Raw genomic sequence first — 72089 nt, forward strand, 5'->3', positions numbered from 1 at the left:
CTAATATGTAAATTAAAGTCTCCTGTATGATTTTAATTATGTATTAATTATAAAATGATTTTAATATAAGTAATTTTTTGAGCCTGGGAAGCAATCCCGGGTGATAACCTAGTCTATATATAAAAGAAATCATTTGGGGGACACTTGTCATTGTATTAAGCCATGTATCTTTTGATTTTCGTCCTACCAAACTCTTGAAGATAATTATTATTTAGTTTAGTCTCTTAAAATTAATTATAGATAACTCTCCTACTAAATGTTATTTAGTTTAATCTCTACTTTAATTATAGAATGCCTAAACAAATCAAATAAGTTTTAACAAATTAATATTTGATGTGCGTTGTTTTATGTTGGTTGGTGTTAATGGTAAGGCACACTACAATAACATTCTTGAAGAAATGAATCTTGGCACTATTACCTAGCTTTATTGCTTTAATCTTCAATTCCATTAATCTTATTAAGATTAAACTGCTATAAATTACTTATCTTTGTGTCACTGGTGATTAACAGTTCCACTGATTAAGAGTACCCAGAATTGGGAGGAAAAAAATACCTAGAATTGGTTTTACATTGATTTGGGAGGGAAAGAAAATACAAAAAACTGTTACAGAGTCGAATCCATAATCCTTTGGATGGAAACCAAAGTATCATCCGCTAGAACTAAGCTTTCTATTGTCTACGGGTTCATCTCTAAATTTTTTTTGGGTTCACTTCAGAATTTTATATATAACATCTACTGAAATTTTGAAAGTCAGTGGGTTCACGTGAACCCGTAACAAGCTATATAGATCTGTCCCTGCTTGTTCTTGACCCACTCCATCATCCAATTGAAAATTCAACATCGAAAATCAAGGTAGTGTTTGGTATGCATGAATAAGAGGGAGAATGGAATGGTCCATTACGAGGGAATGAGGAAAAGGGTGTTTGGTTGGGCAATGGAATGGAATCACCCATAACATAATGCATTCCATTCTCTCAGAATCATTCCATCCTCCCCCATGTTTTTTTTTCATTCCATCCCCTCTTGCACTCTTCATTAACAACACCATAACCCACCAATGTCGCCACCACTGGAACAACTGTAACATTCCCATTTTTATCATATAAGAATTATAGGTTTATTTAAATTTATTAACCACTAGTAACTAGTTTTATTTTTAATATAACTAGGATTTGAATCCCCGCGCGCTTCGCGGCGCATGCAAGCGGTCAAAATAATTACCGTGTTCCACATGTTTTGATTTGAAAAGCAAATTTTGTTTTCTAAAGGTCAACAAATTTATTATGACACAAAGGTCCAACAGGTTGCTAGCTTACATCAATATAGTACACGATATTCAATAAACATTACATCCATTCACTATCACCCCATCCTATTTACATTCAAACTATTCCAAATCTTCCAATCCAAATTCATTTGTTTGGAGGGTGCCTTGACCCAAAAAAAAGGACAACCTCTTTACATCTCCCATGATTAAATACTACTTTGTTTCGACACCTCCATAAACACCAAAATACCGTGTGGTAAATTGCTTGTATCACTTTCTTGAACTTTGCCGAGCCGCTAACATACAAGTGTAAATCAAGATCTCTTGCCCAGAATGCGTATATCAGAAGTAGCTTGCACCATTGCAAAACGAACTGCGAAACCTTTCAAGCAAAACTACACGTCACAAACAAATGTTCCGTCAACTCTTGCTCCTAGCCACATTAAACAAATGCATGTAGGCACAATTATATTTCTCCTGGCCAATGTGCATCCTGTCGATAGTTCGAACTCTATGTGAGAATCACGACTATTTGTTTCTTTGTTTATGCAACATAACCTTCTTCTATATCACCATGGTTTTTTTTTGGAAAAAAGAAGCAGCATTTAGCTTTTTTAAGTAGACAATTTGCCAATATAAAGCTTTGTGCTTGATGACTATCACTTGTGGTACTTGCACCTTCACAAGCTAGGACGCAAACCGCAGTTCGGACCTAAAATATATAAAAAATATTTTAGTCAATCAAGAACCATAAAGGGCAACGTGACCGAGTAAAAAAATGTGATTTTAAGTGCGGGTAAACTCACTAACAGTTTTTAATCTCCGTTTCCATATTTTCATTTATCATCACAAAAATAATGTTAGTAAAGAGATTTAGGAGGCCTTTGTGTATTTGAATACACCTGGAAGATGTGCGGAACAACTCTTGATTACTGCTGGTCGATTAATCATCATGGGGTTTTGTGGACCCCGCAACGCGTACATTTTCCACTTCCCATCTGCAAAACATTAACAACCAATAAAGACATTGCCACCAAATACTTTCAATAGAATTCTTTATTGAAGAAGTACTTGTATTTATCAAACCAAACAATTACTTTAAGTCATGTGTGACTAAAACCAAAGATAACTCACCTTCTCTTCTTTAAAGAAGAAAACCAAAAAAACTCATCCATATACAAGTTCATGTTTTCTAATAAGGATCGATTTCTGAAGCACAATATCCCCAGTATCAATTATGCCCTAATTGAAAATGCATATGTAAAATAATCCAACAATATTGTTACAAACAGTTCCCCATTTGTGAATTGTAAGTATAGGGGATCTAAACACTACCTTCATAAAACTGGTTCTTAAAGTACAGAACACAAAAAAACCCACATAAAACAAAATCCAGAGTTGTAAAAACCGGGCTCAGAATTTCAAAATCAAGAGTACACCATGGCTGCAAGGGGGTTGCAGGTGAACACCAACCAGCCACCTACCCTGCCACGCCAAGGTAACATCAACATCCAATTTACAATAACATATAAATTCATCACGGCCACACGAAAAATATAAGGTGATACAAATGATAAACCCAAGCCAACCATCCACCAAAACTTTGAAGAATTAGATGAAGATTTAATCGAAACCATGCACCAACACTAACATTCTCTACGCAACCATGACATGGATCCTCGACCACCACATCGACAAAAAGAGGCGGCCGCGTCGACGACCTCGACACAAAGGTCGGACACCATCAAACACCGAGAATGAAAGCATGAATTTTTCACGCCCGCTGTTTGTGGCAGGGTTAATCGAAAGTTAATATGAAGGCATGTACTGCCGCAAATATCATCAAATACTTCTACTGTCACCATCAATACAACCCATACATTAAACAATTCTAACTCCCACATGATCATTCAATCAATCTCAGAAAATAAAGCAAACAAAAAACGAAATCACCAACACCAATCGACTCAGATCTGAAAAGGTCATCATCGTCATTGAACCCGCTCTGTGGCGCTACGGTTGCAACCGGAGTTGCCATACCAAGTAGCAAGCCACCATCATCATCGGGTAGTTAACAGCCCTCTCTTTTCTTAAAAGGGGTAAGATGTAATGCTGAAAGACGAGCGTCTCAATGGGAGATAACCGCCCAAATAGGCCAATCGGAACAAACCAAAACCAAAACCATTGCTCATATCCATTGCTCTATTAATATAGAGTATACAGTCTCTATGTCACAAACCCTAAAATTTTCATTAAAGGCAGTAAAAAATTACCCCCAAATTGAATATTGAAGGTCAATCCAAAACAAACCTAAAGATTTCACTTACACGGAAGAAAATCTAAGCAAACCCAACTTCTGGTTTGCTAGATTAAGAAACCCCAAATAGCAAATTTTGTAATTTTCTCACATGAACACAAAAAGAATTAATGGAATTATATGGATTATATGAACGTTAACAAACCAGACGGTTGAGCGGCAACCGTTTTCTGGTGGTGGGTGGGTAGTTGGTCGCCGGCAGAGAGACATAATAGAGCCATGTCGTCGTGGTGCGACGGTGGTGACCCAGTCATCGCCCCTTCTCTCTCCTTTTCCTCCCGCGGTTCTCTCTCTCTCTTTTGAGGCTTTTAAAGAGGTGCAAAAGTGGAAGACACATGTCTCAAATATGGATGACCACCCAAATAAGTCAATTGGGATAAACCACGTTCAAAAACCACTGTTCATTTCCATGCTCAATTAATAGATTTAGATTAGATTATTCGATCCAAATAGTTTTAACAACTATTTTATATATAGTTGGTTGTAATAGCATATTAATTAATTGGCCTGTATATGGGTTACCTTTCTATTAAAATAAAAGTCTATAAAAACTAATATTATAAACGGGTAGATTACGAGTAAGTTGAATATTAGAAATATGAAGTAATTAGACGAGCTTAAGAACCGTTTAATAATTAAATTATAAAAATACAATATATTTGAACCTACTCTGTTTTTAATGAAACTTGGTTCAAAATGTAGATACAAATATTCTCGTTCTAATGACATATTCATTGTTTTATAAAACGTCTTATTTTAGAAGTTATAAGCGCCAATAAGTGAAGCAACTGAATTAATTATAATAAATAAATTAAAATAATAAAAAAACAAAAAATAAATAAACTCACATTGCATTAATGTGAAATGGCTACGTGGATGAATGTTGGTTACGTGTAAGCTCCAAAAACTTTGGAGTTTCTTATAAATAGGATCGCCTCCTGTAGTCAATAATTGCTCAAATTCTTTCAATTGTTCCCATATGTTAGAGTAAACTTTCATTTTGGTTCATGTGGTTTGGTCAATTTTGTCACTTTAGTTTAAAACTCAAGCTTTTTGCATCTGGGTCTTTGTGGTATCAGTTTTATTGCATTTTGGTCTAAAAATGAAATCAGGTCATATTTATCTTATAAAATTCTGTTATTTTGTCATTTTTCGCAGGGGCAAAATGATCATTTATTTTTTATAAATAAATACCATATTTTATAAGACAATTATGACCTGATTTGCTCATGAGGAAAATGACAAAATTGCAGGATTTTATAAGATAAGTATGACCTGATTTCATTTTTGGACCAAAATGGCAATAAAACTGAAACCACAGGACCCAGATGCAAAAGGTTTGAATTTTGGACTAAAGTGGCAAAAGTAACCAAACCTCAGGGACCAAAATGGCAGTTTACTCCATATCTTATGTCACCAACTTTCCATCACTATTCTTCTATTTTATTTATTTTTTTTATTATCATCAATAATAATAATAAAGGTCTGCCACGTTTTAAGTGTTTTAATTCCCGATCACCGCTACCCTTTCCGATTGATCTGGAGCCCCATAACGCATGTCAAGGCTCTGCCCGACTAAGTTCGTTGGGGTTCTGTCTCGTGACATAGGGATAAGTTTGAATTAGGGTTACTATACTTAACACGAGTGCATATATATATATATATATATATATATATATATATATAGGGGACCGCTAGAATGAGAACCACCCCGAGTTGTAAGAACCGCGAGAACCACACCATCCGGGTCGCCGTTTACCACGATTTTTTTTTTACAACTAGATGTGTGTATTATAAACACATCCGTAAAAAAAAATTTAAACGTCGCGCCCGAGGGGGTTGTTTTTTACACCACAAGTTTGGTGTTTTTATTTTTTTTTCTTTTTTCTTTTTTTTTACACCAAACTTGTGGTGTAAAAAACTACCCCCTCGGGCGCGGCGTTTAAAATTTTTTTTTACGGATGTGTTTATTATACACACATCTAGTTGTAAAAAAAATCGTGGTAAACGGCGACCCGGATGGTGTGGTTCTCGCGGTTCTTACAACTCGGGGTGGTTCTCATTTTAGCGCAATTCTATATATATATATATATATATATAAAATAGCTCAGAAGTTATACCCAAGATTCTACCAGGAGGCTTTCTAGTTAAACCCTAAAGTTACAAAGTGAGTTCATTCTCTTTTCTCACAGTTTTATCACCTTTTTGTGATACAACTATATTTAAAAATGCTTCCAAAATCCTATATGTCTATCAGTTATACTTACAGTGATTAAGTTTTTATATTTTGCAATAGCTGCCAATGTGTGATGTTTTATACATTACTTGACCCTCGTTACTATTGGCCAAAAAGTTAGTCAATAGTAGCATGACCACAAGCACAGGGGAATTGTGCCCCAGTAGCCATAGTCTATAACTAATATTATTTTTACATAACTAATAAATTTAATGTATGATTAAAATAAATCTAAATGGTTTGTATATAAAATAGAGCTTTATTAATCATTATTAAAATATATTAGTTATATTAAAGAAAATATAACTAATAAACATATTAAAATAATTTTGGCTCCTGTTAAGACATATTACAATAAAACTATATATATTTTACTAGTCATATTCTTTGAATATGCTATTGAAATATATATAAAATCCTTTCCAACGTATGTGTTATTCCATTTAGATGTTCTTTAATATAACTTTTAATATGTGTTCTTTTATATCAGGGTTTAATGTTACAATTTAATATGTGTTAAATAATTAGAGAACAACTATTAAAAGATTATATAATTAGAGAACCACTATTAAAAGATTATATAATTAGAGAACCACTATATTAAGATTATGTATATAAGGTACCACTTGACACCATTAATATATTAGGTACCATTTTTATAATATATTAATTATATTATATGTGTTATTTTTGTATATATACTTTTGTAGCCAGTCTTGATACAGGGAATATTACATATATTTTCTTTATATAGGTGCATATAAAGTGAATATATATATATAAAATATATATAAAGTAAATATTACATACAATAAGCATGGGGACTAAAACTTCAATAGCCATAACCCCTATTTAATCTATTACTATACATGTATAGTTGGGTTATGTATTCAGCAGTTACTACCGATATGTGAAGTTTGGTATACATTATTTGATAAGAGTCACTAGTTGAGAGAATGATCAACAGTGACATGACCAAAGGCACTAGTTGAGAGAATGATCAACAGTGTTATGACTAGAGTCACTAGTTGAAAGAATGATCAACAGTGATATGACCAGAAATATGACCAGAGTCACTAGTTGAGAGAATGATCAACAGTGACATGACCAAAGGCACTAGTTGAGAGAATGATCAACAGTGTTATGACCAGAGTCACTAGTTGAAAGAATGATCAACAGTGATATGAGCACAATTACTAGTTGAGAGAATGATCAACAGTAATATGACCCGAGTCACCAGTTGAAAGAACGATCAACAGTGATATGACCACAATTACTAGTTGAGAGAATGATCAACAGTAATATGACCCGAGTCACTAGTTTAGAGAATGATCAACAGTGATATGACACCAGTCACTAGTTGAAAGAATGATCAACAGTGATTTGACCACCGTCACAGGAATCGCCTAGTGACCGTTATAATAGTAAATATACTATATATCTATTACTTGATAAATTCACTATTGGACGAAAGTGAGCCAACGAGTGATATGACCACTGTCACATCGGAACTGCCACCATGTGACAAATACTGATTGAGTTTTTGGGTAAATATAAACAAATGTATAAATACTTAATGTTGTAAAGTACAACAATTTTTATAAAATGGAATGAACTCGCCAGTATTTATTACTGATAAAATGTTTTCAAAACACGTTTCAGGTAACTTGATGTAAGGATAGTAGAAGCCAGCTATGGAGCACTGAAGGCTTAAATAAAGTGGCTATAATAAAGAAGAAAATTATGTTTTATTTATTTGGATTTATCCCTATAAAAACAATTGAATGAAATATTGGTTTTAGCCCATTTGTTTAATATTAAAAGTTCGGTGTTTTACAAACTCTGAAATCATTTCCTAACTACGATTCTGATGAAAATTTTTCTGCTGCGTAATTAATAAACACCGATACCATCTAGCTGGTTCACGGCTCTCGCTCCCAGGGTGGGGTCGGGGGCCGTGACAACAACCCACAAAAATGTCCTAAAAACACTCTGTAATCGAAAAACCGAACTCGCGCAACGTTATTTGGTTTGAAAAATGAATAAAACAATAATTTTATGTCTGTCGTGGGCTACGATAGACGAAGAACAAACCTTTCGCGGGGAGCGAGAGGCTTGTACCTTTCTGGACATGCCTTGGGACATGTGTCGTCCACATGTCACACCTACACTGCTAACTAGTCACACCTAAGCCGTAGCTAGGGTGTCTCGCGGGCCGCGAGAGGATTAGCCTGAGGCTGTCACGGGGCACGAGAGGATCAGATTTCAGCTATAAATAGAGCTTTCAGTCTGCAGTTCAACTCGTTTAAATTCTTTTCTTTCTCTCTATATTAAGCACGAAATTATACCCCTAAACTCGCAAAGCTCTGCCCCGTTGTAAGTGTTTAACCCATGATCACTGATTCGATACCCTGTCCGATCGATCCTGAACCTAACAACGGATGCCAAAGCGCTGCCTGATAAAGGCTATGCTTTGTAAACTACGTTGGGGTTCTGATCTCGTGATGTATTGATAAAGTTGAATTGGGTTATTATACTAACACGCGTGCATTGTATATTTTTAATAGGAACTCAGGAAAATCACCAGAAAATATTGTCAGGAAGCTTATAGTAAAACCTAAATTTACAATGTGAGTCATTCTCCTTTTTTTCACATTATTGTGAGCTATTTTATTTAAAATACTTTACAAAACCTTAAATGTTTTTAGTTATATTTACAGTGATCGAGTTTTTGTATTCTACAAATTATTGCAAGTATTATGGGGTTTTGTATACATTACTTGATATAACTTCACCATTGGACAAAGGGTTAGCCAATGGGTGAGCAGAAAACCAAAATAACCAAACCGTAACCGAAATAACCAACAAAACGGAACTGAAACAAAAACCGATGGTTCGGTTTTCGGATTTTTAATAACCGAAAATTTCGGTTCGGTTTTTGGATAACCATTTTCAATAACCGAAAAAACCGAACCGAACCGATAAGTTACAATACATATATTTTTATGTTTAAGTTTAAGTTGTTTAAGTATTTAACCCAATGCTAGTAGATATTATTAATTTTATTCTTGAATGTTAAGTCTTTATAATAAAAACATTATATGTTTATTTATAATTGAAATGATTTATTTATTACCTACAAGAAATAACAAATATTAATATAAAAATTAAATGTTCTTAAAATTATTATAAAAGATGTCTTAATAAAAACTTTGGAGAAACATAAAAATAGATTAGAAGGTTAGATTTACGTAAGCAATATTAATTAAAGAGGTTAACTATTATATCTTAAATGTAAACATATAAGAACGATTCTTATATTTTAAATTATACTTTTTATTTTTTGAATCTTACATAATTTTGTTCAAAAAAACCAAAATAAACGAAAAACTGAACCGAGCCGACATAAAAACCGAAAAAACCGAAACCGAACGGTTTTAAAAAACCGAAAACCAACATTTCTGTTTCGGTTTTGGTTTTGCCCAAAAACCGAACCGAACCGTGCACACCCCTAATGGGTGTATGACCATAGTCACAGATCCATCGAGTGACAAGTACTTTGGAGTTTTTGTTAGATAAAAACATTGTAATCTCCATCTTGATACTGTAAAATATAACAATGTGCCTTTTTACAAAATGGAATGTACTCACTTGTATTTCTTGTTGATAAAATATTTTTAAAACACGTTTCAGGTCACTTGATGTGAAGCTATTAGAAGCCAGCCATGGAGCACTGAAGGCTTAAATAAAGTGGCTATAAGTTACCTAAATAAAAGAAGAAGTTTATGTTTTCAGCAATTCAGATTTATCCCTATAAATACATTATAAATGAAATATGGGTTTTAGCCCATTTGTTTAATATAAAAAGTTTGGTGTTTTACAAACTCTAAAATTATTTCCTAACTATGATCTTGATGCTTTAATTCCGCTGCAAATTTAATAAACACCGATACCACCAGTCAGGCTCGCGGCACCCGCTTCTAGGGTGGGGTTGGGGGTTGCGACAGAAGGTGGTATCAGAGCCACTGGATTAAGCCATTTAGGTGTTCTTTTAATACCTAAATTTTAAACAATTGTCTTAGGAAATTTATATAACTTATGTGTTATTCTATGTAAATAAATCTTAATAATTATATTATGATTTTTATGTTATTTTGATGATTTTGAGTTCATAGTATGAGTGATCAGAATACATCTGACGCCTATCGTCACATGCTAAATTCTCCAATGGATGAAGGACCATCCGAGATTGCACCCGAATATGAGGCTGATACCGAGGAACCTTTTGTTTTTAGAGCAAAATCTGAGGAAGCCTTTCCACCTAAGAAAAGGGGATGGTTTAATAAAGAGAAAAGGGAGAAAAGGAGAAAAAGGAAAAACCAACAAGCCATAATAACCATAGCTGAAGGAACTGCCCAAATTCCAGTAACTAGACCTCTGTGGGAAAAACTGGATAGGAGATTATCCAATTTTGATATGTTCCGAACCATAGAAAATATACTCGACCTTAATCGTATAGCAGAACCAGAACCACAACTATTACCTCAATACCCAGAACAACCCATAGCACCAAATCCAATGTACCCAGAACCAAATCAAGAGAACCCACTGCCAATACCAGCTTTCAACCCTAATGAAATACCCAGGTTACCAGCGCCAAACCCACTAGAACAATGGTGGCTAATGACTGTGCATTTCCAGACCTGATGAACGACCCATATCCCTACATGCCATACGGAGAACCCATACCAGCTTACAACGAACCCGTACCAGCCGTAATGCCACCCATGAGTCAGGAAAATGTAGCTGAACTTCGCCACTATGGTGAAGATCTGATTGAGGAAGGAAATAGGATACGTCGCATAGGGGAAAATCTCGTCTGGAAATACGACAAGAGAGAAATGCAGTACTGAAAAGCCACAACCTAGTATACTATACTCTATATATACACACACACTTACTTTTATTTTAATTTGATATATATATATATATATATATATATATGTATTGACGCATAGAATTTCTAACGTTTAGAATTTCAGTTTTAGTTTGTATCGACGCATAATATACATATATATATATATATATATATATATATATATATATATATATATATATATGAAAAAGAGTAGAACGTCGCAATGTTCGACGATTTTGGTTCAATATGCTTGAATATCTGTTGTTTAAATTATTCTGTGATATTAATAACTGATAATGTTTGCAATCCAAATGTCAAACGAAGTAAATCAGGAAGCCCAGAATAATAATGATAACGGAAACCAAGTGGATAAGAGTGCTATAGAACACATAGTAGCTCAATGAATCATAGATGCCATGCCATTTATTAGTGATACTCTTAATAAAAAAGCAGAAAATAATAATACCATAACAGGAAGTAAACATACTAACAACGAGCCAAGTCACAGTGTGAATGTTGATAATGGACTTCTCATCAAAGCTCCAATTCCAAAAAGAAAGAGAACCATCTCATATGGTTGTTGTTACAAAGAATTCTTATCATGCAAACCAATAGAATTCTCAAGGAACGAAGGAGCTATTTCAGTTTTACGCTGGATAGAAAAGACTGAAGTGGTCTTAAAGATAAGTAAATGTAATGATGAGAATAAGATCATGTATGTTTCTAATCTATTCAAGGATGAAGCATTAGAGTGGTGGAATACCATTCTTCAGTCAAGAGGAAGCAACATGGTTTACAACATGGAATGGAACAACTTTAAGGAAATAGTTGAAAGGAAATTATGTCCTTCTCATGAAAAGGAGCAGATTGCCAATAAATTTCTGAATCATAGAATGATTGGGGTAAATTGTAGGGAATTTATTACCAAATTCTTTGAATATGCTAGAATAGTACCAACACTAGCCTTGCAAGAAATGGTATTAATCTCCCGTTATATCTGGAGATTAATCAGTGAGATCTGAGATATGGTCAAAGCAGCTAGGCCACAAATAATTGAAGAAACAGTGGAACTTGCTAATACTCTGACTGATGGACTGATACCTATGCAAGAAGAAAACCTAAAGAAGAATCTAGCTCAAAGGATTACCCAGGAACTTTATTCTGGTAACTCCTATCGTGGGAAAGGAACAAGTTCATCTTCTTCACCTTTCTGTAAGCTATGTAGAAAGAAACACGCAGGGAAGTGTGCGGTATCCTGCAACTTCTGCAAGAAGCCAGGACATAAGGAAGAAGAATGTAGAACTAAAGCCAGTACGAGAATATGCTATAACTACGGAGAGACAGGTCATATACGACCAAACTACCCAAAACTAGATCCAGCAGCAAACAACAAAGCAAAGGCAATGCCAGAGCATTCGTACTGACAACCAAAGAAGCTAAGATGATTCCTGATGTAATTGCCGGTACGTTTTTAGTAAATGATATTTATGCTAAAGTATTATTTGACTCTGGTGCAAACCAAAGTTTTATAAATACTTGTTTTTGCAAATTTCTCAATCAACCATTAACAAAACTTCACCAAGACTATACGGTGGAGACGGCAAATGAAAATTCTATCTGCAAATTTCTCAATCAACCATTAAGTCATAAGTTTACCGCTAACCTGTTACCAATGAATCTAGCCGGATTCGATGTCGTATTAGGAATAGATTGGTTGGTAGCCAATCATGCACGAATTTTGTGTGATCAAAATTTTGTAGAAGTTTATACGCCAACTGATGAAAGATCACAATTAAGGGAGACAAGTCGACAAGGTCAACAAAATTCATCTATGTGATGAAAGCTGCAAGTTATGCACGAAAAGAATGAATGGTGTATATAATTTTGGTAATCATTAACCCTAAAGGAAAATAATTAAAAGATAGTCCCGTAGTATCTAAATTCTCAGATGTCTTCTGATGTGTGTGTGTGGTGTTATATATTTTTATTTATATTTTTAGCCCTTTTTACACTTTAGTCAAGTTTTAAATTTATAAAACACGATATTTTACTAACACTAAATACACATATGGGCAAGTGCACCCATCGTGAGCGTAGTATAGCGTTAGTAAGATACCGAGGTCATCCAAGGACACAAGAGCTTTTAATATCGGTTTATCCTCAACGTCTAATCAAATCAAAATTTAGAAAAAGGTTTTAAACTAGAAAATAAAAACTAAAAATGCTGAAAATAAAAAATTAAAAATAAAACAGATAGACAAGATGAATCACTTGGATCCGACTCGCTTTTAGTGTAACCTTTGATTATTTCTGCACTTTTGCACTTTTTAAGAGATTATCTTAGTTATAGTAGTAGGCCCCTCTTTTGAAGGTGACGTTACACTCAACCCAGTAGTTTGAGTCAGTAAGGATACAATCCTAAAGGGTTGGATTATTGAAAGATAATTAATTAAGTTATTAATGCGTAATGTGGTAGGCCCCTCTTTTGAAGGTGACGTTACCCTCGGCTAAGTAGTTTGAGTCAGCAGGGATACAATCCTAAATAGCCGGGTTAATGTTTTAATAGTAGTTTACATATGAGCGGATCAAGAAATTCGAACCCCACCATCCAATACCAGTGGGTATTGAAGGAGGTCCTACTAATCTTGACCTAGGTCCTTACAGGATCTATATACTGAACAAGGCAAGACTCTTACCAAATCATTCCCTTAACCCCCGACCAGGTAGCCAACATATCTCCATATAGACCATGGAGATATGAATGGTGTAAATCTTTTATTTTATATAGACAGTAAAATAACGCCAAGACACCACGGACAAATGATAAGGAAGATTCACCTTCAACACAAGAAACTAGTTATTAAAGTCATTAATATATAACCAAATAAAAAGTGCAAAAATATTAAAAACAAAAAGTATTACACTAAATGCTTGTCTTCACCAAGTGATGTAAGAGACTTAGGCAAACATGGCCTTTGATTGTTAAGAAGTCTTACGATCAATCTTGGATCCCGAGACTACTCACACACTCTATGATGGATGATGGTGGTGGATGTGGGTTGTGATGGTGGTGGTGGGTGGGTGAAGTGTGAGAGAGGTGGTGTGCCAAGGGATGCCTTTGAAGTGAACCAAGCACCCCTATTTATAGCCTGTATAGAAGCCTGGACACGGCCCCGTGTCCACCCTTTTTCTCTTTCTTCATTAATTACAATTTGTCTATATTATCTCCACACGCCCCCGTGTTCGCTGGGACAGCCCCATGTGCAGAAGCGTATCTGTACTATCAAGATTTGCAAGATTTTGCAAATCTTAGCATTGACCACGGCCCCGTGTCGAGCTGGGCACGCCCCCGTGTTGGGAATAGAAGCTTCTATAGCTTTGTCTTTTCTGCAGACATCTGGCCACGCCCCTGTGTTCGCTGGGCACGCCCCATGTTGAGCTGGGCACGCCCCGTGTTGAGCTGGGCACAACCCCATGCTCAGCTTTCTTCTTGTTTTTTGCTTTGGGAGATGTTGTCGAGGGGTCGAGCATGTCACGTTTCTTCCTTTTCTTTGTATTTATGTTGGTTTTGGCTGTATATTTGTTCCTTTTGTTCGTTTAAGCTCATTTGATCCTGTAAATTCAAAAGGAAGACAAAAACACACTTTTTCCAACATTAGTACTAAAAAGGGTTAGTTTTATGCCTCCTTTGATGTAATTTATATGTTGCATTTTACACACATCAAATACCCCCACACTTGAATCTTTGCTTGTCCTCAAGCAAAACTCTTTAATTTGTGGCTTACACACCCAAATGGAATGGGTAGAAGAGAAGTTTTGGGCTTGTCTTGAGTGTCGGGAATCCAAGATCTTTACTGGTTTTTATTTTTTATGCTATTTACAATCCTATTCGTTATGATTTATTTAGAACGTTTCATAAGAGAAATTACTTACTTGGGCATAACATGCCTCTTTAAAATTCCATTTATATACAAGTTCACATACCTCACGGGAGATCACTCAACACCCGGCCGAAGATGTATTTTTGTGAAACACTCGAGACCAGCATGGAACTTACTTCTACCATATGCTTGCCAAGCAATCAATCCTCCTCCTTTTTAAGTATAAACCTTTGTAAATATCAAGAGGACTTGGGGAAGGGTTAGGCTTGGGTTAAAGGTAGGTGGTTTTGGGTTATTGGTTAGTAAAAAGGGCTAAAAGCGTAAAAAGCGTCAGTTGTCGTGAATCCTTTTTTTTCTTTTTCTTTTTTTTTTTTTGACATTTATTCAAACTAAGCATATTCAAACAAGATTTTTGAGGAACTTGTTTGGTTATTGCAAAATTCTCTCTTTTTTTTGGCACAAGATAACCGAGCTTTTTACTAAAACAAAAGGGGTTTGAAAAGAAAAAGGTTTTGGTGGGTAAAGGGTGTTTGTTTTGTGGGTTTTGAAACGAAAAGGTTTAGGCTCAAAGGGGTTAACTAGGGGGATTTTGGGTAGGTGATAAAGAAAATGAAAAATAATGGTGTTGAAAGGAAAATGAGGTAGTCCTAATGCCTCCATCATTTACTTACTTAGGTTTAAGTTGGTAAGGACCGGGAATGTATCGTTATGGCAAGTTCTAGAGTCGTAAGAACCAAGCGGCTATTCACACAAGAAACGAAAAATGAGCATTTAGTTTAAAGATATATGCTTGTATGCTCAATAAAGCTCAAAACTCACTTGTTGTGGGAATGGGTTTATAATGTGATCAAGTATATATAATCAGATTTTAATTAGATTTGTCATGCCTTTTCATAATCTTCTTATTTGGTTCTTTTTATCACGACGCTATCGGTTGTAAATTTGTAAAAATATAATCTTTTTAGAACTTGTTATTCCTGAATTAAACCAAGACAAGTAAAAAAAATGAAAATTTTTGAAAAAAATTGTGGTGATTAGCAGTTCCAATAGAGTTTTGTGTAAGGCTTGTTATTAGGACTTGCAAAATTCAAGGTTTTAGCATCCCCCCACACTTAAATTACACATTGTCCTCAATGTGTCTCAAAAATAAGTTTTTCGGTTGATTAAAATGTGTAAAAGTGGGTTAAAAACAAGATTTTATGTTACTGGGTAGCTGAACACGGGGTGTGGTGGGCTGAGCATGGCCCCGTGGTCAGACTGCTAGTACCAAAAGTAAACAGAAGGCTGGGCACGGGCGCGTGTTCAGCGAACACGGCCCCGTGTCCAGTTAACTGAACTGGGCATTTTCTGCAGAACCTCGGGCACGGGGGCGTGTTGGGGTGAGCACGGCCCCGTGCTGAACTTGCTGTAATGAAGAAAATTTGTCGAGAGGCTCTGTTTTTGTGCATGGGGTGTGGGTTCAAGTTTCCCTTAGTAACCTCCACCTTTTCGAGTGTGTTTTATTCCTGAAAAGTAAAGCTAAACTAGAAAACGTAAAAGTTCATCTAAACTAAAACTACGGATAGTTCCGCGTAATGCCTCCATGGTGCGCCACGTTTATAAGGGTCCTTGGCTAGACCACCTTATCGGGTGGTTCTGGCTCATCTTCAATTAGGGGGTCGTCAATTCCGATTGGATATTTCATTGATTGTTCATCGACACATCTTTTGAAGGTCCCTAATTGAATGGGTAAGTTGTTTTTCTTCCAATTAATCAAAGCTTTGTGGATTTTCACAAAAGGTTGCCCCAACACAAGTGGAGCGTCATCAAGGATGACAAAGTCGGTTGGAACCACCATGCGATTTGTTTGGACTAACACATCTTCAATTACTCCCATTGATTTTATTGTTTTCTGATTAGATAGAAAAATGGGAATTTGAAGTGGAGAAAAATCACCAATACTTAATTTTTCGAAAATGTAATTTGGCATTATATTAACACAAAGATCTGTATCAATTGTAATATTACTAATAAAGGAATTTTGAAAGAAACATGGAACCGGTGTAATGTTAATTTCAAATGGATCTTCTTTTATTAGCGTAGTTTGATCATTTGTTAACTTAATGCTTACCGTTTCGTCAACTGAAGGTACAGGAAGAGGACATTCCTAAAAATGCTTTCAGAACAAGGTACAGTCATTATGAATTTACAGTCATGCCATTTGGTTTAACCAATGCCCCAATCGTATTTATGGGCATGATGAACAGGATATGTAAACCATACCTGGACAAATTCATAATTGTCTTTATAGATGATATACTATTTTACGCCAGAAGTAAAGAAGATCATGCAGAGCATTTACACATACTTCTGACATTATTGAGAAAAGAGAAGCTTTATGCTAAATTCTCAAAATGTGAATTCTGGTTGCAAGAAGTGCAATTTCTTGACACTTAGTTAATCATGAAGGAATTCACGTGGATCCTACGAAGATCGAAGCTATTACCAAATGGAAAGTCCCTGAATCGCCAACAGAAGTAAGAAGTTTTCTTGGATTGGTAGGATATTATAGACGTTTTATTCAAGATTTTTCTAGAATATCCACTCCATTAACCAAACTAACTTGCAAGTCAGGTAAGTTTGAATGGGGACCGGAACAGGAGGAAGCATTCAAGATTTTGAAGCAAAGATTAACTAACGCGCCAATACTTGCTTTGCCAGAAGGAACTGAAGACTTTGTAGTCTATTGTGATGCATCTAAATTAGGATTTGGATGTGTGTTGATGCAACGTCAAAAGGTAATTGCTTATGCCTCTAGACAACTAAAGATGTCACGCCCCAACTGATGGCGGAAACATCGGGGCGCTGCACTGAGCGAAACAGATTGTCCAAGAGAATCCATAACAACTATTGATTAAAATATATTGAAGGTTCATGTCCCATACCACAAACATATAAAATAAAAACAGTTATTACAGACGGTTAGCATCTAAATACGTGTTATTTGTTAAACATATAAAAGGAAAGTGGAAAGGGTCGAGTGGGTCACCGATCGGATGACAGTCCTATCGGATGGCAATCCAATCGGTTGGTCATCCGATCGAGTGGTCACCCGATCGAGTGGCTCCGACGATTGAGTTTCGGCGCTTCATTTCATGCGTTGGGTTTTGCTATGCGTTTAAGCGAGCTTGCGATAGAATCACCCATTAGTTACACAATTAATCCAAACTACTATATCTAACATACAATCACTATAATTCACTTGCGTTGAGCGTCTGCAATTCGATTGCGATAGAGTTGCGATTGCGTTTCGATTAATCACCACAACATAAATATAAATAAACATACACAAGTAACACATAAGTAACACACACATGTAAAACAATATCCAGAACACATAATTCGGGTTGTGAATGCTATTGCGATGCGATAAGCGATAAAACATGTGATAAAACATGCGATAAAACATGCGATAAATATCGATTAAACCTCGATTAGTAACAAGTACTCCACATAATACAACTAATGCAATAAAATAAATAGATAGATTACTAGTCAAAGAAGTCAAAAACAGTAGTTGAGCAAGGAGTGACAGATCGCAATTAGCAATCTTTTCTTCCTTTAACCTCAATCTTGACTTTGACTTTGACTTTTGTAACATGGGGTGTTACAAAAGAAGCATGAAGAAAATTATACAACACATGAACTAGAGTTAGGAGCAATAATTTTTGCCCTCAAGATTTGGAGACATTATCTCTACGGTAGTAAGTTTATTGTCTTCACATATTATAAAAGTTTAAGGTATGTTTTCGGGCAAAAGGAATTAAACATGAGGCAAAGTCGTTGGATGGAAATTCTTAGTGATGATGATTGTGATATCCAATATCATGCAGGAAAAGCTAACGTAGTAGCTGATGCTTTAAGTCGAAAATATCATGAGAAGCGAAGAAGGGTACGTGCTCTCATATTAAACCTACAAGTAGATTTAAATGAACAGATGAAAAAGATGCAGGAAACACAAGGATGATGCTGAAGGATTAAAGGGAATGATTAAAGAATTAGAAAAAGGAGCAGATGGAATTTAGAAATTTTATAAGAAAAGAATTTGGGTACTTATCCAAGGAAACCTACTAAATCGAATTCTAGAAGAAGCTCGTAAATCCAAGTATATGATGCATCCTGGAAGTGACAAGATGTATCAATATTTAAGGAAAAACTTTTGGTGGATAAGATTGAAAAAGGATATAGCAAATTATGTTGCTAAATGTTTAACATGTTCACAGGTTAAAGCTGAACATCAGAAACCTTCAGGATTACTTCAGCAATTGGAAATGCCAATTTGGAAATGGGAGTTGATAACAATGGACTTTGTTACCAAACTACCCAAGACACAAAAAGGTAATGACACAATTTGGGTAATTGTGGACAGATTGACTAAATCAGCGCATTTCTTACCAATGAAAGAAACTTTCTGTATGGAACAATTAGCTAAGCTATATGTGAATGAAATAGTTTCATTACATGGAATGTTTTAATCTATTGTGTCCGACAAAGATAGTCGTTTTACTTCTCATTTCTGGACAAGTTTCCAAAAGGCAATCGGAACAAGATTAAATTTAAGTACAGCTTATCATCCTCAAACAGATGGACAAAGTGAAAGGACAATCCAGACTATGGAGGATATGCTTAGAGCATGTGTGATAGATTTTGGAGGAAGTTAGGACGAATACCTACCTTTAATAGAATTTTCTTACAACTATAGTTACCATACAAGCATCAATGTTGCACCATTTGAAGCACTCTATGGACAAAGATGCCGAACACCAGTATGTTGGGCAGAAATTGGAGAAAAGCAATTGTCAGGTTCTGAAATTGTACAAGAAACGACTGACAAAATAATTCAAGTCAAGGAAAGACTGAAAACAGCAAGAGACCGTCAAAAGAGTTATGCAGATAACAAGCGTAAATTGTTGGAATTTCAAGTTGGAGACAATGTAATATTGAAAGTCTCGCCATGGAAAGGAGTCGTAAGGTTTGGTAAGAAAGGAAAACTAAACCCAACGTATGTTGGACCTTTTGAAATTATCAAAAGAATAGGGCCAGTAGCTTATCAACTACAGTTACCAGAAGAAATGGCAGGAATACATGATGTATTTCATGTATATAATCTAAAGAAATGCTTGGCCGATGAATCATTTGTGATACCTCTTCAAGATATAGAGGAAAATGAAAAGTTTTAGTTTGTAGAAAAGCCAATACAAATTGAAGATAGAAAGATCAAGAATCTCAAGAACAAGAGATTAGTTCTGGTCAAAGTAAAGTGGGATTCGAAGAGAGGACTAGAATACACAGGGAAACTAGAATCTGAAATGAAAAGGAAGTATCCTTACCTATTCCAGTGAATCTTGAGGACGAGATTTAAAACAAGGTAGGGAGGATATAACAACCCTCAAAAATGTCCTAAAAACACTACGTAATCGAAAAATCGAACTCGCGTAACGTTATTTGGTTTGAAAAAAAGAATAAAATAATAATTTTATGCCTGTCGCGGGCCACGGCAGACCAAGAACAAACCTTTCGCGGGGCGCGAGAGGCTTGTACCTTTCCGGACACGCCTTGGGACACGTGTCGTCCACGTGTCACACTATAACAACCCTCCTAAAAATATTTATGACACTTCTAAATGTCCCTAAATATACCCGTACGTGAAAACCGGACCCGTTATACCCCTATACATGTAAAAATCAACAAAAACAAGATTTGGCAGTCTCTCGCGGGTCGCGACGGAGACCTCTTGGTCTGTCGCAAGGCGCGATTGCCTGGTTCTTATCCGGACATGTGGCGTGCCACGTGGCACCTGACTCAGCAAGCCTACCTACTGACTCGACAAGCCTATAACCGCCTTTCAGGCGCTCGCGGGCTGCGAAGGCCTAAGCATTAGTTGTCACGGGGCGCGACAGACCCCTCGTCGGGCCTATATAAGGGGGCTTCAAGCTCATTTGTTTTTCGTTCATTTCCCGATTCTCTCTCTAAATTCTCTAGTAGTAGAACTTCTGCCCAAGCATAATACCCACTATTTAGCGAAACTTTGCCTCGTTGTAAGTACTATAACCCTGCTATTACCCTACACGATCGATTTAGAATTTCGTAATGCATGTCGGCTCCGCCCGACTCAGTCATTGGAATTTTGTCTCGTGTGTACACCCGATTGATTTAGAATTTTCGTAATGCATGTCGGCTCTGCCCGACTCAGTCATTTGAATTCTGTCTCGAGTTGTACGGTTAAATTGAATTGGGTTATTTTACTAACACGTGTGCATTATTTGATTTAATAGATAATAACCAGGAGATTCTTAGGAAACCTTAGTATTATCTAAACTTGCAATGTGAGTTCATCTGCTTTTTTTGTAAATTGTTTATATAAAAACCTCAATTGTTTAGATTATACTTAACAGTAATTGAGTATTTGTAAGTCTACAATTACTGCCGTTATGTTGGGGTTTTGTATACAAAATTTGTGAGATGTTACCATTGGACAAAGAGTTTAGCCAATGAGTAATATGACCCACAAATCGGGTTAACAGTACCAATTGGGTAATTGATTAGATCAAGCAAATGTAATTGCGGGTTGCCCTCAATTCTATTAAAGTGTTAAAATCGTTTTGATTAAATTGGGATGCACTCGCCAGTATTTCTTGCTGACAAAATATTTTTAAAACGTGTTTTAGGTAACATAATATGAAAGCCTAATAGAAGCTAGCTGGAGAGCACTTAAAGCTTGGAATAGTTGCTATAAAAATTACCTAAAATAAACAAGACATTTTGTTTTCAATAATTAGGGTTTATCCCTATCAATGTATTGTCAAATGAACTTGGGTTTTATTCCCATGAATTATAATTATAAAAGTTTGTTGTTTTACTCTGATAAAAATATCTCCTAACTACGGTCCTGATGTATTCTGCTGCCAAGTTAATAAACACCGATACCACCTGCTCTAAGGCTCGCGGCCGCCCGCTCCCGGGCAGGGGTCGGGGGTTGCCACAGAAGGTGGTATCAGAGCTACAACCACTAATTTAAGCCAAAGAAATGTTCTGCTGACACTGAAATTCCAAATTATGTGTTTGGATATAAATTATGTGATTATGTGTTATGTGTTAGTTGACTATTTGTTAATTTACAGTATGAGTGATCAAGGAACAGCGGACGCTTATCGTCATTTAGATAGTTCACAGAAAAATGAGGGAACGTCATCCCAGCCTGATCCCTCAGGATATTCAGCCGATACCGAAGAGGGAATATTTATTTTTAAGGCACAATCGGAGGAACCTTTTACTACTAAGAAAAGAGGTTGGTTTAATAGAGGAGCCCATGAAAGGAGAAAAAAAATGAAAAAGTTACAACAACAGAGGGCAATAGCCAGAGCCAATAGGGAGGCAGATGCACAGATCCAGGAAGTAACCAGTAAACCACCTTGGGAAGAAGAATTAGATAGACAGTTGGCTAATTTTCACATGTTAGCCACTACAGCCGTAGATAATAACCAAAACCAAATAGCCGAACCGCCACAGTTACCTTTATTCCCAGACCAACAGATTCAAGAACCTGACCAAGAAGATCCATTTCCTGATGTAGACCCTTATGAGATTCCCAGGATTCCCCACCAAACCCCATAGCTAAGTACACTGACCTTAACCCTTTAGACCCCTTTTGGAGTAGCGAATGGTGGACACAGAGTGTGATAAGAAACCCATACCCTTACGGTCAACCTATCCCTCGATACCCTGATCCTGTACCAGCACCCATGCCACCTATGAGCTAGGAAAATTTGGAAGAACTTCGCTCATTAGGTGATGAATTAGTAGAAGAAGGAGATAGAATACGAATAATAGGAGAGAAACTTATGTGGAAACAGGTCGTGCGTGACATACATGACTGGATACATAACTAGATATACGTGTAATTTTATACTATAAAAAACTAAAATAAATATATACATATATATAAGTACGAATGCATAGTATTTTTCATTTCCAGTTATAATTTGTAATAGATGTGTGTATATATATATGAAAAAGAATAAAAGTCGCAATGATCGACGTTTTTGACCAACTTGTTCTTGTGATTGCGTATAAATAATTTTATTCAATTCTATTCTGTGATAATTAATATCTGGTAAATATTTACAATTCAGATGGACAACGAAGTAATCAAGAAAACCAGAATAATGAGAATAACGGAAACCAAATAGATAACAGTGCCATTCAACATATAGTGGCACAAGGAATTATAGATGTCATGCCTTATATTATCAACACTGTTAAAGAAGCAGATAAATCTGCAAATGGCAGTAAACGTCAACACACTGAACCCAGTCACAGTGTGAATAATGACAATGGACCTATTATCCAAGTTCCAATCCCTAAAAGAAGAAGAACCGCTCCATACGGTTGTTCTTTTAAAGAATTATTGGCCTGCAAACCAATAGAATTCTCAGGCAATGAAGGACCCATTGCAACCTTACGTTGGATAGAAAAGACGAAAGCAGTCATAAAAATAAGTAAATGCGCAGACGAATATAAGATTATGTTTGCTTCTAATCTTTTCAAAAATGCAGCCTTAGAATGGTGAAATACTAATCTCCAGTCTAGGGGAAGTGACAGAGTTTATAATATTGTAACGCCCCAAAATTCGAATGCATATATTTACCCTATGTTTTCACATGATATAACACGAAATAAAATAACTAGGCTATTTAACCTAGTTAAAATACTTGGTAAAACAAGTAATGAATGAGTTTGATAGCAATTGTGATTGTGTGACAAACTATAGGGGCTAAACTTGAATAAGTGGAAAGATTTGTTATTAAAACAAATAAAACACAAACATACACACAGGTGTGTGTGTGTGTGTGTCGACCTAGCAGGAAGAAAATGGGGGAAGCCCTTAACATCGAAAAATCTGCAAATTAAGAGGGGAATTCGAGTTTAAGTTCATGCATGAACCAAAATTCTTGATCACCCAAGTGTTCTTTACACCAAGTAAGTCGAATTTTATGTTTTGATGATGTTTGACGAAGTGGGTTATGATGAACCCGTGAATTTTGGTTGAAATCAGGATGATTATTTGTTAATCCTATCATGTTGAAGTTGAATCATGGTTAAATTTTAGTTAATTGGATGATTTAGAATGAAACCCATTTCATGTGTGTGAACATGATGATCATGATGAACTTGTAGATGATAAATTGTGATTTTGTGTTATAGGAGGTGTTGTACAATAGATTGTGATAGGTAAACTTGATGTGGAATTGATGATTGTGAGATTTTGCTTGAATAAGATGGTTCATGAGATGAATTTGGGAAGAATATGCTTAGGGCACTTGTACATTATGCTTAGAAAGTGGTACGCACACCAAGTGTTTGATGAAATGCTTAGGTGAAAATGGTAAATGGAATTGTATTCTAACAATGGATAAATATATGTAGAAAAGTGATAATGATATAATAGATAATAGATTTGCATAAGAATGTGTGTTAGATGAATTGCAAATGGGAAATTGGTTTGATAAGATAACATGGTAAGAAACATTTATTAGAATGTTGTAATAGATGATTGATTGTGTTGTGAATGATGATCATTGAGTTGTGTAGATTTGGAATGAAGTGGTTGAATGAGTATTTTCATTATGAGTATACCATATGCTTGTGACTAATGAAAGCATTAACATGTGGGAGTATGTGTATGTGAATGCATATGTGACTATAGTTAGGTGACTGTGTGGTTGTAAGCCTATTACATCATGATTTTTGATATATGTATAGTGATGTTTTTAAAGCCTCGTATAATGACACGGATAAACGAGGTTAAGTCGTAAGTTATATGTTAAAACTATTGACTTCTGAAAGTCAACTAAGCGTCTATGCATAAGAAGCATGATTTGACTTATTGTCATAAAAGTAGGATTTTAGGGAGTTGTATGGAACATGTTAAATCAATACGCGTAGTATGAATGACATAACGAATTATAAGAATTTGAAAGAATGGGAATTTGGGTATATGTCTTACGCTTGTCAGATTTGACTAACGAGAGTCAAATGTGAATTATGCGATCGGTATGATCGTTAACACGTACAATTGTTTATGCTAATAAGAATGTGATTTCGATGACATGGAAGTATAGGAATCATGTCGAGACGGAATCAAGCACGGAAGGCTAACGGGTCAAGAAGTGGCGAGGAAACGGATATGAACACGGATGCATGAGGTAAGTGATTTCCTTAATCACTTCTTAGTTGTTAAAGTAATGTAGTGTTCTAATTAATTAAACATGATGTTTAAGGTCGAACATGAATTTAGTTGTATGAATCCGATAAATTTCGCTAAGTAGACCAAACAGGTCGAAATGAGGTCTTATGATATTATTGAAATGTTACATAAGCAATGACTCCGGTAGTGTATTCGATTGATGGGTAAATTTTGTATAAAAGTACGTAATGCGGGCATCGGCGATGTGGTTTATTAGTCAATAGACTCAGATGTGAGTTTGGTTATAACGTCCCTGTACATTTTGGGTTAAACAAGTGAGAGGTTTGATGAAATCGTGAACGGGTCAATTAATTAGAAAATGATTAATAAGCCGAAAGCGCGTAAGATAGGAATTTCCTTAAATCGGATATGGGATTCCAAGTCCATATAATAGAATGTGAATTTACAAGCATGTAGGAAGAAAGGGAGGTTAAACGGATAAATGGTTTAAAAGTTACGCAAGTTTTAGCGTTTTCGGACGACGAAACGGATCTACAGCAAAATGGTAATTCTAGGGGCCGTCGCCGACGCCCCTATGGTCGTCGCCGACGCCCCGTGGATTTTCCAATTTTGCCTGACGCCTTAAATTGTTGTCTATGCGAAGCTGACCGACGCGAGGTATCGCACGGTCGTGCGATTGGACGCATGGCCGTGCGTTTCCGAGTAAACCAGTGCACTAGCTTGTGCACTACCAGTGCCCCCGACGTCGTAGGATCCGCACGGTCGTGCGGTTGGGACGCATGGCCGTGCGTCATCTGCCAGCTCAACTGAATGTGCTGAATTTATTCGAATCAGTCCCGTAACCTATAAGGAGTCCCAAAAGGTATTCTAAACTCAATGTAGAGTGTTTGTGAGATGCAATGAGCATGTACGCAAGCATAAAACGGAACGAAATAAGTATAGAGGTATTTGTAAGTATAAGTATGGAATTACTTACTCGATTAGTAAAGGGAATCCATAGGCAAACGCGTCTAGGAATGTATATATATGTGAGTGGGTATGTATGTAGGTATGTATGTATGCAGGTATGTATACGTGTATGTATGTATGTTCGTAGTTATGTTCGTATTGTATACATGGTTTCAATACATTTAAGTATTGACGTTATTAACCGTGTACCTTGAGAATGAAATGTAATGCATGTACATTATTGAAGTCTTATCAAGGATTAGACACCCAAATGGAACGATTAAATCTAGAAAGATAACGAGATGGAAAGTATACGTGGATAGAACGTAACGAGACTACATGATTATGAACCTTGTTTGTATATAATGTATGCTAATGTTGCGATTGTATGTGGTGGGTGCAGGTTACGAATCACAGATTATCATCAAGAGGAGTAGCAATCAAGTCAAGAGCAAGGATTGTACGGAAAGTGCGGTCACATAGTTAGATTATGTATTGCCTTGAAGTTTTAAATTGAGTATGAATGTTGCGATTACTTTTTTATAAAACGTTTGACAATTTGTAACTTGAGCCTTCATGTAAGTAATGTCGTTACCAAAGAAAGAAATTTTTAAGGCTCGTAATTCCGCTGCGTCGTTTTAAGGTTAAACGTGTCAGGGTGTTACAAATATGGAATGGATCAACTTTAAGGAAATGGTTGAAAGAAAATTTTGTCCTCCTAATGAGAAGGAACAAATAGCATTCCTAAATCTCAGAATGACTGGAATAGACTGCAAAGGTTACACTACCATATTCTTCGAATATGCTAGGATAGTACCATCCTTAGCCTCACCCAAACCAGTATTAATCTCCCGTTATATTTGGGGATTAATTGGTGAGATTAGACATGTAGTCAAGGCAGCTAGATCGCAAACCATAGAAGAAGCAGTAGAATTAGCCAATACCTTGACTGACGAACTAGTACGCACACAAGAAGAAAACCAGAGGAAGAACATAGCTCAAAAACTTACGCAGGAATTCCATTCTAGTAATTCCTACCGTGGGAAGGGAACAGGTTCTTCTGCACCCTACTTTAAGAATTGCAAAAGAAAGCATTTTGGAAAACGCTATACATATTGCAACTTTTGCAAAATCTCTAGATACAAGGAAGAAGACTGTAGGAAGAAACCCGGTAATGGGATATGCTTTAATTGTGGAGAAAAAGGACACATTAGACCAAACTGTCTGAAACTAGCTCTAGCCATGCCCAACAAAGCTAAAACGGCAGAAGCACCCAAGAAGAATGCCAGAGCCTTTGTTCTGATAGAAGAGGAAGCCAATATGATTCCGGATGTGATCGCCGGTACGTTTTTAGTTAATGACATATTTGCCAAAGTATTGTTTGAATCTGGTGCAAACCAAAGTTTTATCAATACTTCTTTCTACCAATTTCTTGACCAACCCTTAGTCAAACCCAACAAGACTGTCTGGTAGAAACAGCCAATGGAGAATCTGTTAAGATAAGTGAAATCTTGCAGGGATCAAGATAGAAATCCTAAACCATCGTTTCTTTGCTAACCTTTACCCAATGAATCTGGTTGGTTTCGATGTGGTATTAGGAATGGATTGGTTGGTAACCAATCATCCCAATATTTTATGTGATCAAAAGTTAATACAAATAAGTACACCAAGTGGTGAAAAGATCACAATTAAAGGAGATAAGCCAACTAGATCGACGAAATTCATCTCTGTGATGAAAGCTGCAAGTTATGAAAGGAAATGAGGAATAGTATATATGATTTCTGTAATCATTAGTACTAAAGGAAAAGAATTAAAAGATATTCCTGTGATATCTAAATTTGCAGACGTTTTTCCAGAAGAGTTACCTGGATTACCGCTTGATAGAGAGGTTGAATTTAGAATTCACCTAATACCAGGAACGGCGCCGATTGCCAAAGCACCATATCGATTAGCACCAACGGAAATGCAGGAACTGAAGAAACAATTGTACGAACTTCTTAACAAAGGTTTTATACAACCAAGTTTATCCCCTTGGGGAGCACCAGTGTTGTTTGTAAAGAAGAAAGATGGATTGATGCGTATATGCATTGACTATCGAGAATTGAACAAAGTCACGATTAAAAATTGGTACCAACTACTGAGAATCGATGATCTGTTCGATCAACTTCAAGGAGCTCAATTCTTTTCTATGATCGATTTACGCTCTGGATATCATCAACTGAAAGTACAGGAAGAGGATATTCCTAAAACTGCTTTCAGAACGAGATACGGTCATTATGAGTTTACCGCCATGCCATTTGGTTTAACCAATGCCCCAGCCACATTCATGGACATGATGAACATGATATGTAAACCATACCTGGATAAATTCAAAATTGTCTTTATATATGATATTCTCATATACTCTAAGAGTAAAGAGGACCATGCAGCTCATCTGCATACGCTCCTCACATTATTGAGAAAAGAGAAGCTTTATGCTAAATTCTCAAAATGTGAATTTTGGTTACAAGAAGTACAATTCCTTGGACATCTGGTTAATCATGAAGGAATTCATGTGGATCCCACAAAAATTGAGGCGATTACTAAATGGAAAGTCCCTGAATCACCAACGGAAGTACGAAGTTTTCTTGGACTGGCAGGATATTATAGACGGTTTATCCGTGATTTCTCTAGAATAGTTATTCCATTAACTAAACTGACCTGCAAATCAGTTAAGTTTGAATGGGGACCAAAACAGGAAGAAGCTTTTAAGATTCTTAAGCAGAGGTTAACCGATGCACCCATACTTGCATTACCAGAAGGAACTGAAGACTTTATAGTCTGTTGTGATGCATCTAAGTTAGGATATGGATGTGTGTTGATGCAACGTCAAAAGGTTATAGCCTATGCCTCTAGACAACTTAAGAAACATGAAGAGAATTACACAACCCATGACTTAGAATTAGGAACCATAGTTTTTGCCCTTAAGATTTGGAGACACTATTTATATGGAAATAAATTTGTTGTCTTCACCGATCATAAGAGTTTAAGGTATATTTTCGGGCAAAAAGAATTAAATATGAGACAGAGATGTTGGATGGAAGTTCTTAGTGATTATGATTGTGATATCCAGTATCACGCTGGAAAAGCCAATGTAGTAGCTGATGCTTTAAGTCGAAAGTATCATGAAAAACCAAGGCGAGTACGTTCTCTTAGGTTAAATCTACAAGTAGATCTGAATGAACAAATCAGAGAAGTACAGGAATCAGCAATCAAGGACGATGCTGAAAAATTGAAAGGAATGATTAAAGAATTAGGACAAGAAACATATGGAATTTGGAAGTTTCATAAGAAAAGAATATGGATACCTAAACAAGAAAACCTACGTCATAGAATTCTAGAAGAAGCTCATAAATCTAAGTATACGATACATCCTGGAAGTGATAAGATGTATCAGGATCTAAGAAAGAATTTCTGGTGGATAGGAATGAAAAAGGATATCGCTAATTATGTTGCTAAATGTCCAACTTGTTCTCAAGTTAAAGCTGAGCATCAAAAACCATCAGGGTTATTGCAACAGTTAGAAATGCCCATATGGAAATGGGAATTGATAACAATGGATTTTGTTACCAAATTACCCAAGACAAGAAAAGGAAATGATACAATCTGGGTGATTGTAGATAGATTAACTAAATCTGCTCATTTCTTACCCATGAAGGAAACTTTCAGTATGGAACAGTTAGCCAAGTTATATGTAAATGAAGTAGTTTCATTACATGGAATTCCTTTATCTATCGTATCCGATAGAGATAGCCGTTTTATGTCACACCCCAAAAACGTCGCAGCGGAATTTAAAATGTAGTGGTGACAGAAGTTGGTGCCCATTTCTATCTTGATGTTTGATTCATTATAGTATTGGACAATATTACTTATTTAAAACATAGATTTTAAACTTAACGTCCCAAAACATGACATAACCATGACAAGATAAGGTTGTCTTTGACCCTCACAGATCTTATTACATTGTCCCAGAAAGTTTAAAAGTCAGTCCAACATTTTAAGTGACAAAACATGCATCAACAAACACAAGATACGCCATAATTCCCGAAGCCGAACTCAAGTACCTGTAGAACACGTTAAAATCAAGTGTCAACACAAAGGAAGGTGAGTTCACATATTCACATTCAAACAATTCATCCTAAAGGAAAACTTTCTGATTATATGTTTATTTTAAAACATCCATATAATTTTTAGAAAGTCCGTTTTACTTCCTTAATAAAATTCATGGTTCATCCGTCGCAGTTCAAAAACCCGACATTAAGCTCTTACCCAAGTTTTGTATATTAAATTCATAGCGTCAATTTTCAGACTCGTAATGTTAGCTAGACAATACGAACTATATATTTACCATGTAGGGATAATCAAAGCTAGACAATAACCAGAATCTAAATTCGTCGCTTGACTTGACACGGGGCGACCGGTCACGGCGGGGTTGTCAACCCGATAGATCTACCAACAATTCCTCACATACATTTACTTAATAGATTAAACGACATCATGGGCGCACGGTCCACTTGAGACCAATATGATGTCTGCCTCACGTACAATATATATATCCTACTAATATAACAAATTTAATACACGAAGTTGTACAAATCCCCTGAATCCCCTTCCCTTGAGACCAGGCCAGCATTCGTCCCAATTTTACGGTCTGTTTCTCCTCGGAAACACCGTACAATCCCAATTTCCTCCAAACATTTATTCATCAAAAACGTTTTATCTCGAAACGTATGATTTATCAAATTCCTTATATTTTCAACGAAAATATACATTTTATATTAAAAGGTATGTTTTAATCAAAACATTATTAAACTCTTTTATTGGCGTGTTCTACCTCCAAAATATATATACAAAGCAGTAAAATGAGGGGTTTCGTGACACTCACCTTTGGGTGCGTATTTTAAATAGTGCAATCCTAGAGATTGATTTCTACACGTCCTAATATATATATAGGAACGATTTTAAATCAATATACATAACACAAAAATCCTAAGTTTCTCCGTTTCTTAGAATTGTCACATAACTTTGAGATTTTCTCGAAAAGTTATCATTTTTTATTAAGTTGGCAAGTTAATATATATATATGAGTCCATATATATATATATATATATTTTTATGATTTTGCGACTTGAACGATTTTATTGGTGACCATCATTGTGTAAATCTGTTAACATTCCCGTTTATACATAATATATCTACGATTTGCGCGTCGTAATATATATATATATATATATATATATATATATATATATATATATATATATATATATATATATATATATATATATATATAAACGTTCACATAATTTATCATCGAAACACGCGAAATCTTGTTCTATTTTGTCATTTTTAAAGCAAATATACATAAAATATCTCATATGTATCGAATTTTCATGCTCGAAAACCAAGTTACACATTTAACGTGATTTTTACCGTTTCTACCGCACAAAATGTACAAGCATACATGCGTAAGCTAAATTTCTAATATCATGTTAAAAACTTAACATATTTTCACATTCCCAAGTTTATATCACATAACACATCTTAACACATAATGTTCACCCAAAAATTACCCATACTAGTGTACATTGAAAAATGCAAATTTTAGCGATTCGATAACGTTTTCGGGCGTCGGAAGTCACGTATGACCAACCAAACACCAAGTAAGCTTAAAATTAGTTAAAATACTTATTTTTAATCTAAAAATATCAGTTTACTTACTGATCTAAATCAGTTTTATAAAAATCACTTGAAAAGACTATTTTTGACCGTTTTAACGCATAGTTTTGCGTCAAACGTTACTATAATCATCCCAACTCGAAACGACTTGATATTTTAACGCAATACATGTTATTTAATGATTAAAATAGTGGTTATAATCATATTAGTGCAGTTTTTATGTAAGTCTCATAAATCATGCGATTTCACGTATTTTACAACTTTTAATGCACCAAGTACAACATGCAAAGCTAGCAAACATTATGACAAAGTTATATGTCATTAAAAACTTTAAAATAACTTTATTTTAGTGTTTATAATCTGCTCAAAACTGATTTTTACTAAATCATACTCAAATCACCTTTTTATGATCACATATCATCATGCATGTCTAAGTATATGCATCTAGTATACCCATATCATAACATCATCATCCAACATAATCTTAAATGCATCAAAGACCATATTTATGTCATGTTCATGTAAATCAAGACATGTATATTCCATCATCATCTAATCATATTCACATAAACACAAACATTCTTTCATTTATTTACATGTGACAAAACTTTTATACATGCATACATATATACGACACATATACACACATGTATGAACTTCCAAAAGTTCACTTTACATCACATTCATCTCAAATCACAAGACCCTTTTAGAACCTTCTTTTATGACATCTTTTAAACACATGCATGTATCCATCTTTCAAGAATCAAATCATCCACAAATCATTTAACAAAGATCAAAGCACAACTAACACACACACATCCATAACTTTAGGCTATACATACACACACACACATACACACTCATTTCCATTTTGTTTGAAATCTTATTCTTTGCTTGTTACAAGTTTGTGATATATTCCAAGTTCAAGAGAAACCATCTAACATCTCCATCATCACTAAAAAATCAAGAATGTGATTTTTTAAAAAATAAGTTTATACCTTCAAGGTTTTTAAATGGGTTTTTGAGAAAAGATGGTGATATAAGGCTTGTTCTTGCTTGAATCTTCTTGGAATCACTTCCAAACATCCATATTAGCTTGAAATCACCTTGAAAAGACCTTGAATCTTCATGGAATGGTTTAAAATTTTTGAATGTGTATGTATTTGGGGGTGTTCGGCCGTGAGGTTCAAGAGGGGAAGAGAGAGAGTAGTTTAATCTTGATTTATGTAAATGAAGTGTGTGTAGAATGTTTAAATCATTACTTATGTTCCCCATGCCAACACTTGGCACAAAGAAAGAAAAGTGGCACAATGGTGGGCTGCCTATTGCCGCCACCTAACCTCTCTCTCACACACACATTATATACATACACTCTATATATATATATATATATATATAATCTAGTGTTAAAACAAGTATTTTACTGGATACCGGATATTTTATCTAGCGTTTTAATCCTGTTTTAGTGCGTTTTAAGTTATTTTTATCATTCTATCAAAATAATCACTCAGAATTATTATTGAAATAATTACCAGTTGCCTTGACTGGCTACGTTGACAGTATTTTGTTTAATTCGCGCGGTACGCGCTCAAACTCGAAAAATAGAGTTTCTTAGCGTTTTAATTTATTTTTCCTCACGAATATGATTAAAATTATTATTCTAATCATAACAGACTATTTTTAGGATTTTAACACTGATCGAGTGGTCACCGACATTCGTTTCGCATTTTAATCGTTACGCGATAAGCGTTTATCTTATCGTTGCCAACATAATTTTTACAAAGTTTAAATTTACCAACTCATTAAATTCCACACATAAACATCATAACCAGTCAAATACAGCCTTTTACCTATTCACAACACGTGTTACAATTGTACGGTACGGCCTGAAAAATCGGGTGTCACATTTTACTTCTCACTTTTGGACAAGTTTCCAAAAGGCATTGGGAACCAAGTTGAATCTAAGCACAGCTTACCGTCCACAGACGGACGGACAAAGCGAAAGGACAATCCAGACTATGGAAGATATGCTTAGAGGTTGTGTAATTGATTTCGGAGGAAATTGGGACGACCATTTACCATTAATAGAATTTTCCTACAATAACAGCTATCATACTAGCATAAATGCTGCACCATTTGAAGCACTTTATGGACGAAAGTGCAGAACTCCAGTCTGATGGGCAGAGATTGGAGAAAAACAATATTATCTGGACTAGAAATAGTGCAAGAAACGACAGATAAGATAATTCAAGTCAAGGAAAGACTAAAAGCAGCACGAGATCGTCAAAAGAGTTATGCTGATAACAGACGAAAACCACTGGAATTTCACTAGGAGATAAAGTATTGTTAAAAGTTTCTCCATGGAAAGGAGTAGTCATATTCGTTAAGAGAGGGAAGCTAAGCCCTAGGTATGTTGGACCTTTTGAGATTATTAGCAGAATAGGACCTGTAGCTTATCAGCTACAACTGCCAGAGGAAAAGTGTTTAGCAGACGAATCTAGTAGTACCTCTTAAGGACATAGAGGTAAATGAGAAACTTAAGTGTATCGAGAAACCTATTCAGATTGAAGATAGAAAGATCAAGAATCTCAAACAGAAGAGATTAGTTCTGGTTAAAGTAAAATGGGATTCCAAAAGAGGACCGGAATACACATGGGAACTCGAATCTGAGATGCAAAGGAAATACCCACACCTGTTCCAGTAGATCTCGAGGATGAGATCCAAAACAAGGTGGGGAGGATATAACAACCCTCCTAAAAATATTTAGGACACTCCTAAATGTCCCTAAATATACCCCGTACATGAAAACCGGACCCGTTATATCACTATACTTGTAAAAATCAACAAAAACAAGATTTGGCAGTCTCTCGCGGGCCGCGATGGAGACCTCTTGGTCTGTCGCAAGGTGCGATTGCCTGGTTCTTATCCGGATACGTGGCGTGCCACGTGGCACCTGACTCAGCAAGCCTACCTGCTGACTCGACAAGCCTATAACCGCCTTTTAGGCGCTTGCGGGCCGCGAAGGCCTAAGCCTTGGCTATCACGGGGCACGACAGATCCCTCGTCAGGCCTATATAAGCGGGCTTCGAGCTCATTTGTTTTTCGTTCATTTCCCGATTCTCTCTCTAAATTCTCTAGTAGTAGAACTTCTGCCCGAGCATAATACCCACTATTTAGCGAAACTTTGCTTCGTTGTAAGTACTATAACCCTGCTATTACCCTACACGATCGATTTAGAATTTCGTAATGCATGTCGGCTCCGCCCGACTCAAACATTGGAATTCTGTCTCGTGTGTACACCCGATTGATCTAGAATTTCCGTAATGCATGTCGGCTCTGCCCGACTCAGTCATTGGAATTCTGTCTCGAGTTGTACGGTTAAATTGAATTGGGTTATTTTACTAACACGTGTGCATTATTTGATTTAATAGATAATAACCAAGAGATTCTCGGGAAGCCTTAGTATTATCTAAACTTGCAATGTGAGTTCATCTGCTTTTTTTGTAAACTGTTTATATAAAAACCTCAATTGTTTAAATTATACTTAACAGTAATTGAGTATTTGTAAGTCTACAATTACTGCCGGTATGTTGTGGTTTTGTATACAAAATTTATGAGACGTTACCATTGGACAAAGAGTTAGCCAATGAGTAATATGACCCACAAGTCAGGTTGACAGTACCAATTGGGTAATTGATTAGATCAAGCAAATGTAATTGCGGGTTGCCCTCAATTCTGTTAAAGTGTTAAAATCGTTTTGATTAAATTGGGATGCACTCATCAGTATTTCTTGCTGACAAAATATTTTTAAAACGCGTTTCAGGTAACATAATATGAAAGCCCATAGAAGCTAGCTGGAGAGCACTGAAGGTTGGAATAGTGGCTATAAAAGTTACCTAAAATAAACAAGACATTTTGTTTTCAATAATTAGGGTTTATCCCTATCAATGTATTGTCAAATGAACTTGGGTTTTATTCCCGTGAATTGTTATTATAAAAGTTTGGTGTTTTACTCTGATAAAAATATTTCCTAACTATGCTCCTGATGTATTCCGCTGCCAAATTAATAAACACCGATACCACCCGCTCTAAGGCTCGCGGTCGCCCGCTCCTGGGCAGGGGTCGGGGTTGCGACACACACCTACACTGCTGACTAGTCACACCTAAGCCCTAGCTAGGGTGTCTCGCGGGCCGCGAGAGGACTAGCCTGAGGCTGTTGCGCGGTGCGAGAGGAACTCGGGAAAATCACTAGAAAATGTTGTCAGGAAGCTTATAATAAAACCTAAATTTACAATATGAGTCATTCTCCTTTTTCTCACATTATTGTGAGCCATTTTATTTAAAATGTTTTACAAAACCTTAAATGTTTTTAGTTATATTTACAATGATCGAGTCTTTGTATTCTACAAACTATTTCCAGTATTATGGGGTTTTGTATACATTACTTGATATAACTTCACCATTGGACATAGGGTTAGCCAATGGGTAATATAACCATAGTCACAGATCCGTCGAATGACAAGCACTTTGGAGTTTTTGTTAGATAAAAACATTGTAATCTCCATCTTGATACTTTAAAATATTACAATGTGTCTTTTTACAAAATGGAATGTACTCGCTAGTATTTTGCTGATAAAATATTTTTAAAACGCATTTCAGGTAACTTGATGTGAAGCTATTCGAAGCCAGCTATGGAGCACTGAAGGCTTAAATAAAGTGGCTATAAGTTACCTAAATAAAAGAAGAATTTTATGTTTTCAGCAATTCGGATTTATCCCTATAAGTACATAAATGAAATATGGGTTTTAGCCCATTTGCTTAATATAAAAAGTTTGGTGTTTTACAAACTCTGATATTATTTCCTAACTACGATCCTGATATTTTAATTCTGCTGCAAATTTAATAAACACCGATACCACTAGTCAGGCTCGCGGCACCCGCTCCCAGCGTGGGGTCGGGGGTTGCGACAACCACCGTCGCCGCCACCCCGAAGGCCACCACTGCCATCGCCACCCACCCGCCACCGTTGCCGCCCACCGCCGCCTCTGCCACACCCAACCACCACCGCTGTCGCTGCCACCACCACTACTCGTCGCCGACGCCAGCCACCACCATCTTCGCCGCCACCACCGCCCACCGCCCACCGCCACTACCGCCACCCCGAAGGCCACCACCGCCGTCGCCACCCACCCGCCACCGTTGCCACCCACCGCCGCCTCCGCCACAACCACCCACCGCCGCCGTCGCCAGCCACCACCATCTCCGCCGCCGCCACCCACCGCCACTGCCACCACTAGCCACCGCTACCACCAACCATCACCGCCACACACCACCGACGCCCACCGCCGTCACCACCCGCCAGTCGCCGCAACCTGCAACCTACCACCGTCACACCCACTGCCACCCACCCGCCATCGCCTCCACCTCCACTGCCACCAACCACCACCACCACTCACCATCAATGTTATTCCTTCGTCTTTTTTTGTCTACCAGACAATACACGATAATTATTCATTTCATTTCCGATGGTAACCAAACAATACATGGAATGGTAATGATTCATTGCATTCCCTCGTCCATTCCATTACCCCATACCAAACAGACTCCAAGAGATTGAAGATGATTTCCACCACCATGCTAGTCCAGTCTACTTGTGTTTACCCCGAATGTAGATTTTGAAGTGTTTAGGGTTTTGTTTACACACAATAGAGAATTGAACTTGTTTTCTTATTATGCTTTTCATTGACAATGCTGGTGTGATTGTAACTTGTCATAGACTCGCAATTGTTAAGGTTTCTTTACACCATTGACATTATCAAATCAACTAGGGTTTGTGATGCGGGCCCAAGCGTAGAAGAGCGGGCCATCCGGTACTTGGAGGCCCAAGATCGCGTCACAAAAGGGGCTTCACTGAAATGGCTCTAACTTGGGCTACGGAGGTCCGTTTGGGGCGTGTGACCAGTCAAAACGAACGGGAGAACGAGCTCTAACTTGCTGCAAACTGCCTACGGCGGTTTGGGTCATCGTCCGTGCCGAAAAAACGCTTATTTCTATTAGTTTTTTCTATTTTTATGTTTTTTCAAGTATTTTGGGCTTTTTGTTTTTGGGCTTGTGTTTGGCCCGTTGTCTTTTTTAGGCCCGTTTTGAATTTCCGTTTCTATTTATGTATTGCCCTAGTGAAATGAAAGATCAGAATTGAATTTTGAGAAAAACAGTTTTTCACTTCAAATTCCGAGCCCTTTGGGTTGAATTTTGGGGTTGGGGAAGAACAACACGGGCATTCACAGAATCAACGTGTTTGATCTTCGTTTATCGAATCACTCACTACATCAGTTGGTATCAGAGCCAGGTTTGGGCCATTTCGTGTTCTTGGTTTATAAAACATACAATTGTCCATTATTCGTGTAGTGAAGGTTTTCTTGCACCATTTACATGCGTTAGACGATTGTTAATGTCCACAACTAGGTGTTTGTTAATAAATCCAATCTATCATTTTATTTTGAAGTAAAACCCAAATTCATTGTATGTGATTAATTCTATTTACTAGTAATTCCAAACTCGGATGTGATCATTGTTTATTGTTTACAAACCGAATTGAATAACTGTTTTTTTATAAACGTTGTTCCAATTTAGATCATTACTTTGTGTACTATATCAAATGAGAATCATATTGTGATTCTCACATTCAAACAAACTATTCAAAGATAATTTTTAAGCTTCATCACCTTTTTAATCAACTAAAAACCTAATCACTGACCACAAACTACTCATGATTCGACACCCTTCTTACAGCTAACTAATTAGTTAAAGGTGCTAAGAAATACACTTTCTCTCTATTTGATAGATACATCTAACTCCGATCAACAACATAATATAATTTTTAATAAAATTCTAAATATAGCATTGCAACAGGCTTATTTTATCTACGTTAAAAGTCGTCAAAAGTTTTACTTGAACACGTTAAATACAATTTTTTTAACATGACAAGGAACCAATGTTGTTCGAACTACATAAGGATCAGTATTGTATTCGTATTTATGGTTTTCTCGACGACAAAGATTAAATTTAACTGAACATAGAGTTGTATTCACAATAGAATATTTTTTTGTGTCATACGCTATAATGAGTTCCCGTGACTAAACTAAACTGACGTTGCCCGAACAAAGTCGGTATGAGTATTTGTTTCTAGGGTTCTTGATCGATGTAAAACCTGTGTCAATATCTTTTGATTGTTATACCTTGTGCAAGTATCGTACCGATACTTTAACAAACTGAGTCGATACCGATCGAAAACCCAATATGAAGCACGAGGAATCCCGCTAGTTAATATTAAAATACCATTTGATAAGTTAACTTCCTTTTACTATTTACCACAAATTATTGATAAATTAAATTAAAAAAAGTATTAATATATTATTAAAAAGATCAGGGGCTCACCGTCCCTTCATTTAAGGCTATGTGTAGTGGTTTCATGCTACCCATGCGACAGCACCAAGCGGGGCATGAAAAAACCACCCCATGGAGGCATGAGTGGATTCATCATGAGAGGAGTCACATGCATGGTTGTGGACCCCATGCTACAGCCAATAGAAATGCACGTAAAACAGGACCTGAAGGGGCATAAAACCACTACACATAGCCTAACTTTTGAAATTCTTTTATTTGATTTCTGTATCAGCGTGAATATATTTTGACACTAAAAAATGTTATGGCAACATCCACTACAACAAGTGCCTGGAATATGTTACAGCTTCATGTACATCTGATAGCATCACTTGTTTGCTATCGGGCATATAAATGTGTTATCATGGAACCATCAACTGATGAAACAGACTCAAGTTCACTACTGCTCTCCTCAGAGTAAAAAGCTGGTTGTTTAGGTTCAGGCAACACACTCTCACTGACCAGCATTAAAACCACCGATAACATAGTTGGCCTATCTTTTGCATGATTTTGCACACATAATAATCCAACATGTATTGATCTTAGCACTTCAGGGATGACACAAGAGGCATGTAAAGATGCACACATAAGTTCAATGGATCTGCCTTGTTTATAAAGTCTCCATGCCTGAATAAGATCAAACATATAAGTTACCAAAATGACGTTGTTTAACGAAAAACATTAATGAGTTTAACATACATGTCCAAGAAGGTTGTCATTGCGATCATCATGACAGAATTCTCTGTTTTTCTTACCACTCACTATCTCCAACACCAAAACTCCAAAACTATATACATCAGACTTTACAGAAAATCTTCCATGTATAGCGTATTCTGGAGAAATATAACCACTACAAATGAACTTAAGCATTAGGGAGAAATAGTAGCCAAGAAAATTCAATAAAAAAGTTATTGTTTAAGATTCTTACTATGTTCCCACTACTTTTTTTGTCTTAGTGGCAGTATCGGATCCTACAAACTTTCTAGCAAGGCCGAAGTCGGAGATTTTGGGGTTCATGTCACCATCCAAAAGAATATTACCTGCCTTGAGGTCTCTGTGTATGATTTGAAGACGGGAATCTTGATGTAGATAAAGAATACCTCGAGCCATCCCTTGTATAATATTAAACCGTTGTGGCCAGTCAAGCATCGAGCTTTCATCTGACACAAGTGAATTACTTAGATAACGATAATTTGATACGAAAGTTTGAAAACAAGGTACTATGAGAAATCATAGAGAGAGAACCAAACCAAATAGATATAAGTCTAAACTTTTGTTTGTCATGTATTCATAAACCAAAATCAGTTCATTTCTGTGATTGCAGTATCCAAGAAGCTTCACGAGATTGCGATGCTGAAGTTTGGCAATACAAATGATTTCATTCTTGAATTCTTCAATCCCTTGATGGGATGTTTCTGAGAGCCTCTTCACAGCTACCTCTTGTCCATCTTCCAACACACCCTAAAACAGTTTTATGTTACACTTTTGTTTAATGTTACAAATACGCGTTCCTTTTAATATTAAGGTACCAATAGGTTACCTTGTAAACTGGACCAAATCCACCTTCTCCAATTTTTTTGTTGATGTTAAAGTTATCTGTAGCCTTGACTATTTTATTTAGACTAAGTAAAGGTAGCTCATCAAGATCTTCCATCCGCACACTGTTATCCTTTTTATCAAGGGCATACCTGTCTTCTTAAAAATAACATGTGCGATTAGCCAAAAATTATATAAGTTTCGAAAGTGTAAGGATGATTTGAGTTCTAGAAGCATAAAAAGCTACTGAAATTACCTCTTTCTTTCATATGAAGCCTTTTCTGTTTCTTTATACAAGAATATGCCACCATAAATAGAAGTAGCACAACAGATGTAGTTAAAAATACCACTGTATATACTCTTTCTTTCTTGTTTAAGATAGCCGGGGAATCGTCGTTTCCTTCACGAACAATTAACAATAATGTTACAAGTGTATTAAGTTTATAACAATTCAAAATTATGTTAAAACCATAAATTTGTACCTGCAGCTAACTCAGTGGCAGCCAATTTTATGTAAAGATCCTGCTTATCCTCACTCTCTGTGGTATCAAGAAGCTCATCAAACCAAAGCAAACATCCGCTTCCGCCATTTCTGATATCTGTATTTGCAAAAGCTGTACAATTGCAGTTCATTCTGCAAGCCATCTCACATTCTTCAAGCGTCATGCTATGATTATACCATGAACGGCGTGTGTCTGGAAATATAACTCCTGAAACTCTTTTAAAGCCAGACCCACTTCCACAATCTAAAGCCCGTTTACGTTCACACCCACTAGACCCATTACCTCTATCCCATTCATCTGGGACCCGAGGCTTAAAACCTGCCATACAAGTACAAGGGGGGTACCTATTACCGTTGCAGCTTCCGTATGGCCCACAAAGTCCATAACCACCACAAATCTCTGTTACTGTTCTAACAGATTGCACAACCCAGTCTTGGATTTGATCCATCCAACGCAAATGCACAGCGGTGTCATCTGGCAACACAATGACCCTTTGAACAACCGATGTTTTAAGCTCATATTTGAAATATATTTCCTTTTCGTTAGAAACAAATTGAACCGAGTAAATAGGATTTGGGTTTTCCATGAGTAAAGCTTGAAATTTACGACCATTCCATGGTCCATATCTCCATCGTATAACCGAACCTTGTCTGACAAACATTTGTGGATATCCATTTGTGTCTAGCCAGTGTAAATATTCACCTGGTGAGGGATCATCTGCACTCTTCCATGGTATTATAACCCGCTCTCTTCCTGTTACTAAATCTTTTCCATATTTCATTCCTGGTAATAATGTGTTACCTGGATAATCAAAACTTTGCCAGATTACATTTCCGTTCTTGGTGCTTCTATCCCATACAACAAGATTTCCAGTATCCAGAAGCTGCACCACCACCACAGGATTATTGCTCATCGCGGATACTGTTGAATTCGATAACCAGATCACTGTATTGTCAGCACCGAGAATTAGTAGGTCTCCTTGTCTGCTAAGTTTGAGCCTGCCTGAGTCATCTGTGATTGGTGTCTCCCTGTTAGCAACCCATACAAGTGTACCCGTGGATATCTTCTTGTACCAGATCCCTAGGTACCGATTCATGGATTTTCCCGGGCTAAAGAAGCCGAGTTCAAACATATTATCATCTGAAACTATTGTGTCTCCATCTCTGAATACTTGATTTGTAGAGATGGTGTCTAGTGTTGCACAAGTTGACAGAAGCAAGAATAAGACACATGAGAATAGTATTATCATGAAACCAAATTCCATTGATGTGAGTGTGAGATGTGGATGGTGGTGGTGGTGGCGATATATACAAAATTTGACTCATCTTTTGGTCAACGCGTTTGACATTCCTTTGATTGAATTATCTCGAATCATAATGACACAATCATTGGAAGAATGTAGATAATACCATGAAAAGTCACTTTGGAACAATATGTTTGACATTCCTTTGATTGAATTTTCTCGAATCATAATGACACAATCAATCTGTCATTAGAGCATACTACCTTGATAAAAAAATTTACTGATTTATAAAGATAGAGAAAAGATTAATTACCAAACTCCGGTCAGAGATAGTGTTCTCCGGTGAGTAGATACTCCAAAAAAATCAACGAATTGAACATATAGGATCCACGGTAGAGCATCGAACAGATTTGTACTAGGCTGCCGGATTCCTCTCATTACCAACGGATTCTCCTCATCACCGCCGGATCCTAACTCCATATAGCGATTCATCTTTTCGAATGCGAACATCGCCGAAATAACAACAATCTCGTCAGTCAATCGTGTAAATCAAAGAGACGCCGTTTTCTGTTTCGTTTGGTTGTAGGTAATTGACGTTTGTGGGATTTAATTTATGATTATTATTACTAAAGTGTGTGGGTTGATTCGTTACGTAGGAATATGAATGAAAGACTACACCACCCCGTTATTTAAGGCTAGAGGGTATGGTGATGGTCCTCCCTTGGATGATCCGCCACGTAGGCGCCAAATCATAGTCCTCCCAAGGATGGTCTATCCCACAAAACTAGAGGGTATGGGAGGATGGTCCATCTCTATGCACTGTATACAAGTAGTAATGCCTAATGTACAAATCAAACACAAACACAAACAAAGGGGGCCCACCAACTTAGGAGCGTCGCCAATGTCCAGCACAAGACGGTGAGGACGGGACGGGAGGGGGGCGGCATGGTGTGCCGGCGTCGCCGGAGCTCGACGGGGGTGGGGACGAACCCCATACCCTCTAGCTTAATACACCATGCTTTGTATGGATTAAGCCATGACAACCATGGTTCTCCTTTCCATTTTTCAAGAAATCTTTTCATTTTTCTTTAGACAGAGATAAAATAAAATAATAAAGAGGATAGTGGTTTGGGTCATTACTACACCCTTAGGATAGTGGTTTTAGATAGTTGATTAGAGGTGAGTGATATGGTACTGACGTGAAAGGTCATGGTGGTTATGAGGGTCATGACCATACCCTATAGCCGTCTTAAATAAATGCAATGTTATATTCTTAATTACTATATGTTAATAAGCGAAACAAAATGAATAGTAAAATTTGTGCCGGTCATATGTGATTGGACCCGTTTGGAGGTGGAGGCCTCATCACCAGATGAGACACGCGTTGTCTCGTCTGAAGTGAGGTGGTAGAAAACCACCAACCCCTATCATATGAGAGAAACCCTTTCATATTAGAGAAAGAGATGCAGAGAGGGAACCGCTTCCACGGTCGGTTACGGCGGTGTTCCATGGCGGTGGTTCTGAGGCCGGTGATGACAGTGGTTTGTTGGAGAAGACGCCAGTTGCATCCGGCGGTCCGGTCAGTTACTTTCCACTACAACCCATGTTTTCACGCTCTCAACTCATTTTACGAGAGAAATCGAGAGAAAAAAAAAACAAGTCGCAGAATCAAGAGGGATGGATGTGGTTGTTGGCGCGTCAGACGTGGGCAGAGGCCATTCTGTGTTCTGACGATGGGAACTACGGCGGTAGTGATGTTTACGGCGTCGGCTAGGGTTCAATTCCAACAACGGTAAGTCTTCAGTTCCGATAGGGTTTGATACTTGCAGAGCTTGCTTTGTTCTTACGATATGATTCTTCCCTTTGCACACTTTCTTATGTACAGATTCTGGTTGGCTGCTTCGGGTTTTGTGATTTAATTGTTGATGCTCTTGAGGCTTTCGGTAGATGTTGTTGATAAGTTGTTTAATATGTGTATAGAGTGTTTAATAAATCAAATTTGACATGAAGTTTAAGTTGAGAACAACAGGTATTGTTACAGATTTGTGTTTGTTTGGTTATTTGGTGTGCTGTAGATCTTATTGCACAACTTGTTTTGCAAAATTTGATGTTAATTCTTAATCAATGGCTTTGCATGTTTTCTCAATTATTTAATAAATATGTTTCTGACCTAGGGTTTCTTATGATTTAAAGCATGCCACTGATGTTTTTATGTGAATAATCGGTGTGTGTTTGTGATCTAGGATTGTTGGTTTTCCTAATTTTATGTATTAGATTGTTGCTCAATTAACTGTTTCTGTTCTAACTAGCCTTCGATCCAAGTTTGGGTATATTCATTTGGTCATGGGTTTTATTTGCGGTTTTAATTGAATTTGAATTGCCTCTGTTTTGCAGGCTTCACTATACTATTGATGGAGCTCTCTGCGTTTTGCTTTTAGTGGTCGCAGTTTGTTTTAGGCGTAGCGCTTTTGTTCTCGATCGTTCAGGTTTTGCTCTTCGTTTTTTCATTTTACTTATTTGGGTGGACGGGTTGAAGTAATGTACTATATATATGGTTATGTTCATTTGTGAACAACCCCCTTGATTGTGAACACTAGTGAATTAATCCTAATCCTTGATTATCAATACACAAGAGTAAATCAACGGCCAGGATTTTATGATTAAATTACACTAGTGTATTTTACGATTTGATGATGTAAATCAATGGCAAGGATTTGTTCACCCAGTTCACAAATACACTAGTGTTCACTCTAGAACCCCACCATATATATATATATATGGGAGCGCTAAAATAAAAACCACCTCCAGTTGTAAGAACCGTAAGAACCGAGAGAACCACTTTCTAGCCATTAGATCTTCAAAATTGATTGATGAGATTAAAAGTAATTAAAAATAATATTAAATACTTTTTATCGTATTATGTCTTTAATACTTTAATCCAAAAGGGTAGTTTAGTAAAATTACTCTATTTTGTCTTTTTGTCTATATTGTTTTTTTATTTCTTTTTTGTATTATTATATTAGTTTTTATTTTTTAAACATATTTTTTTATTAAAAGCATTTTTAAATTCAGATTTTTTATACTTTTTACATTTTACGTTTTAGGTTAAACTTTTTACGTTTTACGTTTTTACGTTAACATTTTTACGTTTTACATTTTACGTTAAACTTTTTTACGTTAAAAACTTTAGTCCCTGAGTTTTGTCCAAATTTGCCATTTTAGTCCAAATAGTTTTTTTTGCCTCTGGGTCCCTGACTTTTCCCTTTTGTTGCCATTTTGATCACATACACTAACTCCATCCAAAAACTCCATCTTTAACCAGGGGTATTTTGGGGATTTTCATTTTAAATGTTTTCAATTGTCATTTTGATCCAATTCCAAAAAATCAAAAAATTTCCAAAAAATCAAAACAATTCCAAAAAATTCTAAAAAATAATAAAAATTGTAAAAAATCATAAAAATTCTAAAAAATTCTAAAAAAATACAAAAAATCCGTTTCGGCGCGAACCGTTTCGAACCCGAACCGTTTCGACGCAAACCGTTTCGACCCGTACCGTTTCGACCCGAACCGTTTCGAGCCGAGCCGTTTTGACCCGAACCGTTTCGACCCGTCCCGTTTCGACACGTACCGTTTCGACCCGAACCGTTTCGAGCTGAACCGTTTCGACCCGTACCGTTTCGAGCTGAACCGTTTCGACGCGAACCGTTTCGAGCTGAACCGTTTCGAGCCGAACCGTTTCGAGCTGAACCGTTTCGAGCCGAACCGTTTCGAGCTGAACCGTTTCTAGCTGAACCGTTTCGAACCGAACCGTTTCGAGCTGAACCATTTTGGGTCGAAACGGTTCGGCTCGAAACGCTTCGGCTCGAAACGGTACGTGTCGAAACAGTTCGGCTCGAAACGGTTCAGGTCGAAACCGTACAGGTCGAAACGGTTCGCGTCGAAACGGTTCGGGTCGAAACGGTTCGGGTCGAAACGGTACGGGTCGAAACGGTTCGCGTCGAAACGGTTCGCGTCGAAACGATTCAGCTCGAAAAGGTTCGGGTTGAAACGGTACGGGTCGTAACGGTTCAGCTCGAAACGGTTCGGGTCGAAACGGTACGGGTCGAAACGGTACGGGTCGAAACCGTACGGGTCGAAACGGTTCGCATCGAAACGGTTCAGCTCGAAACGGTTCGGGTCGAAACGGTACGGGTCAAAACGGTTCGCGTCGAAGCGGTTCAGCTCGAAACGGTTCGGGTTCGAAACGGTTCGTGCCGAAACGGATTTTTTAGAATTTTTATGATTTTTTAGAATTTTTTGGAATTTTTTTGATTTTTTGGAATTTTTTTTTGATTTTTTGGAATTGGATCAAAATGGCAATTGAAAACATTTAAAATGAAAATCCCTAAAATACACCTGGTTAAAATGGCAACAAAAGGAAAAAGTCAGGGACCCAGAGGCAAAAAAAAAAAAAAACTATTTGGACTAAAATGGCAAAATTAGACAAAACTTAGGGACTAAAATGGCAATTTACTCTTAAACTTTTTACGTTTTACGTTTTTACGTTAACCTTTTTACGTTCTACGTTTTATGTTAAACATTTTACGTTTTACGTTTTACGTTAAACTTCTTACGTTTTACGTTTTACGTTAAACTTCTTACGTTTTACGTTTTTACGTTTTACGTTTTACGTTAAAACTTTTTACGTTTTACGTTAAACTTTTTACATTTTGCGTTTCACGCTAAACTTTTTACGTTTTTACGTTTTACGCTAACCTTTTTGCGTTCCACGTTTTACGTTAAACTTTTTACGTTTTCCGTTAAACTTCTTACGTTTGTACGTTTTACATTTTACGTTAAACTTTTTACATTTTACGTTTTACGTTAAACTTTTTACATTTTTACGTTTTACGTTAAACTTTTTACGTTTTACGTTTTGCATCATCGCCGCCCCCATCCAACATATCAAACCCACATAGTCCACTGATCAAAAATCACCAGATAATCAAGAACACAGGCCAAAAATCACCAGAAAATCAAAAATCACCAGAAAATCAAGAACATAGTTCACTAATCAAAAATCAACAACAAACCCACAGAGTTCATCAGACAAAAATCAAGAAACCCCACCAAAACAAAATTGAAACCCCACCTTCGCTGACCCGACTCAAACCCATCCGGTGCCAAACCTGAAATCTGACCCGCTGACTCTCGAACAGAAACCCGAGACTCCCGAACACGAAATTTGAACATTTGAGCCAACTGACCTATATCTCCCAAGGTTACCCGAACCGAGACCGCCCGGAGATAAACCCGAACCCGTTGCACCGAATCACACACCTGAAATCTGAATCTGAGTCACCAACACTACCGTCAACCAGAGGCGTAAATTCCGACGGCTATACGCCGCCATCGGCACTCCACCACCGTCACCAATTTTCATCATCATCATCATCATCAACCAGCGTCATCATCTGCCATCATCGTCAATACCATCATCTCGAGCACCCACCACCTTTGCCGTCACTGTAGCCGGTGTCTCCTGATGAGACCCGTCACCACTGCAGACAACCGCCGGAACAATGGCGCCTTTGCCGTCGTTTCTCCCTCTCTGCCCTCCGATCTCTTTCTCTCGCAATAGTTTCTCTCTGTTCTCCTGATTTGTCACTACGCCACCACCGGACGGTGGTGGTGGCAGTGGTGGCTGGTCGTTCATCGGTTCGCAACGGAGAAGGGGGGGGGGATGTTGCAGCCGTGTGGTCGCCGGTTAATAACAGGGGAGGGGGGCTGAGGTGTTTGGGGGGTTTCTCACTGGTTAACCGGCGCCGGTGAGGAACCTGGTTGCCGGCCAGAAATCGTCGAGAGAGAGGGGGTGGCTGGGTTGTGAGATTGTTGGAGAGATTAGGTGTTTTGTGTGTGTTACTGCAGATGAAGAAGGTGAAACTATGCTATTTGAAGAAGTGAAGAGAGAGACAAATTAAAGGAAATAAAAAAGAGGAGAGAGACAATTTCTGGTGGCATTAAATGGAGAGAGAGAGGAGGGATTTGACATTTGGAGTAAAGACCAAAAATACCCTTTTAGTTGGCATAATCTGATTGGTTGAAAGTGATTCTCGTGGTTCTTACAACTAGGGGTGGTTTTCATTTTAGCGCTCCCCTATATATATATATATATATGGATGGGTTAAAATAAAAACCACCTCCAGTTGCGAGAACCACATGAACCACTTATGAACCATTGATCTTGTGTGATGGATGGTTGACATTAAAAGAGAATAAAAAATATTTTAAAATCTTTTTGTCTTATTATGTTTTTAATATTTAAATGTGATAATGGTATTTTAGTAAAATTACTTTTTTTGTCTTATTGTATTAATAGTTTTTATTACTTTTTTATCTTATTGTATTAATAGTTTTTTATTACTTTTTTGTCTTAATTAAGGTATACAATTCAGTTTTTAAAAAGAAAAAAAACAATTTTTTTGATTTTTTTTACAAAAAACAACTTTTTTACTCCAAGAATTTTTTAAACTTTTTTTACGCCCTGTTTTAGACTTTTTTTTACGCGAAGCATTTTTTGTGGTTTTTTTAAACTTTTTTACGACCCGGTTTTAAAACTTTTTTTACGCCCCCCCTTTTTTACGCGCCCTTTTTACGCTCGGTTTTTTTACGCCCCGTTTTTTACGTTATAAACTTTTTGTTTACAAAAAACTTTTTTTTACGAAACAATTTTTTTTTAAAAAAACTTTTTTTTAGAAACAACTTTTTTTTACAAACAACTTTTTTTTACGAAAATCTTTTTATTATGAAAACTTTTTACGAAAGACTTTTTTTTTACGAAAAGTTTTTTTACGCCCCGTCTTTTTACGCCAGAAACGTTTTTTACGAAACAATGTTTTTTACAAAAACTTTTTTACGAACAACTTTTTTACGGGTTTAAACTTTTTTTACAACTCGGTTTTAAAATATTCTTTTACGGATTTAAAATGTTCTTTTACGACCCGATTTGAAAACATTTTTTTTTTTACAAAAATTCAGAATCTTAACAATCAAAACTCAACCAAAAATCATGACTCGTAGATGTCTCAGATAAGTTAATACTTATCATCATTGACCGAAAAATATAAAAACCAACAACAAAAATCAAAAACCATCTGTGGATCTTGAAAAAACACGGTTTGGCCCAAATTTTTCAATAATCATGGCTGCAAAGTGGGGTTGTAGGTTCAAAAATCTACCCTCCACCGTCCTTGCCACATCATCGTTATCAATTGTCGGAAAACAAATGTTTTAAACTATCACTGCCAAGAAACAATATCACTCAAATACGATCAACAATACACCAGCAACCTATTTTTTAATTCTTTCTAATCATGCTATCAATTGCAAAACACTCATTAGAAATCATCAAAATGCAAACTGAAGATCCATAGTATCTGATTGAAAATGTTCGAAATTTCAATCAAATAAAACCAAAAAATCACTGAAAACAGTCCGAAATCAACGTAAGAAATGTCCAAAATTCACCAAAAGACAACAAATTCAGTCCGAATCAAACCGAAACTTGTTTGATTCGATAAACGATTAAACGCAGAGCTTTCGTAGCTCTGATTTTGTGTTTTATTCAACACAACAGATCAAATGACAAAAACAAAAAGAACAAAAAACACAGTTTCAAATAATAAAAACTATAGAATGGCCAATTACCGATGATATAAAAAATCGGCACCACCGGCAAAACCAGCACCACCAGGATGAACCAAAGACGACCTGCGCCACCCGGGCCACCAGCACCACCAGGGCCACCGCCACCAAACCCTCGGCACCACCGTTCATCGACCACCATTCACCGACAAAACATCCCCCAAGAATTCTCTCTCTCTATCACAGAAACAACCCATGTCCGTCTCTCTCTCTATCACAGAAACGTCGGAGGTGCTGCCCGGAGATGCCGTCGACGACACCTTCTGTAATAACCGATGAAAAAAGCTAACTCACTTTATGTTTCTCAAGATTACGGGTCGGGTTACGGGTTGGATAAACTCTCGCCCATTTCTCGGACTGTTGGATCCTCCTTCACAGATCTATTATTGGGTTTTGGAACAACCAATGATTCCGCAAATGAATTCTCTACACCAACCAACGGTCACACAAATCCATGGTCCATTTCAGTTTCACCCTCCGATCTCTACCTCAGCTTATTGGGCAGTGGTACAAAAACGGGTCTTCAATCAGGTGAAATCTCATACCAGACAACAAGAGATGTTAGGTATAATGCTTATGACGATTACGCCCTTCATCCTAATCAGCATCCTGAGAAGTGGTTGATGCCGCCACCAATTCCTTCATATCTTCATACACATTCTCACTCCAGTGACTTGTTGACCAAGTTGGTTAAACAAACCAAGCCCGTGAAAACCCCAAGATGGAAACTGCAAAATATTTGGCGTACCTCTTACTGGTAAACAGAAATACATCTGATGTAAATCAAGGCCATTCCTAACGGGTCAAAATGTAAAATACTCATTGCTCTCACTTCTCCGGCTAAGCATTAAACTGCTACACTTTTTTAACTGAATCTGGTTCTCCACGCGCCATCTCTAGCTTCAATGTATCTCCACCCACCCAAAATCTTCAACAAAAAACCCAAATCAAACCATCAACAACCACAGGACAGATTAAAAATCCTATCTTAGCTACCAAAAAAACCCTCTATCCTAAAGACCAGAATTCTTGATTTCTTCATTTTTGATATGGATTGGGGTTTCAGGGTCCAGGTTTTTACTTATGGATCGAATTGGGACATTTTTGAATATAATTATATCATAAAGAAAAAGGGAATAAAATAGTGAGAAAAGAGAATGGACCCACTTTGTAACTTTATGGTTCAACTAGAAACCCTCCTGGTAGAAATTTTGGGTATAACTTCTGAGTTATTTAAAAATATATAATGCACTCGTGGTAAGTATAGGACCCCTAATTCAACCTTGTCCTGAAGTCCCGAGATCGAACCCCAACAACTTAGTCGGGCAGAGCCCTGACATATGTTATGAGGCTCAGATCAATCGGAAAGGGTAGCGGTGATCAGGAGTTACAATACTTAAAACGAGGCATAGCCTTATTATTATTATAGGGTGAATTACTATTACTAGAATAAGAAAAAAATTATATATGTGTGTGAGAATAGGCGAGATACAGACAAAAAGAAAGAAAAAGAAAGTGAGCCATCTAATGTTTAACTATCCCTCTATTTATATTGAATTTGAATGCTTGTACCTTACGTTTCCAAAGATTCCATCTAATCTATCTATTATACTAAAGCAAAATAAAGGTTGACTTCTTGACTTTGATGTGGCTATTCTCTTTGGCCAGAGAATTACAATTTGGGCGGCATTCTTAGTATGTATATATTTCCTTCTATTTTCATTCAATGCTATTCATTCCATCAATAATTTCCACCGCCTTCTCTCTTCCATTCTTTTCTAATTCGACTTCTTCATCTTCTTCAACGGATTTCTCATTTTCTTCATTGATCCATATCCAAATCTGTAAGTGTAGATGTTAATTTCATAGTTTAATCATTCTTTTTTTGTTCTGAATCTGAATTATTTTTTCAAAAAACTATTTTTCTGTTCAAGAAACCCTAGCTCCGATTGTCATTCTAGATTTGTTGTTTATGTTTATTATCTTTATGTTTTTTGGTATAGAATTTGATGTTTACTCATAGCCCTAAACCGATTGTAATGTATAATACCTTTTGTTTCATATGTTATCTATCCAGATCTGTGTTTATAATAACTTTTGTTTTGTTTTTTGATAAATTTTTTGAAGAAGTATTGTTCTGTTGTAGAAACCCTAAGTCCGAATGTAATTCCAGATCTGTGTTTTATGTTTATTAACATTATGTTATTGTTATTGAATTTGATGTTTATTCATACTCCAGATCTGTATGTTTTTGTTATTGAATTTGATGTTACATTTATTCAAATCCCTAAATCTGAATTTCATTAAAAAAATGTTTAATTTTGATTGAATCTGTATTCTATGAACCCTAAATTATTTGAATGTATTATTTTTAAATGTGTTTGATTGGTTGGTTTATTGATCATTTTATTTTAATTTAAGCCTGTATCTGATTTTCTCTCAAGATCTGTTGTTTTTTTAGTATTAACATTACGGATGATTTACAATATATAATCTGATTTTTTTTTTGTCATTCAAACCTGTTTTTGTAGGTTTCTAATATGCCTGGGACTTCTTCATTAAGGTATCTTTTTGTTTTTATTATTCACTAACTTATTGTATTATACATTTTAGATGATACATATTAAAGGTAATAAGAAGAAACCCTCAGTTGAAGAAAAAAATAGTGAAAGTGTTTTGCTTGGAACATGGAGGTGTCGTTGATGTTGTCAAGGAGTCTCAGGAAATGCTAAGTGATATCATTTCCTTACACTCCTCGGCAATGTCAACGACCCCTTAAAAAAATTCCATCAAATCTCTCTCACTGGTTGCTTCATCAACAGAGTGTTTCTTTTTCTCACCACAGATCTCCTCTATATTCCCTTCAATTCTTTAACCGCCTTCTTTTCATTATATATGGAAGGTTGCAATCTTATTCAATAATCGTGATTTTTTTAGGTAATTATGAAACCGTTTCCATTTGTATTGCATATATACAAAATTTTGCTTTTAATATAATGTTTCAATCGTTCACTTGAGAAGCGTGCTCTGCTTTTTGTTCATCATCAGACATCCAAATACAAGCATCGGTAAGTATATTGCACCTCTGTTTGTGATTTTTATTTTTTATTATAAAACCACAATTAAGTTGTTTGATTTGTATGTTGTAGTTGATTGTAACGGATCTGTTAATTGTTATCGATATCATAAACCCTGATCTCTATTTAAAATTGTTCTAAATACAATTGATATACAAATCCTGATTCAACTTATTGAAACGAAAATCAGTTTATCGATTGTTATGTAATATAGATTTTTATTAATTAATCTGTTTACAGGATTTTTTCAATCTGATATTTTGGTTATTTTTAAGTTATACAAATCCTGATTCAACTTATTCATGAATCCTTTGTTTGTTAATTATGTTGATTGCATAATAATTGATCTGATATCGTTTGTTTATGTAACCTGTTTTTGTAGGTATTTACTATGGGTGAAAGTTCATCAAGGTATTTTGTATTCATTTTTATTATTTTGTTACAATAACCTTAACATGTTAAATTTTGTTAACATTGTATTATGTAAATCAGTTACAGAGGACCCTGGTTCTGTAGGGTAATGAATCGAGCAGACCAACTTATTCTGGTGAATGAATAATTATTACTTTAGTTATTTGTGTTCTTTTCTTTTTCTTCTTATTAAATACAGTTTATTATTATTGTATTGTTTAAATCTTTTGACTATAATTATAATTCATTTTCCATTTCATTGTTTTATTAGTCCATTCCCGATGACGCTGCTTCCAAACTATGGGGTGTTGACAAAGGCCCTACTAATGTTATGATACACACTGAAGATGGCCGTGTATTTAATGTTTTTTTAAGCGCTTCTAAAGGGAAGTTATTTTTTTTTCATGGTTGGTCCAATGTGGTAGAACACTTGGGTCTAACCAAAGGATGTTTGGTAGTATTTAATCATGTAGATCCTACTACGTTTAAATTAACAAATTTCGTTGATGGGGTTAGTCGTGGCTCTTTCTAGACATATGTGCTCCCTCCATCATGTAATTTTTATGTAAGATAAATATGATATTATTTTTCCTAATGTATTGAATTATTACTTTAGATATATTAATAGTAACCTTTTTAACTTTTTTTTTATCATCCTACAGGTCATTCCTCAATGTATTTTGCCAAAAAGTTACGATTATTCCTCAAATGATGTAACCTCTACTGTAATGATAGACAACAAAACGTTTAACGTTTCCATTGTAACGTCTGACGGCAAAGTCGGTTTTACCCTTGGTATGGATGTAATTGTTAGTCTGTTTCAGTTGGAGGTTGGTTGTTATTTGTTATTCACAAAAGGTTTTGGTATTTTTTTCTATTTAAAAGTTTTTCGAAAAAACGGTGTTGAAATCAGTTATCCTGACGTAGATGTTGATGAGGTAAATTAAATATTGGTAGTTATTTATAAATTTTATACATATCAGAATTTAATACATGTTATATATATATATATATATTAATTTGCAGGCTGAAGTTGCACCTGTAGATGCTGAAAATGAAGTTGAAGAACATATACATGGTGGTGTTAGTCGGTTTGTTCGTATGGCTGGTGAAGATTATTTTGTAAGTTTGGATATCATTTTAAAAACTGCTAAAAACAAGTTTTCTGTATTTTTTTAATTAATAAACATTCAGTTTTATTATTAATTTTATTTCAATACAGAGAATTCCTGATCCTGTTTCACGCATGGCTAAGCTTGATGAAGCTTTAAAAGATTTGACCATAAGATTTTTGCATCTGGATCCGCCACTGCAGATTACCAACGGTACCAGACGTGAAAGAAGAAGCAATGGTCGTGGTTTTCGATACGCTTTAACCTCTTGGAAGAAGTTCATGAAAGCCGCTCGAATTAAGGTTCGTGACCAGGTTCACTATTCTTTTGATGAAAATGAGCAGGTTTTGAGTGTTGAGAGGGTTGTACCATACGTTAGGCGTAGTAATTAGTTATATGACAATTATGGCATGTTTTTTGCCTTTCAAGTTTTTTGGTTTTAACGTTGGTTTTGTTTTAGAATTTCAAGTTTTTATATATTTTTCATATCTTAATTGTTATTTAACCACTATATGCCATGACTTTAAAGTTTAATCTATGTTTTTACTACTTTTTATTCCCACTACATGTATGATAGATCAAAAACGATATACAAACTACTTTTACGGATAAAATTAAATTGATATATTTGCATATTAACAGTGCTGATTATTGTTTACAAATAAATATAGTGTTTATATAAGTCACTGTTCAATGTGTTATATATACTAATAAATCTACACATATTATATATCAAAAACGATATATAAACTACTTTTGCATATATAAAGATATTAATATTAAGGTATTCAGATAATAATATTGCCGTTTATTTTTCTATAACATATTATTCTGCACATAGATTATAGGGTTGTTATTTGTATAACATAGTATTGTGAACTTAGTATTACATATAGAATATAACACTATGTTGTTATTACTAGAAGATATTAGTATGAAGTTAGTACTACATATAGATTTTATAACACTATGATTGTCATTTTTAAACCTTGCATTATAGTTTTGACCTGTTACATTATAAACTTTTTATAAACCTTGCATTATAGATTTTATATTCTTTTTAATTACAGAAAGTCAACTTTCACTTAATAGGTTGTAAATTCGAAATTTTTTCATTACTTTGAAACTTATTAATCATAAAAATTCCGTCCTTACTTTGCAATTTCAAATTGATAATTATGGAAATTGATAATATGCCCCTGTTTTTTTTCCACTTGATTCGTTTACAGACCTATAATTAGCCGAAAAACTAAAGAAATATATTATAGATATGGATGCACATTATATGGATATGCTCCTGAATGTGTGAGATGTCATATCTTAGGTATTGTTGTGCAATGCTATACAAGCCTCAAGAACATCTTTTGTATCTTCATTTCAGTATGCGTGTCGAAGAAGGTTGTCAGTGCTGAATTTATAACTGCTAAGGTTGTAGAATGCTGGAAAGCTTCATTTTCAATTAAAGCTAAAGAAGGAACTTAATATTTCAAAGCCGTTTAATAAGGTGGTTAGTGACATTTCAATTTAGTATTTTTTTGACATATTAACCTATTTATGGACATTTAAACTGATTGACTGTATTTTTAGAAAATACCTTTCTTTGACATATTTCCATGTTCATGGTTTATTATAATTGATTTTTTCGATATTTTAATTTTGTATAATATACAATGTTTACTTAATTAACATTGCCTACCTATTATAAATATTCTTTAAACATTTCACATTGAAATCAATCTTCTCTACTCAGAAAATTGTCTATCAGTTTTCATAAGCGTTGGTAAGAATACCATTGACTGTTCTATAAGATATTGATTGATAATTTATTACAATGTGTTAGTATATATTGTTGTTTTTTTTTCTAATCTTTCCTTTGAATTTTATGCAGAAATGGAACAAGCTGCAATCACACTGTTGAATAATTTGGACCTCAACGTTGATAACTACACCATCAGAATACACATTGTTCGTTTGTGGACAAGAGCTGATTTCAATAACGCTAGAAAAGTTTATTGTTATGATATGATAGTCATGGACAGTGAGGTAAGCGTTCATACACTTTTGTTTTAATTTAATATTATATACTGTTAATTCTTAAATTACGTATTTTTTGTATAAAATAATGCTGTTGTTTGTCAGGGAACAAAAACGCAAGCTTTTGTTTTGGCTAAAAACGCATCTGGATATCAACATCTTTTAGAAGAAAAGCGTTGTTTGACGATTCGAAATCCTTCCTTGGGTGAGAATCGTCAGAAGGTCAAATACGCTAACGGTGGTTTGAAGATTAACCTTAATAACAACACCGTTGTTGAGGAATGCCACGAGGCTATTGGTTCTGAATGGGGTTTTGATTTTACTCCGTTTGATTCTGTTGTGGAGGATCCAACAGATGACAACAAGTTTTTTAAAAGTCCAATTGGTATCATATACAATTAAAACTATATAATACAACATAAGACATTTTTTATTTTGTTGACACTTTTTACATTTTTTCCTCGGATGTAATTGGTTTTGTGGTCAAAAGTTTTCCCTTCGAGGTAGACATGGAAACTAATAATGGAAAAAACCAGAAGAAAGTCACATTTATGCTTGAAGACTTGAAGTATTTATTTGTTTTTTCTTCACTTTTATTCCTTATAATATTATCTTTTTTATGTTATGTTTTCTAAACTACTACTTTTATTGTTAACCTTTTTAATGTTCAGCAATAAGCAGATCTTTGTGACACTTTGGGACAGTTAATGCGGATCAAATAATGGAGTATGAGAGCAGCAATCGAGGTGAAAAAAATGTCGTCGTAATCATTCAGTTTGGGAAATACAGATTCTGGGGAGGTATCGTATTACTTTAAATCTATTGTGTTTTTTCTTTACTGTTTCACTTTAAATAGTTGTTTAAATTAATTAAAAAAATTTATTATTATTTACAGGGCATTTGTTTGTTTCTAATTTGTATACCGTTACCCGAGTCTTAATTAACAGTGATATTGATGAAGTTGCTGAGTTTAAAAAAAGGTTCACTATCCTAATATGTTTTTATAATTTTTAATCCAACTTTGTCATAGTAAATAATTATTTTTGATGTTTTATTAGATTTATCGAGAAACTTTCTCCAGAACTTTCTTCCAGTTATTCTGGCTTAAGTTCTTCTGTTGTGAAGTCTGCCACTGAAGAGTTACTTTCTGACTTGACTTTTTATCCCATTGGTTCGTTAAACGCAATAGATACAGTAATAGGAATTAAAATTGTTTTAATATGTTTTCCTTTATCTTTGTTTTTATACATTATCTATTTATTAAACACAGACGAAGTTTGTTGTCATTATTGGGACTATCAAGAGTTTTGCATCGAACAATGAGTGGTTTTACAACGCGTGCACAACCTGCAACAAAAAGGTTTCAACCATTACTGTTGTTAAAGAGAAGCAGGATGGTACTGATGGTTTAGAAGAGGTTACTGTCTTGGAATGCAAGATTGATGTTTGTAATACAAGGACTGTTTCATCAATTCGAAGGTAAATATTATCCATATTAAGCTTTGTTTGTCAAAAAAACTAAATCTTATTAATATATTTTGCAGAATTAGGCTTTCTATACATGTGCAAGATTGTACTGGTATTGTGACGCTGACATTGTTTGAGCGTGAGGTGACAAAGCTTTTGAAGGTTAATGCGAATCAGCTGTTAGACAACAACATTGAAGTACGTACTAAATAATTGCTTTTATAATATGTTTGGTTATTATACAACATTGATGTATATTTTGTTTTTCAACAGTTAGCAAACGAAGGAAACTTTCCAAATGAGCTAAATTCTTTACTGAATATGAAGTTTGTGTTCAAGATTGTTGTTTCTTCTTTTAACATTAGCAAGAAGTCTGATGGCTACTCAGTCTCCAAGATGACTAATAACCCGGTGGTTTTGTCCGAGCTTGATAAACATTTTGACACTATTCAGGTATATTTAATTCATTTCACCTTTATACTATTATTACAATTTGTTAACAATCTTTAACTTATAAGTATTATAATTTTTTTTATTTTTTTTAAATAAAATCAGCCTATTGATGAGGAAGCCGTCAATGTCGAACCATCCGATTCAAATCGTAATGTCGATTGGCCTGTTAAGGTTTACTATCCTTTAGTTTATATATAATTTAATTTTTACTCATTATTTGTTAAACGTATATTAATAACTCATCCCTCTTTAATTATTTGATTTTTGTAGGATTCTATATCCCAAACGGGAGACGATGTAACCCCTTGCTCAAATTTTTTTAAAGTTGGGTTTACAACATCCTTTGATCAGAAGGATGCTAAGTTGGATACGATGAGCGAAGGTGACTTGAAACGCAATTTGGATACCGTGTATGACGTGGATGATTTTTCTTTGCAGTCTTCATCAAAAATGCGTAAAGAGGGTGGTGTCGATGCAGTGCTTCTAATTCCAAAGACAGAAAAGTAGTCACCTATAATTCAAACATTTTATCTCATCGTTTCTATTTGCTTCAGTATTTGGATATTGTTTGATGTTTTTTTTTTTTTTTTGCAATTTGACAATGGTTTGACTTTTGTGGTTGTTTTATATGAACATGATTGTTTGATGGTTTAGTTTTTTGTTTTGAATAACTATTGTTTTTTGCTAATTCTTTTAGTTAATTATACTTTTTGTTTCTTATATATATATATATATCATGATTATTCTTTTTGCTAACTCTCATTGTATTAATATATCGTTTGATTATTTATATTGTTACTAAAAATATAAGAGCTAATATCATTTTGTATACTCTACATCATTTAAAAAACGTATAATTTATTATAAACATATAAATTAATCAGTTTATAGAAAGTATTACATACTATTAAGATAACAAAATATTACGTTTTATAATTAATACAGAATCAAAAAAATACAATCCGTTTTTAAAAAAATTAATGTTAGTAAATTTATAAGACCCAATATATATTTCGACAAACTTGAACATTTAAAAAACGATACTTTTTTATTATTTAAAATATTCATATTATTTTATAATATTTGTAACTAAAATTCATTTTTTGGTTGATTTTTAAATTCAATTTAATTATAGATGTAATGTAATCTATTTAAGTAATGTAGTTAATACATTATCACTTTTTTTATATACAGTTACCATAATTTATTCTAAACATATATATTCATCAGGTTATAGAAAGTATTACATAATATTTAAAAAATAAATTTAACGTTTTTAAGTAATACAGAATTTAAAAAATACAATCCGGTTTTAAATTTAAAAACTTTAAATAGACTCCATTAATTTCGTCAAAAAAATAATTTATATATTTAATTTTCTAATTCCCCCTTTTTGTAACAAATAAACTGTACTCTTACATATTTTTTATAAAATACTAATATATTTTTGCATAAAATTGTCAAAATATATATTTTCCATAATTGATAGTATTACTGTAACTATAAATAATTTGATCTTCTGACTATACATAATACATAACCATCTTCATCCTGTCCAACATTCATATATCAATGGAGTTTTTGAATTGTTTTTACTTTATCTTTCAGACAACAAGATGAAGTCTCTGGTATGTGAATTTGATCTTTATTCTTAATTTAATATTATCAATGTTAATAAAATTATAGACCATCATAACCCTTACATTGTTCCCTCCGTTCAATAGCTAAATTTCATGTGTCAATCACAAAAGTTATAAACACATGTACTACCCTCTAATAACTATGCACAAAACACAAGGTCATGTAGATAAGATCTGAATACTTTAACCATTCTGACATCTTGATTAGAAGGTGCACATGTTTTGATGAGACCAACACTACACATGTACAAGAGCCGCCACTTCTACACCAAGTTTAGTAAGCATTAATTTATTACCTTCAATCAAATCACATTAATATCCATCCTTTTCTTGGCTGATTTCATGCACATACCAGGAAGTCAAAAGTCACAAGTCTTACTATTACTACATCATACATGTGAAAACTTCACCTACTGACACCAATATCGAAACTCATCAATTATTACAACCCTATACTAAGTCAGTTAACCCACATATGAATTCTTGAACACCCATCGGTCCAATGATCATTTAACACACATATGTATTCGGTCCAATCATCATGCGATTCAATGGTAACATGTATTTGAACATTATGGCAGCTTTATTAATAATTTGAGAGATACCCAGCAAGGTTTATCATAATATGAGCCTAGACGACATAGTTTATCATGCAAGAACGTGATTCACAATTGCACAAGTTCCATACGTTTATCACATAACAAGATCACACCAATAAACAATTAACATAACAGTGAATTACTAACCTACGGCTGGCTTAAACAGGATGATGTCCTCGATGGTGGGGGTCTACTGTTCGTCGAACGTCCAAGGGAATGGTAGGGGTTTCTGTTGGGGTATTTAATAATCAACAACCTAATCCTACTCTAATTAATAGAGATTTGGGGCGGTTATTCCTTTAACCGGACTGGGCTTACACAACAATACAAGTGGGTTGCCAATTTACATATTACGTAAAAATGAATGGGATATTGCTAATTAATGAGATCCTTTATTTTCGTAGGTGAATCTATCTAATAGGTTTGAATTGTATATTTCTAATATATATTATTGTATACTTCTAATATATATTAGATTTTGCATCATGAATTAATATGGTGTTATAATGCTTCTGACGGACCAATATTCACCCTTCTAGTAAGTGAATATATATCTAGTAGGTTAAGCATATGTTGTAAGGAACTGAAGCATATTTAGCCCAAATACAATCTAATGTTAACCAGTTCCATTCTACCACAAAACGTTCAGCACAAGAAAAGGAATGATAACGGGAGATTTGGATCACAAGGTTAAACGGCGCTGACCTCGAATGTTCGGGTTGTCACATCATCCCCAACTTGAAAGAAATTTCGTCCCGAAATTTGACAAGTAAGCACGAAAGAGTGAAACGAGAAATCAAGATTGTTGTGAATTTTCCTCAGGTGCCACATCATCCCCAACTTGAAGAGGAATTTCGTCCCGAAATTCCCTAGTTGCATTAGTCTCAGGTTCACCAGGCTTGGACTTGTTCTTTGGGAATAAATATGGGTACTTGAGCTTCATCTGGTCCTCGCGTTCCCACGTGAACTCCGGTCCACGACTTGAGTTCCAACGAACTCTCACAATCGGAATACGACTATGTTTACGTACCTTGACCTCCCGATCCATGATCTCTATAGGCTCTTCGACAAACTGCAACTTGTCATCGATCTTCAGCTCTTGAAATGGCACAACCAGTGTCTCATCAGACAGACACTTCTTCAACTGCGAAACGTGAAAGACATCGTGAACGTTACCCAACTCAGCAGGTAACTCAAGTTTGTAGGCCACCTTACCGATACGCTCCAAGATTTTAAATGGCCCAACGTAACGTGGATTAAGCTTGCCGCGCTTCCCGAAGCGTATAACACCCTTCCACGGTGACACTTTCAACATAACACGATCACCCACTTCAAACTCTAACGGTTTCCTACGCTTGTCAGCGTAGCTTTTCTGACGATCACGCGCTGCTGCCATACTATTCCTGATCTGAACAATCATTTCTGAAGTTTCAAGTACAAGCTCGGGGCCTGTGATCTGGCTATCACCCACCTCAGCCCAACAGAGAGGAGAACGACATTTCCGCCCGTACAATGCTTCGAACGGAGCTGCCTGAATACTAGTGTGGTAGCTGTTGTTGTAGGAGAACTCTATCAACGGCAGATGTTTCTCCCAGCTCTTGCCAAAGTCAATAACACATGCCCGCAGCATGTCCTCAAGCGTCTGAATGGTGCGCTCACTCTGACCATCCGTCTGTGGGTGATAAGCGGTACTCATATCGAGTTGTGAACTGAACGATTTATGCATTGACTGCCACAATTCAGAAGTGAAACGCGGATCTCGATCTGAAATGATAGAAGTTGGCACCCCATGCCTAGAAACCACCTCCTTAAGATAAACTGTCGCCAGCTGTGAAAATTTATCCGTTTCCTTGATTGCCAGAAAATGCGCTGACTTCGTGAGACGATCAACAATCACCCAAATAGTATCGTTTCCAGCCTGAGTTCTTGGTAACCCGGTAACGAAATCCATGGCGATCTGCTCCCACTTCCACGTGGGTATCTTTGGCTACTGAAGAAGACCCGAGGGCTTCTGATGCTCGACTTTGACTTTAGCACAAGTCAAGCATTTACTCACGTATGTGGCGATGATAGCTTTCATGTTCGGCCACCAATACAAAACTTTAAGGTCCTGATACATCTTATCCGATCCCGGATGAATAGAGTATCGTGACTTGTGCGCTTTATCCATCACAAGTTCTCTGAGATCACCAAACAGAGGAACCCATACTCTTTCCATAATATAGTAGATGCCATCAGATCTCTGCTCGAGCTGCTTTTTCATACCTCGCAAACCCTCACCTTCAATGTTTTCTTCCTTTAATGCCTTAGTCTGAGCCGTACGAATCTTATCAGGAAGGTTTGAATGAATAGTGAGTTGCAATGCGCGAACCCGTTTAGGCTTCGCCTCCTTTCGACTAAGTGCATCAGCTACTACATTAGCTTTACCCGGATGATACTTGATAGCACACTCATAATCGTTCAAAAGCTCTATCCAACGCCGTTGCCACATGTTCAAATCCTTCTGATCGAAGATATGCTGAAGGCTTCTGTGATCGGTGTAGATGGTGCATTTGGTACCGTACAGATAGTGCCTCTAGATCTTCAACGCGAAAACCACAGCTCCTAACTCCAAGTCGTGAGTCGTATAATTCTTCTCGTGTACCTTCAACTGTCGAGAAGCATATGCTATCACTTTGCCGCGCTGCATCAACACACAACCGAGACCCTGAATCGATGCATCACAATAAACCGCAAAATCTTCCGTACCCTCTGGTAGAGACAAGATCGGTGCGCTGCACAATTTCTGCTTCAAAAGTTGGAAAGCATCCTCCTGCTTCGCTCCCCAAGAATAAACTACATTCTTTTGCGTCAAGGAGGTAAGAGGTTGAGCGATCTTTGAGAAATCCTGAATGAACCGACGATAGTACCTTGCAAGACCAAGAAATTGTCGCACCTGCGAAGGATTCTTCGGTGCCGCCCAATTCCTAATAGCATCGATCTTAGCACGATCCACGTGTATACCCTTTTCGTTAACAATATGCCCCAGGAAGTGTACCTCTCGAATCCAGAAGTCACACTTAGAAAACTTCGCGTAAAGTTGCTCCTTCCTCAGGAGCTCCAAGATAAGACGTAGATGTCGCTCATGGTCCTCCTCGTTCTTGGAATAAATCAAGATGTCGTCGATGAAAACAATAACAAAGTCATCGAGATACGGTTTGCACACGCGGTTCATGAGATCCATGAAGACCGCTGGCGCATTAGTCATCCCAAACGGCATAACCAAAAACTCGTAGTGGCCATACCGCGTTCGAAAAGCCGTCTTTGGAACATCCTCCTCCCTGACTCGTACCTGATGATAGCCCGACCTTAAGTCGATCTTGGAATAAAAACTCGACCCTTGCAGCTGGTCAAACAAGTCGTCAATGCGTGGTAAAGGGTAGCGATTTTTTATTGTCACCTTGTTGAGCTCACGATAATCTATGCACATCCGAAAGGACCCATCCTTCTTCTTCACAAACAGTACTGGGGCTCCCCAAGGCGAAGAGCTAGGTCGGATAAAACCCCTATCCAACAGCTCTTGGAGTTGATTCGACAACTCCTGTAACTCTCCTGGCGCAAGACGATAAGGAGCACGAGCAATCGGGGTGCTCCTGGCGCGAGGTCCATCTGAAATTCCACCTGACGATGTGGAGGTAAACTAGGGAGTTCTTCAGGAAATACATCGGGAAATTAACGAACCACTGGAAGATCCTCGATCCTTCTCTCATCAGACTGCGAGTCAGTAACGAGAGCTAAAAGAGCAGGATAGCCCTTGCGTAAACACTTCTGAGCCTTCATGGCCGAGATAATACTAACCATGGCACCACTATGATGACCCTGAATCGATAAGGATTCTCCGCTAGGGAGAGGAATACGCACGATTTTCTCCTTGCAAAGAATTTCCGCCTGGTGCTTGGACAGCCAATCCATGCCAACGACTATGTCAAACCTTCCAAGAGCAACGGGGAGTAGGTTAATGTCGAACACTTGACCCATGAGATCGAGTTTACAACCAAACAGAACATGAGAGGCCTCTATCGATTTACCATTAGCTAGTTCCACTATATGATTAGTGACAAGAGGTGTAGGACTCAATCCTAAACGACTACTGAACTCCAACGATACGTAATTGTAATCGGCACCAGATTCGAATAAAACAGAAGCAAATATGTCGTTTATCGAAAACGTACCAGTCACTACGTTGCCATCATTCCTAGCTTCCCCAGCTCCAATAGTGAACACCCTCCCGTGTGCACCATTCCCTCCATTGCCCCCATTGTTGTTGTTCCTGTTGTTATTGTTCCCAGCATTGTTGTTGTTATTGGCATTTTGATTTAGCTGAGGGCAATCCCGCTTGAAGTGGCCCTCGTCCCCTCACTGGAAACACACTTTCTTAACACCCTGATTCTGCTGTGGTTGTTGCCTTTGTTGTCGCTGGTGCTGCTTTGGCTGTGGGGCTCTACAGTCTTTGGCCTCATGGCCCACTTTCTCACATCTACGACAAGTTCGGAGGCACTGTCCATAGTGATGATAGCCACACTTGTTGCACTGTGGCTTCTTTCCAACATAGGAACCCTGATTCTGATTGCTGCCCTGGCCTTGATTAACTGAAGAAGACTGACTGAAACTGCGATTGTGGTTATTATCGGACCTTTTCTGGGATTGACCTGCACTGGTTGCTTTATCGGTATCGTTCCACTTGCGTTTATTATCACTAGCAGGTGCGGTGGCTGTAGCAGTCGAAGTAGTAGCAGAAACACGTGGCGGCAAATTGTTACGTTCGACCTCTTGGTCAGTAATCTTATGTGCTAAACGGACGATACGAGGCAGATTGTCTAGGTTTGCAGCAGTAACGTACCCCTTAACAGCTGGTGCTAAACCCTTGAGATACAACTCGATTCGCCGGGGTGAGGGTCGAGACAGGTTAGGGCACAAGGTTGCTAAATCATTGGACCTCCTCGTGTATGCTTCAATCTCAGATCCTTCCATTTTCAGATTATAATACTCGTTCTCCAGTTTCTGAATCTCATCACGAGGACAATATTCCTCCCTCATCAACTCCTTAAAGTTATCCCAAGTGGTGGCATTCGCCATTTCGATACCCAACATCTGTACCTGGGCATTCCACCACGTCAGGGCACCATCCTCAAGCGTGCCCGTAGCATACTTCACTCTGTCCCCAGCAGGACAATTACACATTGCGAATACCGCCTCTGCCTTCTCAAACCATCGTAGGAGTCCTACAGCCCCTTCAGTCCCACTGAAAGTCTGTGGCTTGCAATCCATGAACATCTTGAACGTACAAACAGGTGGAGCAGGTGGATTATTTTGATTCGCAGGTTGACCTAAAAGAAAGAACGTACAACACACAGATAAGGTTCGAGTATATGACGCAAGGATAGAAAGTAATTGGTGTACATCGTACCAGCCTGATAAGCCGCTAGGGCTTCAGCTACACGAGTGTTGATTAAGTTGGTTAATTCGGCCTGCGTCATAGCAATGTGGCCACGTCCACCACCTCGGCCTCCTCCACGTCCACTCATGGTTCTATATATAAGAGAAGGGAACTATCTTAAGGGTCGAAACGAGGTAAAAGTCAAATTTCACATTAAAATCTACAACTATCAAGTTTTCACATAATAGGGCAGGATCCTTCTCACGTTTGTTAAGCCTCACTGGGACTTACATGCACCTCACATTATTATTATGTGTGCACCCATAGTAATAAGGTAATTTGCATGCTCATCTCAGTGCCTCTTAACTTGCGCTAAAAGTTTCCCCCGCATTCAAATAGCCAACAGTGGGTAGTATAGGATTATGATTCACAAAATTCAAAGAGTAGTGTCACACTATCAAGTCACCATAGTAGCTAATATATCGTTTCGTTCAAACTGTAAGTGTATGACTACTAAACAAGTAATGCATGAAGTAATTAGAAGACGAACCTTGCAATCTGGAGCTGAGTGTCATGGTCGATTTTCGAAGTTGTTCGGTTATAGTCTAGTTTTGTAAAAACGTTTTAAAACCAAGTTCACTATAAACAGTGGCTCTGATACCAAACTGTCACACCCCCAAAATACCACCTAGGGAGTGTCCCTGATAGGCGTGTGACGTACCAACAATGAGCCACTAATTACATAGAACACATACATGTTTCTAAAATAAAGTTCTTGATTATTAATAAAACATCATCCAAGTTCAAAAGAAAACCAAAGTATTCAGCGGAAGCAAAACCAAACGAAGTTAAATAGTTTAAAACCAATATAAAGTATCAACAAATCAGAACACAAATCCCTCCAATCGACCCATGAGACTCCAGCTACTCCAGACAGCAAGTTCCAATGTAAACAGCTAACGACCTACAAGCATGCAAACAAGTGTGTCAGACTACGCTGGTGAGTTCAAGGTTTTGTTACCGAGTTTAGTTTATCAGATGTATATACAAAACAATTTATCATTTTGATTTGATGTTGTTATTAACTCGATTACCGAAATGGCTACAAGATGTGTTTGCCCAACCCCAATGTCTCTATCAAAACATTGGTCATGCTTTAAGGAAATTAGTTCACGCCCGACCTCCCTGAGACGGTGTGAGGGTGCCAAACCTAATAGCGCTATCAACTAATAACCTCGTTGCCTTCCCGGCAACTGTCGGTAGATGTAAGGGGTCTTATATGATAGAAACTGAGTAATAACCAACATCCCAATAACCTGCATTCCCCCTGGAACGTTACCCAATATCCCTTCCCGGGATGCTTGCTTGAAAAAGAGCAGTGAACTCACCTTAGATTTGCTTAGTAAGATTAATTACTTTGTTTATCAGTTGATCATCCCAATCCTAGTATGGTTTCGGTTCCAGTCAGTTACTTACACACATAGATCACATACCTTTATTATGCAAGTACAAACAAGCTTGGCACGTATTATCACACGAGTTATAGCAAGTATTCAAGTTATATATACACCCGACACATAGCAAATAATAATCACATTATCACTTAGCACGTACGGTCCACCAAAGCTTCGACCCATATTCAGTTTGTAACTCTAATACATGTACAGCCACCTAGAACCAATTACCTAATTACATTACATATGAAATATAGGTCAAGCAATATTCAAAAAATATTCACCTTGTCAGTATTAAACTACCAACCCAATTGCACGATTCCTAGGACACCCGTTCACTATACCCGGCCCAACCATACAAGGCCCAAACCAAATCAGACTAGACTATATGTGCTCTCAAACCTGGCCGACCCAATACACCATGTGGCTGATTGGAACTCTTGCATTTTGATACCCCTATCCAACCCAACCTAACACCCGGCCCAACACTCCAGGCTCATCCGGGTGTGCGGCCTGCCTTAAAATTGTAGCCCAGTACACATGAAGGCCCATTCATGTATAAAAATATTACTTTCTGTGAATTAATTTTTAGTACAAAAATTGTAACCTTTTTGTTTGTGTGACCCATCATGCTACTCGGCCCAATAAATCTAACCCATCCGTCCCTTATAACCGTGTACAGCCCACTATTATCAATGTTAATAAAATTATAGACCATCATAAACCTTACATTGTTCCCTCCGTTCAATAGCTAAATTTCATGTGTCAATCACAAAAGTTATAAACACATGTACTACCCTCTAATAACTATGCACAAAACACAAGGTCATGTAGATAAGATCTGAATACTTTAACCATTCTGACATCTTGATTAGAAGGTGCACATGTTTTGATGAGACCAACACTACACATGCACAAGAGCCGCCACTTCTACATCAAGTTTAGTAAGCATTAATTTATTACCTTCAATCAAATCACATTAATATCCATCCTTTTCTTGGCTGATTTCATGCACATACCAGGAAGTCAAAAGTCACAAGTCTTACTATTACTACATCATACATGTGAAAACTTCACCTACTGACACCAATATCGAAACTCATCAATTATTACAACCCTATACTAAGTCAGTTAACCCACATATGAATTCTTGAACACCCATCGGTCCAATGATCATTTAACACACATATGTATTCGGTCCAATCATCATGCGATTCAATGGTAACATGTATTTGAACATTATGGCAGCTTTATTAATAATTTGAGAGATACCCAGCAAGGTTTATCATAATATGAACCTAGACGACATAGTTTATCATGCAAGAACGTGATTCACAATTGCACAAGTTCCATACGTTTATCACATAACAAGATCACACCAATAAACAATTAACATAACAGTGAATTACTAACCTACGGCTGGCTTAAACAGGATGATGCCCTCGATGGTGGGGGTCTACTGTTCGTCGAACGTCCAAGGGAATGGTAGGGGTTTCTGTTGGGGTATTTAATAATCAACAACCTAATCCTACTCTAATTAATAGAGATTTGGGGCGGTTATTCCTTTAACCGGACTGGGCTTACACAACAATACAAGTGGGCTGCCAATTTACATATTACGTAAAAATGAATGGGATATTGCTAATTAATGAGATCCTTTATTTTCGTAGGTGAATCTATCTAATAGGTTTGAATTGTATGTTTCTAATATATATTATTGTATACTTCTAATATATATCAGATTTTGGATCATGAATTAATATGGTGTTATAATGCTTCTGACGGACCAATATTCACCCTTCTAGTAAGTGAATATATATCTAGTAGGTTAAGCATATGTTGTAAGGAACTGAAGCATATTTAGCCCAAATACAATCTAATGTTAACCAGTTCCATTCTACCACAAAACGTTCAGCACAAGAAAAGGAATGATAACGGGAGATTTGGATCACAAGGTTAAACGGCGCTGACCTCGAATGTTCGGGTTGTCACATAGACAAGTAGGGTCTTCATATTTTTTTCATGATGGATGGTTTAACATGATACAGTCACTACTATTACCAAATAAGTCATTGCTTTTATTTTTGTACGAAGGTAGTCTAACTTTTCGACTCATACACTTCTATCAAGATTTGGCACTCTCAAGATGATTTCTTATATTGCCAAACATCACAGTTTTGTGAACATAAAGAGCATTTGGTATTTATTATTGTTTATATTTATACTATTTTAGCTTTTGACTAATTTTATTAAACTTTTTTTAACATAATTATTTATTTTTGACTTACAGCTTATCAATAGATTTTTTATTAATCATAAGTTGAAGAACACAATACCTACCAGCCATGTTACTATAACTGCTTTTCCTAACCGTACATGGTTGGTTTTTATGGAGAAGCATGGTCAAAATTTTTATTTCACTACTGGATGGAATCAAATTAAAGAAGACATGAAAATTTCAGACGAACACTATATTATTTTTGAGATGATTTCGGAATCAAAATTTGACATGATGGTTTTTAGAGGCACAGAAGATTTGGTCCGTATTCCTGAACGTCGTCTTGCACGTTTTAAAATAGAGTGTAAAGAAGAAGTTATTGAAGAAGGTGCTCCTTAAATTGTTTTAGGATACAGAATGAAGTATAAAATTATTTGTTTCCTTAGTATTATATTTAAACATTTTTTGCTCATACACTCCTTTTTATCGTTTATTAACCCACCTTTCATACATTATTTAATTATTAATTATTAATATACCTCGATGTATTATTTTGTTTATAAAATAGATTAACAACCTTTCATAAAAGGGTGTTGTTGTAATTTATTGTTAAATTCATTTTATTTTCGTCAAATTTCAAACTATAGGGGATGTTTATGTAACATTTCAAATGGCGGTTGTAATTATGGACAATGTCCTTACCATACTCTACCATCAAATCATCGCTCTTATCATCCCAAGGAGAAAGTGAATCTGCAACCGGAACTACAAATCGGAATATCGCCGGAATCATCCTTCTTTAGGTTTTCTGCGCCGGAACTAGGGCTTTGAATTTTGATGTAAAGGTAACAACATTTAAGTTCCTTCAGATTATTAATAAATTTTTGATTTAATAGTTTCTATCGTTGATTTTTACCATTACATTGATATACTTCGAATCTTAACCGTTTATATTGTTGTTTTTTGTAAGATTGAGTCTTTAATTGTTAGAAAATTAGTGTTTGTAGTTTATTATTGTTATGCTATGTTCAACTTGTGTGTATATACCGATCCTACTTTAGACATAATCGTTAAATGATGATCCTGTATTTAATCATTCACTTAAAATTTGATAGATACTGGTATAAGAACTTTAAATTTCAGAATCATTAAAGTTAGTTATAATATTGTATGTAAGGTCATAGAAAATATGAATTTTTGAACCATATAACTTAGGTTTTTTTATGATTTCAATCTTCAGTATTTATAGTCGAAATAGTTGTCTGTCTGTAGTGTTTTTTGTGTATACTTTATAGAGTAGTGTTCGGTAAAGTACGAGAATGTGAAATTATTTGTTTTTTGAAATCATTCGTCTTAGCATATTTGTTGTTGCAGGTTTGAAAATGTATACTTCGTTTGTAAAGTATCTTCTGAATCCATCATCATTGAGTATAGTAAGCATTCTATATGTTACCTATAATTCAGTTTTTTTAGTAATATTTTTTAGTATTTTGATTTTTGAAACTTATAATACTAAATATAGTTAATATTAATATATATACAGGATGTCCCGATCAACTTTGTTACTCAATTCTATGGAGAGGATTGGGCCGATAGGAAGCTGCGTATATATCACTCAAGTGGGAAAAAATGGGTCGTAATGTTGAAACGAGTAAAAGGTATGCCGGTCTTAACCGACGGCTGGGAAACCGTTGTTTCAGAACTTGAACTTCAAAAGGATTGTCTGCTTACATTTCTTCCATTGAACCATTTTGGTCTCCATCTTTCATCTTATGTTAATGGCGTATGTCGTCAATCTTATTTCACAATTAATCGTCATCTAAGAATGGGTTTTACGGTACGTAATCTCATTTCATTTTCATTACAATTTATCTTTAACATGTTTTTCACTTTTTTATAATCTAATGTACATAGCCAACATTCAATTTGTTATGTTTCATATTATGTAGATCATTGAAGATTCTTTTGTTCAACAATGTTTTGGAGACAATGTAGTGGCTGGCTCATATGAAATTAATTATAAGGGTTCTCCGTGGACCTTAAAGTACTCCACATCAAGCGTCGATACAATAATGTATTTGCAAGTGTCTATTCTCGACGTTTTGGTATATGGAGAGATGTCGAATTCATCAATACAACTAACTTTGGTTCAAGTTCTTATGCGTGGTTTGTTGGAACACTATCCGCTAAGACTGTATACTTCATTGTTTCACAATCTTGGTGGGTAATTGGAAAGAAGTTTATAGTTGCTTTTGATGTTTTATCTG

General features: G+C 36.2%; 2 protein-coding genes across 4 annotated transcripts; one reads left to right on the forward strand and one right to left on the reverse strand.

The window, feature by feature from the left end:
- The first annotated feature begins 35916 nt into the window (after positions 1-35916).
- Positions 35917-37064, forward strand: LOC110869787 (formin-like protein 14). Its single transcript, XM_022119009.1, has 2 exons — positions 35917-36017; positions 36455-37064. The coding sequence occupies exons 1-2, from the start codon at positions 35917-35919 to the stop codon at positions 37062-37064; spliced, it is 711 nt and encodes a 236-aa protein (XP_021974701.1).
- A 2004-nt stretch (positions 37065-39068) lies between these two features.
- On the reverse strand, positions 39069-42825 carry LOC110872483 (G-type lectin S-receptor-like serine/threonine-protein kinase At4g27290). 3 transcript variants are annotated; one of them, XM_022121285.2, is made up of 7 exons: positions 40994-42825; positions 40768-40911; positions 40516-40670; positions 40226-40436; positions 39904-40135; positions 39675-39825; positions 39069-39602 (listed from the first exon to the last, which is right to left on the reverse strand). In XM_022121285.2, the coding sequence occupies exons 1-7, from the start codon at positions 42276-42278 to the stop codon at positions 39315-39317; spliced, it is 2466 nt and encodes an 821-aa protein (XP_021976977.1). In that variant the 5' UTR covers positions 42279-42825; the 3' UTR covers positions 39069-39314. The 3 variants fall into 3 exon arrangements, with proteins under 3 accessions (XP_021976977.1, XP_021976978.1, XP_035832441.1); XM_022121286.2 differs by having other exon boundaries at positions 39086-39602; positions 40516-40667; XM_035976548.1 differs by lacking the exon at positions 39069-39602 and having other exon boundaries at positions 39674-39808.
- Positions 42826-72089: the final 29264 nt, after the last annotated feature.

The sequence above is a fragment of the Helianthus annuus genome, chromosome 8 (assembly GCF_002127325.2).
Source record: "Helianthus annuus cultivar XRQ/B chromosome 8, HanXRQr2.0-SUNRISE, whole genome shotgun sequence".
Classification (NCBI taxonomy): domain Eukaryota; kingdom Viridiplantae; phylum Streptophyta; class Magnoliopsida; order Asterales; family Asteraceae; genus Helianthus; species Helianthus annuus.

What these genes read in the sequence shown, in the direction of transcription:
- LOC110869787 (XM_022119009.1), top strand. Translation starts at nt 35,917, where the DNA reads ATGATCGAGTCTTTGTATTCTACAAACTATTTCCAGTATTATGGGGTT. An exon ending in GACATAGGGTTAGCCAATGG is followed by an intron (nt 36,018 to 36,454) that starts GTAATATAACCA and finishes CGATACCACTAG; the next exon opens with TCAGGCTCGCGGCACCCGCT.
- LOC110872483 (XM_022121285.2), bottom strand. Translation starts at nt 42,278, where the DNA reads ATGGAATTTGGTTTCATGATAATACTATTCTCATGTGTCTTATTCTTG. An exon ending in TGCCACTGAGTTAGCTGCAG is followed by an intron (nt 40,912 to 40,993) that starts GTACAAATTTAT and finishes TTGTTCGTGAAG; the next exon opens with GAAACGACGATTCCCCGGCT. An exon ending in AAAAAAGTAGTGGGAACATA is followed by an intron (nt 39,826 to 39,903) that starts GTAAGAATCTTA and finishes GTTCATTTGTAG; the next exon opens with TGGTTATATTTCTCCAGAAT.